The 70,959-nt window shown below is 36.2% G+C and overlaps 7 protein-coding genes and 1 long non-coding RNA gene across 14 annotated transcripts in view; 5 read left to right on the forward strand and 3 right to left on the reverse strand.

Annotated features, from left to right (window-relative positions):
• Positions 1-17,906: 17,906 nt before the first annotated feature.
• Positions 17,907-25,234, reverse strand: LOC130715450 (protein BREVIS RADIX). Of its 2 annotated transcripts, XM_057565547.1 has the most exons (7): positions 25,020-25,234; positions 24,727-24,920; positions 23,252-23,407; positions 20,201-20,589; positions 19,342-19,471; positions 18,913-19,211; positions 17,907-18,444 (listed from the first exon to the last, which is right to left on the reverse strand). In XM_057565547.1, exons 3-7 carry the CDS (start codon positions 23,357-23,359, stop codon positions 18,366-18,368), a joined length of 1,005 nt encoding a protein of 334 aa, XP_057421530.1. In that variant the 5' UTR covers positions 23,360-23,407; positions 24,727-24,920; positions 25,020-25,234; the 3' UTR covers positions 17,907-18,365. The 2 variants fall into 2 exon arrangements, with proteins under 2 accessions (XP_057421530.1, XP_057421529.1); XM_057565546.1 differs by having other exon boundaries at positions 24,727-25,234.
• Positions 25,235-37,381: 12,147 nt separating this feature from the next.
• Positions 37,382-38,691, forward strand: LOC130712502 (acireductone dioxygenase 1-like). Its single transcript, XM_057562335.1, has 3 exons — positions 37,382-37,715; positions 38,349-38,479; positions 38,614-38,691. Exons 1-3 carry the CDS (start codon positions 37,382-37,384, stop codon positions 38,689-38,691), a joined length of 543 nt encoding a protein of 180 aa, XP_057418318.1.
• A 191-nt stretch (positions 38,692-38,882) lies between these two features.
• On the forward strand, positions 38,883-42,937 carry LOC130712503 (uncharacterized). Its single transcript, XM_057562336.1, has 3 exons — positions 38,883-39,009; positions 41,198-41,343; positions 42,206-42,937. Exons 1-3 carry the CDS (start codon positions 38,883-38,885, stop codon positions 42,935-42,937), a joined length of 1,005 nt encoding a protein of 334 aa, XP_057418319.1.
• A 3,801-nt stretch (positions 42,938-46,738) lies between these two features.
• LOC130715361 (cadmium-induced protein AS8) lies at positions 46,739-49,962 on the forward strand. Its single transcript, XM_057565447.1, has 5 exons — positions 46,739-46,885; positions 47,014-47,090; positions 47,685-47,931; positions 48,022-48,294; positions 49,774-49,962. Exons 3-5 carry the CDS (start codon positions 47,691-47,693, stop codon positions 49,782-49,784), a joined length of 525 nt encoding a protein of 174 aa, XP_057421430.1. The 5' UTR covers positions 46,739-46,885; positions 47,014-47,090; positions 47,685-47,690; the 3' UTR covers positions 49,785-49,962.
• Positions 49,963-51,120: 1,158 nt separating this feature from the next.
• Positions 51,121-55,795, reverse strand: LOC130709933 (uncharacterized). Of its 2 annotated transcripts, XM_057559065.1 has the most exons (5): positions 54,927-55,795; positions 52,785-52,865; positions 52,566-52,628; positions 51,558-52,340; positions 51,121-51,447 (listed from the first exon to the last, which is right to left on the reverse strand). In XM_057559065.1, exons 1-4 carry the CDS (start codon positions 55,170-55,172, stop codon positions 52,299-52,301), a joined length of 432 nt encoding a protein of 143 aa, XP_057415048.1. In that variant the 5' UTR covers positions 55,173-55,795; the 3' UTR covers positions 51,121-51,447; positions 51,558-52,298. The 2 variants fall into 2 exon arrangements, 1 of the variants encoding a protein (XP_057415048.1); XR_009010234.1 differs by having other exon boundaries at positions 51,121-51,436; positions 51,558-52,628.
• Positions 55,796-58,927: 3,132 nt separating this feature from the next.
• On the reverse strand, positions 58,928-62,953 carry LOC130714658 (uncharacterized). 2 transcript variants are annotated; one of them, XM_057564581.1, is made up of 3 exons: positions 62,803-62,953; positions 61,615-62,087; positions 58,928-59,662 (listed from the first exon to the last, which is right to left on the reverse strand). In XM_057564581.1, the coding sequence occupies exons 2-3, from the start codon at positions 61,959-61,961 to the stop codon at positions 59,173-59,175; spliced, it is 837 nt and encodes a 278-aa protein (XP_057420564.1). In that variant the 5' UTR covers positions 61,962-62,087; positions 62,803-62,953; the 3' UTR covers positions 58,928-59,172. The 2 variants fall into 2 exon arrangements, with proteins under 2 accessions (XP_057420564.1, XP_057420563.1); XM_057564580.1 differs by lacking the exon at positions 62,803-62,953 and adding an exon at positions 62,498-62,696.
• Positions 62,954-65,763: 2,810 nt separating this feature from the next.
• On the forward strand, positions 65,764-66,360 carry LOC130712504 (F-box/FBD/LRR-repeat protein At1g16930-like). The gene has a single exon (XM_057562337.1). It carries the CDS (start codon positions 65,764-65,766, stop codon positions 66,358-66,360), a length of 597 nt encoding a protein of 198 aa, XP_057418320.1.
• A 2,827-nt stretch (positions 66,361-69,187) lies between these two features.
• The window catches only part of LOC130713722 (uncharacterized), a 3,385-nt gene continuing 1,613 nt past the window's right edge, over positions 69,188-70,959 (forward strand). The window contains exons 1-4 of one of the 4 annotated variants that reach the window (XR_009011002.1): positions 69,188-69,289; positions 69,576-69,790; positions 70,193-70,260; positions 70,389-70,959. The exon at positions 70,389-70,959 is cut by the window's right edge and continues 296 nt beyond it. This is a non-coding gene — a long non-coding RNA (uncharacterized LOC130713722). Of the gene's footprint in view, positions 69,791-70,192; positions 70,261-70,388 lie in introns of all 4 variants that reach the window. The other 3 variants (XR_009011000.1, XR_009011001.1, XR_009010999.1) reach the window with 3 other exon arrangements.

The following is a 70,959-nucleotide window of genomic DNA, read 5'->3' on the forward strand; positions in this document are numbered from 1 at the left end:
CCCATTTCCAGTCTTTGATGATGTAAGAGATGAGTGAGATTGTACTACAATCGTTCAATTTATATGCTTGATCTGATAACCTGCTCTGATACCACACTTTTTGGCTACACTTCATTGCTTGCTTATCATCTTTTTAATAATGCCAAAGGGGGAGAAAGTAAAAGTATAGAGGTTTAGAGTCTTGAAAAAGTTTTAAGAGATGCTCTGAAAAAGTCAAGTCTATATTTGCATATTTCCAAGGGGGGGGGGGGTATATAGAAACTTATAAAGTTTACTTAAAAAGTTTTGAAAAGCAAAAACCATATCAACGTTTTTTCCTAAGAAAGGATAGTCTATATAGAACTCAGGGGGAGTCTATGTTTTCTTTAAAAATATTTTCAACTACCCTCTAATTCGTTTCAACTAAGAGGGAGATCGCTAAGTTCAAACACATCATATCGTTTTAAAATCTAATTTTGATCAATAACAATTTTATATATGGAAGCACTTTGATGAAAACTACTTATCAATCAATTTGAATTTCGGGAATTATTCAATTTTGAATAAAGTACTTCAACGTCAAACTATCCTGAAAAGAAAGATTGAGAATTCACAAGACAGTCTGGCACACATGCGACACAAGCTAAGCCACATTCGCTCCAGATCATTCAATGCCAGCTCATCACTCAGAAAGTTGAACACAAATTTCAAGGCGCCAAAGATAAAATTAGAATGCAACAATTTGTTAAGGATTCAAATGAGATCACATGAAGACTCTCTCTTTCCTTAAAGTGCGCTGACCGAAACAGAAAAGGACAACATGTCATCATCAATTTTCCCAATTGTCTCACTTCTGAAAAGTAGCCAAAGTCTATTGCCACCTACTATCTGACAAACATCACATTTTTGGCTAAGGGATAGACTTAAACAGTAGCATGCATTTAATGCATCTACCAATCGAAGCCATTTGAATCAACGACCAGATCTTGTCACACAACGGTTAGAACAATGGTTGGATTTGTCTCACAACGGCTACAACAATTGCAAGCAAGTATTTAAGGCAGATCTGAAGAAAGAAGAGCAGAAGAGTTAACACCGAAAGAACAAGAACACCAACGCATTCATTCATTCTTCTAAGCATTCAAAGCTCTTCAAGTTCAAAGCAGAAAATTTCTTAAGTGTCAAATACTTAACCACCAAACCTGCTAAAAGAGAGAAAGAACCTAGAACCTTAAAGAGTCGAATCTCTTCATTTATTTCTCTCTAAGAATCAGAACTCTTGAGTGATCCAAAGTCATATCTGAACCAAACACTTAGAGTTCTAGTGCCATAAATTCTCTATCATCACTCTTGTAAGAAGAGAATCTTTGTAAAACTAAACGATCTTTGTAAAGATTATAGGAGAAGTCCTGGACAATACTTGTAGGAGAAGTCCTGTAGAATACTTGTAGGAGAAGTCCTGGAGAATACTTGTATTGGAGAAGTCCTTGATACTTGCTAGTGAAAATCTTGGTGGTGGCCAAGTACTGGACGTAGCCCATCGTTCAGGGGTGAACCGGTATATATCTGTGTGTGTTGATCATCCGATAAATCTTCTTAGAATTCCGCTGCACTAAACGTTTACGAAAAGTTTTTAAAAACATATATTCTTTTCGAAAAACAAAGTTTTAAAAGAACACAATTCAACCCCACACCCCTTTCTTATGTTATTTACTTATATCTCAGAAAAGGGAGGTTTGAATTGTGCCCTTCAAAAACTTTAAGATCCAAACGATGGTTGATGTATAGACGATGAACTGAATCGTTTGGCGCAGTGGATAAGCAAGAGTATATGAAAGAGACAATGTCACACAAGCTTTTATACCGGTTCACCCCCAGAATGATATGGTTACATTCAGTCCTAGACGTTAACCGAGATTTCACTAAGGGTGAGTTCCAAGGACTCCTTCTTCCAGGTATTCTTCAATTTGCCTCCTCAGGCAAGAGTATTCTTTAGCAACCGCCTCTCCAGGCATTGAGTATTATCGCCTCTCAATGCCAAGTAATATTTCAGAACTACCTCCCCATGCATTGAGTACACTTAAAGCCTCTCAAGGCTAAGTATTATTTCAGAACTGCCTCTCCAGACATTGAGTACTCTTTGTCCCTGCCTCTCCAGGAAGATGAGTATTATTTGGCCACTACCTCTCCAGGAAGAACAAGTATTCAAAGGACTCCTCCTCACAAGTATTATTAGGACTCCTCCTAACAAGTATAAATGACTTCTCCTAAATGATCTTTCTCATGACCACTTTTACTACTGTACAATCTCTTTTGAATAAGAGGGATACTAGTAATATGAAGCACTAAGAACTATAAAGTAGTATAGAATTACTTTATATTCTTTTACAACAAGGATGAAATAAAAAGATAAATCTCTTATGTGCGATTCTCCTTGTTGCTAAGGCTGATGATGATGTCTTCTTTTGAGCTCAGGCCTCTAGACTTTTCTTCAGACGATAGGAATATGTTCTTGAGAGCATGTCTGAAAATAATGAATTGGGTTAGGATATTCTGATTGAATCCTAATTCAGATTTCTAAAAGTCTGGTGTTTGGAATTTCAAAAGCCAATTTGTGAAATCTTCAACTCTTCGTATTTATAGCTTATGGTCTTCTATGAGTAGAAATTTAGTCGTTGGATGGTCTTCACATGAATTATAACCATTGCATCGAACTGTGCTGAAGTCAGTAAAACGTGTTGAATTGGTACAACTCGATGCAGACCTATTGCTTTGTGTGAGACCCAAGTTTTTAAGTTTGGAATAACCCGAATAAAATTCCTTTTCACGATTAATTTGATGTAACGTGGAGGAAAACCTGAATAAGTCTTTATTGAATGGAATAAATTTGTGAAGGAGAAAGTTCAGGAAAAAGCTAAGGATTGTATCAAAGTCGATAAAAGTTATACCACGATTAGTATTCGCTTAAACCTAGGTCAAAAACGCTAATAAATAGCTAATTTACTCTTTAAGACACGATGGAAGCTAATTCCAAAAATCTTCAGAGAAATGTTAGAACTTCTCTTATTCGTCTATAAACAAGCGTTTCGATACGAAACCCTGGAATGTACGAACGTCAAATTCCAATACTCGGAAGTTTGCTGAAACCAAAACCCTGATAGTTCAAGAAACCTAAAATCAACAGACGATGAAGACTTTTTCTATTCGGAGCTTCAAACGAAGATTCCACATGCGTACGCCTATTTCTCTTGATATTTCTAATCTTTCTTCAGAACGAAGTTTTCTCATCCAACATCAACTGCAAAAAGTAGTTTTTCGGGAAAAATCGATTTACACCGACTTTGGATCGTTTGATTAAATTCCAAGAAACCTGTTTTGAGTTCTGGAATTCTGTCGCCAGAACTTATCTTAGAATTCTCCGAGGAATACGCAGGAAAAATTGGAATCGCGAAATTTTCATTTTTCCAAATTTTCCAAAACCTATAAATAGCGAGAAAATGAAAAAATTTTCAAAAACTCACCATTTTCTTTCCTTGAACCCGCGAGCATAGGAGAAGGAGAAGGAGAAAGTGATTTTCGCCGATTCTTGCCCGATCGCTGCACCGTTCGTTGCTAATCGAAGACTTCGAGGTATAGATACTATCCCTCACTTCTAATCGTCAATTCTGTCGTCTTTCTCTATGTCTTTATGTGCTCAAAGTTTTGAGCTTTTTGTAAAACTGTCCAAATAAGCTGATTTTAGTGTCTAAACTTATTCTCTGCATGCTCCTGAGCGTGTTTAGCTAATTACATTTTGCCGAATGTCGCTGAAATGCCGCCGGAATTCATTTATGTTGGAAAAACCCATTTATGGACAAAGTTTCATTCTTTAAGCTGAAAATTCACGACTTAGCTTAGCGCTAGTAGGATTAGTCGTCTTAAACGTCGTTGGTGACGTCCCCATCCAATTTTTTTTTCGAAAATCCAGTTTTGAAATTCTGAGCTGAAAATAATGACCAAAATACCCCTGCGACAGTTTTTGATCCGAAAATTTTTCTGAGCTTAGATTCGTCTTAGTTACGACTAATGATAACCTAGGAACCAAGTTTGATCGAAGAAAAATCGGCCCACCCAATTGTGAAAAGTGGCCGAGAGCTCCTCATTAAGGGGGGGGGGGAATTTCGTTTTTCGAAAACTTGTCTTAACGCGTTAGATTGTCGTACTTCAGAGTTTATAATGTTTCGTGTAACCCTAGTACGTATTGTTTGCTGAGTTTCTGACTCACTGTGATTGATTTCTGTGAATTTGTCCTAAGGTTCGTTTGAGGAACTTTGTACATTCGAAGAGGAAGTTTGTGAAGGAAAACTTGGAGAGCGAGCTGGAGAACCTACAGGTGAGGGCTACTCACTGAATACTAGATAATGAATTAGGTGTCGACGATTTCGACTTGATTTACTGTTTATGCACTTGATTGTGTTTGACTGGGAAAAACGTTTTCTGAGGCTACGGCTGACAATTAATAATCTTTTATTGCTTGATTGTTGTTGAGGTTGATTCACATGCTATGTGCTACCTGGTTAATCTAGGATGTGTGATATTTGCCCTACATGATAAGTGCTAAATGGTTATTCCTCAATGTGTTGATATATGTGCCATGACTGTTGGATTGTACTGTTTGAAATATGCAAATACACATATATCTGTTGTTCGTCAGAGTGAGGATAACAGGCAGTTATGCCAGAATTTGTCGTGAGATTTTGTGAAAGTTTGACGGGACGAACAGAGATTCGGACCCTTGTTGTTGTTTTGATGGATCGAGACCTTCTCTGGGAATTACTTGAGATTACGGGATCTTTTAAACTCATAAGTTTAGAGACAAAACTAAATGGAAACTATTTTACAAGGAAAATTCATAAGACATTAAACAACCTCTGAATCTTTAAATAATGATCACAATCGCAAGTAAGAACTTAGGACTTGAACATTAGTTTTGGAAAAATGAGAAGTGTCGCCGAGTCCAAGTTTTGGGGAAATTAATAAGTTTTTGAGTACGTTGATGCTCTTTTGCTCGATGAGCTGATTTGTTGTTGGGCTATCTGAAAGATAAGCCGGGAAACGGGTAGTTTCCAAGTACATTGGTACTTGTTGCTCGCTGAGCAGTTTTTGACCATCGGATGGAGATGAGTCGGATGATTCGAGAAATCATCATGAGATATTTTAATAATTAATTGTCTTTTGTCGCAGAATCGACATTTACCTTAGGGTATTCTTTTTAGAGACAATAAGTTAGCTAGAACACGTGACGACGTGACGACGTGACGAGTGAGTCGGAGACGTTGTTTGGCTAATCACTTTGCATTCATGCACTCATTTTGAGGTATTAACACGGCAGGAAGTCGGACCTCGGTGGATTCTAAAATGGTCATAAGACCCGGATTTCCACATAAGAACACTGCGGTGATTCTTGGTAGCAGACGGAAATGGCAGGCCTGCGGGTTTACTGCTGATCTGACTACACTTTGTTTGGTATAAGAGACGCCTGAGCAGAAATGGTCCCACCGTGGCTGGTGTTAGGGCTGACTCGTTGGTGCCCATCCCTCCGGAATGCATCTTGTTCCTTTGCATTTGCATTTCATGCACCATTCATGCTGATTTAGTTGCTGAATGTATTTGTTACCTGTTAACATTGTTTGAGATATGTTAATTGCCAGTAAATGTTATTTATTTTCGTTGACAGGATATACAATTTATAATGTTGTTATTCATAACTAAGCCTATGTGGCTACTATTTAAACTTTGCCTATTGGATGTACTATTATGTAATTCTTTGAGTTGACCCTTGCGCGTGCTACCTGTGTATGGGGGGCTATGTATGCCCTTTTTGTCAGATGTCGATGGCCGATTGGTTCGAGATGGTCGTCCCTTCGGGGGGGACCAGGTTTGAGTTGCTGGACACGGACACCCCGGGCTCTTGGGTGGTCGACCCCGCCGGTCACCGAGCCATTTACACGGGGCGAATAATGGAGGACCATGTCGACAGAATGGGAAACCTGACGCACGGAGTCTTGAGACGCCACACCGTTAGCTTCAACCTACCATCGGGCGTGCACTGTGGCCCTGGGGTTGTAGTACCACCACCATCGCTTGAGGACAAGGAGGACCCTTCGGAGGAGTTGCCTGTAGGAGGGGCTTCATCTGATTCTAGCTCACCCACCGTCGTGGCTGCTGTTGATTTGGGATCGGCTACAGTACCCGTAGGACCCGTTGTGAGGACCGATGAAGTCATTGACCTGATCGTCTTGGATTCAGATTCAGATGACGATCATGGTGATGCGTAGTTGGGAGTGGTGTGTAGTACTCCTCTAGTCAGGATTAGGGTAGGAGTAGCGTCGTGGCTCTAATCTTCAGTTTTTCTCATTTTGGGGCAGGGTAGGTCCCCGACCTTTAGCTTTTTGTGTGGTTCTCTTTACGGGAGTCACAGGGAGTTGGTCGGATTAGGAGGTCTTCGGGCTGTTTTGAGCTGACCTACTTTCTTTTTGGAGGACTGTATATAGAATACTGACCTTATATTTTGTGTTGTACATATTTGCCGTCAGGCACTACTTTCCCGTCACTGGAGGTTACCCGTGACGTGGCATGTTGTTTACTGTGGGGAGTGTATCTATATTGTATATTAGTCTTGTTTATCTTTCGTCGATACGTCTTTAAATTCGACAAGTCTTTTATTTACTGAAAACAAATATCGAAAAAAAATATTCACGTTTTTCCGCTTTTATTTTCTTTTTGGTTACTAAAGTGACGCCACCGAAATTGGGGTGTTACATTGTGGTATCAGAGCTTGTCGAGTCTTTCGGGAGTCTTTGGGAAATAGGTCTTCTGTGCTAGGTTGTGTGACTCCGCAAAGAGTGAAAATTGATTGTCTGCAAGCGATTTTTCGCTTAGAATTGATTGGAGTTATTGCTTAATCATATTGTATAGTTATGTTAGATGCTATCTTATGATGAGTACTAACTGTTTGTTTGACTTAACAGAACATGGTGAACACTAACCAACTAGCGGAGATGATGGCCACTATGGCCCAAGCACGTGATCAGCATCAGCGTCAGAGGGAAGTGACACTGGACCAGAACAAGGGCCTAAATGATTTCAGGAGACAAGATCCTCCTAAGTTTACTGGTGGAACCGACCCTGACAAAGCGGATCTCTGGATCCAGGAGATTGAGAAGATTTTTGGTGTATTGCAAACTGCCGAAGGTGCCAAGGTTGGCATGGCTACTTATCTGCTGCTTGGTGATGCTGAGTACTGGTGGAGAGGCGCCAGGGGAATCATGGAAGCCAACAATGAAGAGATCAACTGGAATTCTTTCCGAACTGCATTTTTGGAAAAGTATTTCCCAACTAGTGCTCGGGATGAGCGAGAGGCACAGTTTCTGACACTTCGTCAAGGGAGCATGTCTGTACCTGAATTCGCTACTAAGTTGTAGTCTTTGGCCAAGCATTTCCAATTCTTCAATGATCGTGTGGATGAGCGCTACATGTGTAAGCGTTTTGTCAATGGTCTGAGGCCGGATATTGAGGATTCCGTGAGGCTGTTGGGAATCATGCTTTTTCAGTGGCTTGTTGAGAAAGCTACAGAAGTTGAACTGATGAAGAATAAGAGGTTGAACCGTGCTGGAATGGGAGGACCAGTGAGATCAGGTTCTCAAAACTGCCAAGGAAAAAGGAGATTTCAGAACAAGAAGTCGTATCAACGTCCTGCTGGGAGAGGGTTTACCCCAGGATCTTACAGACCTATGGCTGGTACTGCTGGTAGTTCTGGAGATCAGGCTGTGAACATAAATGTGAATTGTTTCAAGTGCGGAAAGCTGGGGCACTATGCTAATGCGTGTACAGACACGAGGCCTAAGTGCTTTAATTGTGACAAGTTTCGACACACTGCCAGTCAGTGTAGGGCACCCAAGACTGAACCGTCTGTCAACACTGCTCGAGGAAAGCGCCCTGCTGCCAAAGCAAGAGTTTACACCATGGATGGTGAAGAGGCTGAAGGAGTTGATGGTCTGATCAGAGGGAATTGCAAGATTGACGGTAATCTCCTAACTGTACTTTTCGATTCCGGTGCAACGCATTCTTTTATTTCTAGGGAGTGCGTGACCAGACTGAAACTACCTGTTACTGCTTTGAGCTTTGAGCTTTGATCTTATTGTCACTACACCTGCTAAAACCCTACTTGCTAATGCTGCATGCATGTACTGTCCGGTGACATATAGAGATAGAGTCTTTCATGCTAATCTAGTATGCATAACTCTCAAGAACTTAGATGTGATCCTAGGAATGGATTGGCTATCTCATTATCATTGTCTTTTGGACTGCAACCGAAAGAGGGTGGTTTTTCCTGACTCGGATCTTTTCGAGTATCTATCTGCAAACCATATTAGTGTTTCTTTGAACGAGGGATCTCAAGAGTATTCTTCATTGCTGAACCTAGAGGGTAAAGGGAACCCGAATGTGAACGATATTCCAATTGTGAGAGACTTCACTGATGTTTTTCCTGACGATGTACCTGGATTGCCGCCTGTACGCGACATCGAGTTTGCTATTGACATTGTACCGGGAACAGGGCCGATTTCGATTGCACCATATCGTATGGCACCTGCAGAGTTAGTGGAATTAAAGTCTCAGATAGAGGATCTTCTGTCGAAAGGATTTATTCGTCCAAGTGTTTCGCCTTGGGGAGCGCCAGTTTTATTGGTAAAGAAGAAGGATGGGAGATCTAGATTGTGTGTTGATTACCGACAACTTAACAAAGCAACCGTCAAGAATAGGTATCTGTTGCCTAGAATTGATGATTTGATGGATCAACTTCGAGGAGCTGCGGTATTCTCAAAGATAGACCTGAAGTCGGGTTATCATCATATTAGAGTGAAGAATGAGGATATTCAGAAGACTGCATTCAGAACTCGCTATGGACACTATGAGTATTTGGTGATTCCATTTGGAGTGACAAATGCACCTGCTATTTTCATGGACTACATGAACAGGACTTTTCATGCATTCTTAGATCGATTCGTCGTAGTGTTTATCGACGACATTCTGATTTACTCAAAGGATGCTAAGGACCATGAGGAACACCTGCGCCAAGTTTCGCAAGTACTGGGGGAGAAGAAGCTGTACGCTAATCCTTCCAAGTGTAAGTTTTGGCTGGGAGAGGTTAAATTCTTAGGTCATGTAATCTCTAAAGAAGGTATAGCTGTGGATCCAGCAAAGGTAGAGACAGTATTGGCATGGGAACAGCCAAGGACTGTGACGGAAATAAGAAGTTTTGTTGGTTTGGCTGGATACTATCGTCGTTTCATCGAGAACTTCGCCAAGATTGTTGGACCTTTGACTCAACTTACGAGGAAGGATCAACCTTTCGCATGGACCGAAGCTTGTGAAACAAGTTTCCAAACGATGAAGGAACGTTTGACAACGTCACCTGTACTAGTTCTGCCACAACTAGAGGAACCGTATGAGGTTTACTGTGATGCTTCGCATCAAGGTTTGGGATGTGTGCTGATGCAACATCGGAAAGTTGTAGCTTATGCTTCACGATAACTGAAGACTCATGAGAAGAACTATCCAACTCATGATTTAGAGCTAGCTGCCATCGTATTTTCACTGAAGATCTGGAGACATTACTTATACGGATGCACTTTTACCATATTCAATGATCATAAGAGTTTGAAATATATGTTTGACCAGAAGGAGCTGAACATGAGACAGCGAAGATGTATGGAATTTATCAAGGATTACGAATTTACTTTGAAATATCATCCTGGAAAGGCTAATGTTGTTGCTGTTGCCTTGAGCAGAAAGATGCATATCTCATCGATGATGATTAAAGAGCTGCAATTGCTGGAACAATTCAGAGATTTGTGCTTAGACGTGAGATCATCCGAGGGAAAACTGAAGTTCGGTATGATCAAGATCGCAAATGGATTGATGGAAGAAATCCGAGATCAACAGTTACAAGATGAATTTCTACTCGGAAAAAGGAATTTGGTAATTCAGGGTAAGGACCCAGAATTCAAGGTAGGAAATGATAATATTCTACGGTGTAAGGATAGAGTTTGCGTACCTAACAACCCTGACTTGAGGAGGTTGATTATGGACGAAGGTCACAAGAGCAAGTTGAGCATTCATCCTTGAATGAAAAAGATGTACCAAGACTTGAAGATGAATTTTTGGTGGCCAGGAATGAAGAGACAAGTGGCTGAGTATGTAGCTGCGTGTTTAACATGTCAGAAGGCTAAAGTGGAACATCAGAAACCTTCGGGTATGTTACAAAGTTTGGATGTACCAGAATGGAAATGGGACAACATATCGATGGATTTCGTCGTAGCTTTGCCAAGAACTCAGAAAGGTTATGATTCGATTTGGGTAATAGTGGATCGATTAACCAAGTCGGCTCATTTTATACCTGTGAGAACTACCTACAATGTGGAGAAACTGTCGGAGATTTATATAGCTGAGATTGTACGCCTTCATGGGGTACCGACTAGTATTGTTTCTGACCGAGACCCAAAATTTACTTCACATTTTTGGGAAACTCTTCAGGAGGCATTGGGAACGAGGCTGAGATTAAGTTCTGCTTATCACCCACAGACTGATGGACAGACTGAGAGGACTATCCAATCATTGGAAGACTTACTACGAGCTTGCGTTTTGGACAACAAGGGTAGTTGAGATAATCTATTGCCATTGATTGAGTTCACTTACAACAACAGTTTTCATACGAGCATAGGTATGGCACCGTATGAAGCTTTGTATGGTCGCAAGTGTCGAACACCCTTGTTTTGGTATCAAGATGGAGAGAATTTGTTAGTTGGACCAGAACTTCTGCAACAGACAACCGAGAAGATCAAACAGATCAGATAGAAAATGAAGACTTCTCAAAGTAGACAGAAAAGTTATGCAGATCAAAGGCGCAGAACTCTAGAATTTGAAGAAGGAGATCATGTGTTTCTGCGAGTTACACAGACTACAGGAGTTGGACGAGCGATTAAGTCGAGGAAACTTACGCCAAAGTTTATTGGACCTTGCCAGATCACTCGTCGTATAGGACCAGTTGCTTACCAGATTGCACTACCACCATTTTTATCAAACATTCACGATGTCTTTCATGTGTCAAAACTGAGGAAGTACATTGCGGATCCGACGCATGTTATCGAACTTGATGACATCGAGTTGAAGGATGAACTGTCTTTCGAGACGCCGCCAATTAGCATTGGTGACACAAGGATAAAACAGTTGAGGGGAAAAGAGATTGTGTTGGTGAAAGTCATTTGGAATAAGGACACTTGTGATGCGACATGGGAACTGAAGGAAAAGATCAAGGAACAGTATCCGGAACTTTTTGATGAACCTTAAGTTTCGAGGACGAAACTTTCTTTTTGGAGGGTAGTAATGTGAGACCCAAGTTTTTAAGTTTGGAATAACTCGAATAAAATTCCTTTTCACGATTAATTTGATGTAACGTGGAGGAAAACCTGAATAAGTGTTTATTGAATGGAATAAATTTGTGAAGGAGAAAGTTCAGGAAAAAGCTAAGAATTGTATCAAAGTCGATAAAAGTTATACCACGATTAGTATTCGCTTAAACCTAGGTAAAAAACGCTAATAAATAGCTAATTTACTCTTTAAGACACGATGGAAGCTAATTCCAAAAATCTTTAGAGAAATGTTAGAACTTCTCTTATTCGTCTATAAACAAGCGTTTCAATACGAAACCCTGGAATGTACGAACGTCAAATTCCAATACTCGGAAGTTTGCCGAAACCAAAACCCTGATAGTTCAAGAAACCTAAAATCAACGGACGATGAAGACTTTTTCTATTCGGAGCTTCAAACGAAGATTCCACACGCGTACGCCTATTTCTCTTCATATTTCTAATCTTTCTTCAGAACGAAGTTTTCTCATCCGACATCAACTGCAAAAAGTAGTTTTTCGGGTAAAATCGATTTACACCGACTTTGGATCGTTTGATTAAATTCCAAGAAACCTATTTTGAGTTCTGGAATTCTGTCACCATAACCTATCTTAGAATTCTCCGAGGAATACGCAGGAAAAATCGGAATTGCGAAATTTTCATTTTTCCAAATTTTCCAAAACCTATAAATAGCGAGAAAATGAAATTTTTTTCAAAAACTCACCATTTTCTTTCCTTGAACCCGCGAGCATAGGAGAAGGAGGAGGAGAAAGTGATTTTCGCCGATTCTTGCCCGATCGCTGCACCGTTCGTTGCTAATCGAAGACTTCGAGGTATAGATATTATCCCTCACTTCTGATCGTCAATTCTGTCGTCTTTCTCTATGTCTTTCTGTGCTCAAAGTTTTGAGCTTTTTGTAAAGCTGTCCAAATAAGCTGATTTTAGTGTCTAAACTTATTCTCTGCATGCTTCTGAGCGTGTTTAGCTGATTACATTTAGCCGAATGTCGCCGAAATGCCGCCCGAATTCATTTCTATTGGAAAAACCCATTTCTGGACAAAGTTTCTTTCTTTAAGCTGAAAATTCACGACTTAGCTTAGCGCTAGTAGGATTAGTCGTCTTAAACGTTGTTGGTGACGTCCCCATCCAATTTTTTTTCGAAAATCCAGTTTTGAAATTTTGAGCTGAAAAGAATGACCAAAATACCCCTGCGACAATTTTTTATCCGAAAATTTTTCTGAGCTTAGATTCGTCTTAGTTACGGCTAATGATAACCTAGGAACCAAGTTTGATCGAAGAAAAATCGGCCCACCTAATTGTGAAAAGTGGCCGAGAGCTCCTCATTAGGGGGGTGGGGGAAATTTCGTTTTTCGAAAACTTGTCTTAACGCGTTAGATTGTCGTACTTCGGAGTTTATAATGCTTCGTGTAACCCTAGTACGTATTGTTTGCTGAGTTTCTGACTCATTGTGATTGATTTCTGTGAATTTGTCCTAAGGTTCGTTTGAGGAACTTTGTGGATTCGAAGAGGAAGTTTGTGAAGGAAAACTTGGAGAGCGAGCTGGAGAACCTACAGGTGAGGGCTACTCACTGAATACTAGATAATGAATTAGGTGTCGACGATTTCGACTTGATTTACTGTTTATGCACTTGATTGTGTTTGACTGGGAAAAACGTTTTCTGAGGCTACGGCTGACAATTGATAATCTTTTATTGCTTGATTGTTGTTGAGGTTGATTCACATGCTATGTGCTACCTGGTTAATCTAGGATGTGTGATATTTGCCCTATATGCTAAGTGCTAAATGGTTATTCCTCAATGTGTTGATATATGTGTCATGACGGTTGGATTGTACTGTTTGGAATATGCAAATACACATATATCTGTTGTTCGTCAGAGTGAGGATAACGAGCAGTTATGCCAGAATTTGTCGTGAGATTTTGTGAAAGTTTGACAGGACGAACAGAGATTCGGACCCTTGTTGTTGTTTTGATGGATTGAGACCTTCTCTGGGAATTACTTGAGATTACGGGATCTTTTAAACTCATAAGTTTAGAGACAAAACTAAATGGAAACTATTTTACAAGGAAAATTCATAAGACATTAAACAACCTCTGAATCTTTAAATAATGATCACAATCGAAAGTAAGAACTTAGGACTTGAACATTAGTTTTGGAAAAATGAGAAGTGTCACCGAGTCCAAGTTTTGGGGAATTAATAAGTTTTTGAGTACGTTGATGCTCTTTTGCTCGATGAGTTGATTTGTTGTTGGGCTATCTGAAAGATAAGTCGGGAAACGGGTAGTTTCCAAGTACATTGGTACTTGTTGCTCGCTGAGCAGTTTTTGACCATCGAATGGAGATGAGTCGGATGATTCGAGAAATCATCATGAGATATTTTTATAATTAATTGTCTTTTGTCGCAGAATCGACATTTACCTTAGGGTATTCTTTTTAGAGACAATAAGTTAGCAAGAACACGTGATGACGTGACGAGTGAGATCGGAGACGTTGTTTGGCTAATCACTTTGCATTCATGCACTCATTTTGAGGTATTAACACGGCAGGAAGTCGGACCTCGGTGGATTCTAAAATGGTCATAAGACCCGGATTTCCACATAAGAACACTGCGATGATTCTTGGTAGCAGACGGAAATGGCAGGCCTGCGGGTTTACTGCTGATCTGACTACACTTTGTTTGGTATAAGAGACGCCCGAGCAGAAATGGTCCCACCGTGGCTGGTGTTAGGGTTGACTCGTTGGTGCCCATCCCTCCGGAATGCATCTTGTTCCTTTGCATTTGCATTTCATGCACCATTCATGCTGATTTAGTTGCTGAATGTATTTGTTACCTGTTAACATTGTTTGAGATATGTTAATTGCCAGTAAATGTTATTTATTTTCGTTGACAGGATATACAATTTATAATGTTGTTATTCATAACTAAGCCTATGTGGCTACTATTTAAACTTTGCCTATTGGATGTACTATTATGTAATTCTTTGAGTTGACCCTTGCGCGTGCTACCTGTGTATCGGGGGCTATGTATGCCCTTTTTGTCAGATGTCGATGGCCGATTGGTTCGAGATGGTCGTCCCTTCGGGGGGGACCAGGTTTGAGTTGCTGGACACGGGCACCCCGGGCTCTTGGGTGGTCGACCCCGCCGGTCACCGAGCCATTTACACGGGGCGAATAATGGAGGACCATGTCGACAGAATGGGAAACCTGACGCACGGAGTCTTGAGACGCCACACCGTTAGCTTCAACCTACCACCGAGCGTGCACTGTGGCCCTGGGGTTGTAGTACCACCACCATCGCTTGAGGACGAGGAGGACCCTTCGGAGGAGGTTCCTGTAGGAGGGGCTTCATCTGATTCTAGCTCACCCACCGTCGCGGCTGCTGTTGATTTGGGATCGGGTACAGTACCCGTAGGACCCGCTGTGAGGACCGATGCAGTCATTGACCTGATCGTCTTGGATTCAGATTCAGATGACGATCATGGTGATGCGTAGTTGGGAGTGGTGTGTAGTACTCCTCTAGTCAGGATTAGGGTAGGAGTAGCGTCGTGGCTCTCATCTTCAGTTTTTCTCATTTTGGGGCAAGGTAGGTCCCCGACCTTTAGCTTTTTGTGTGGTTCTCTTTACGGGAGTCACAGGGAGTTGGTCGGATTAGGAGGTCTTCGGGCTGTTTTGACCTGACCTACTTTCTTTTTGGATGACTGTATTCAGAATACTAACCTTATATTTTGTGTTGTACATATTTGCTGTCAGGCACTACTTTCCCGTCACTGGAGGTTACTCGTGACGTGGCATGCTGTTTACTGTGGGGAGTGTATCTATATTGTATATTAGTCTTGTTTATATTTCGTCGATACGTCTTTAAATTCGACAAGTCTTTTATTTACTGAAAACAAATATCGAAAAAAAAATATTCACGTTTTTCCGCTTTTATTTTCTTTTTGGTTCTTAAAGTGACGCCACCGAAATCGGGGTGTTACACTTTGGAAGATGCAATTTGTTTAGCATAGGTCGGAGCTACTATCCGTTGAGATAACCAAACAACTCTTTGATAGATGGAGCGTGGTGCCTTCAGTCTTGGTTACTGCACTGTGTCAGATCACGTGTTGCTGCAGATGTCGAGACTTTGTTGATACACTTACTTGTGGACTTTCTTCATTCAAAAGAAGATGTATATTCCACCGATGAGGTAGCTTGTTTTCAGTGAGTAACTTTGTCTCTTCACTTTTCAACGGATGTCTTTCTTTCTTCTTTTTTCCCTTTCTCATGTAGACGATGGATGTAGGCAAAATTACTTGAAGCTTCTTTCTTAGGAGACAGATGAGTTCATGATGTCTGGTTAAGGTATAGTTGACATAGACGATGAACTTCATCCTGTTCCTAGAGAGAGATAAGGGAAAACTTTAGGTCAGAAGGTTATGATGGTTTCCCTTTGCCATTGTGCATATATGATGGTTGCTTGAAGCTTTGCACTTTGACCTCTCTCTTCTGTGTTGTCACTGATCTTTTCCATATTGACATGATGTTTGCTTTCTTTGAATACAGCTTCTTCCGGTTGACCAGCTTGAGTTGGACAATTGATTCTCCTTTGCAAATTGTCCTTTCTTTTTTATGCGGACGATCGTTCTTTCTTCTTAAGACGATCTTGCTCTTCAGCTGGAAGGTCTTCTGATCTTCTGCTGACATCGCTTCTTTTAATCAGGTTTCTAATGTCTGATGTCTTGTCTACTTTTCTGCTTTGCTCAGAATCTTCCCATTGAAGAATCGTATCTCTTTGTTGTAGCTGTTTCTTCTGTTGATACGATCTTCAGCTTCTTCTTGATCTTCCTTGTCATCATTGAGCCAGATGATGGAGTGCGCTTTGTTGAGCTTCGTCTTTTCCTTGTGTAGACGGTCTTAGCAGATATAAATTTTTCTCTTTGCAAATGTACCGTCTGATTACAGCATAAGACTAATTACTTAGATTGTCCTTGTTTGTTCCGAGTTCCAATGCAAATGAAATCCCCGATGAAAAAAGTAGATCATAAGTTCTTAGTTCTTTGACTATGCTTGTATGTCCTGAAATTCAATTCATATGAACTTCCATGATGTAACAAGTAAGCCACATTTAAGTTTCTTCTAAAAAGTAAGCAACAAGGTTTCTTTAGATATCATTAATACACTCTTGGAAGACTCTTGAAAATTGTGATCAATTAAAACAAGATAGACGATGAAGGCGCAAATGACACATAATCCTCAAACCTGTTGTGTCGATCCTTACAATGGTACATAATCCCCAAACCTGTTGCGTCGATCCTTAATCGACGAACCATAATGGATTTAAACAAATCGATGAACCAAAATCAAACTAATTGACCAACTGGAATGGATTAGAAGAAATCAACGTACTTGAACGAAATTCCTTTTGCGTGGAACCCTAAAAGCTTCCTAGGATCCCTAACCGACAAAATCGAAAACCCTACAAACGTGGATCTTTCAAAATCACGTCATGAACGAATCTATGTATACTAAAGAGAAGTGGAATCAATGCGTTGAGACAAAATCGAATTAGAGTTTTGCGCACCAAACCAATGATGAGCTGAAGAGAAGGGGGAAGAAGGTTAAAAAAAAATTAACCTCGATGATCTCTGTATTCTATTCACTTGATATGAGGATCAAAACAAAGGTAACCTATGGGATTGGTTCATAATTAGAATAATCCTACTGGGTTAATAGAGTTTCAAGAAATCAGAAATAATATTTACTAGTATTGCCACATATTATTATTCGTATGGTACATGTCAGTCCGGTATCAGATCCAAATTTAACTACTACAAAACTGAAATTTAAAATATTTTTATTTACCGGTTAAAGTTCACTATTTTATTTTAAGAAAATAAACTATTTTTGAAATGTACTTTCAATTTAATTTGGTAATAAGAAATAATTTTCATCCATTTAAAATTGTAATTAAATTGAAGAAATATTTTAGTGTATTATAAATTACATTTCTATCTTCTCACATCATAAAGTTAGTGTTTGAATAATTAGAAATGAAAATACTTTGATAAAAACATGAAAGAAAAATATTTTTTTAGTACATCGAAAAATTGAAAGAAAAATATCTTCAAAGCTTTCAATCCAATATAAATGGAAGTTAATTAATTTGGAGGAGAAAGATTTTATGAAAAATAGATGAGTTGTGATACTCAACTATAAAGAAATATTCTTTAACAATGTGTAAATGTTAAAATGATTTCATATGACTATTTACCTACGTTAATTCTTATAATGTCATTTAAAGTATTATAACTATTTTTAATAAAAATATAGTACACTTTCTTATACTTTTCTACTCAAATGATGATAAAAATTATTATTATTGCCACTTTACTATTTATTCCTAATTAGATGCATAAAATGACGACGTTATATGTACTCCAAGTATCCCCAATTTATCGGTGGCTTAGCGTGTTTCTCTTGATTACTTTAATAAGTCCCGTTAACAAACAACAAAACCATTTGGCCTAAAGCAGCCAAACATAAGCTTCTATCACACATTTCCACATGGGAAAAAATTAAACAAATTGTAATAATTAATTAATGTAACAGCTACTATAATAAAACAAATATCTCTCTAAATGAAAAGAAATCAAAACAGGAAAATGAAGAGAATTAAAAAAATGTGGCATGTAATAAAAGATTAGACCTCCCAATCCAATGGCAACTGATCCTTGGCAAAAATGGAGTCACCACAAAATTAAATGGATTTTGCACTATGCTGTGACACTGTCAAATTAACACCAGAGACCATAGATGTGTGAGAAGCCAGTCCAGTTTCTCTGTATAGGACTCCACTCCATTACAATCTCTAGGAAACAAAATTGGGGATTCCACCAGTTTAATTAGGACATCCACTTCTTGTTAGCAATGGCAATAGACTTCAAAGATATTGAGCTTGTATTCTCTCTCTGTTCTCTTCCCACCAAGTTTTTGCATTAACCTCCCCAAATCTTTCCCGGCTGCAAACATGATTTGAGAGTGTCAAATCAAAACCTCATAAAATCTACAAAAGTGTTCTTTATTCCTTAATAAAAACTAGGGGATGACTTTCGTGTGAAGGTGTAATGTATTTGGATGGTCGTTGTCACAATTGATTTTGAGTAAAATTAATTGTAGTAAAAGTGAGTTAAAAGTGAAGTGGTTTATCTAGTTTCTAGCAGAATTGATTTTGGTGTTTCCAAAATGACTCCCAAACATCTTTTACTCAATCATAATTGATTCTGGGGCTTCTCCAACACAGTGCCAAACACACACTTGGCTGATTACTTAAGTAAGTAAAATATAATGAAGTTGGCTTAAATTTTGAAACCATCCCAACAATGCAGCCTAGGATATACACACTACCATAAGACATGTTCCTAGGGATCATATAGTTGTGAAGGAAAATCAATAAGGAGCATGTGTTAGGAGATGCATAACAAAATTACCTGAATCTGACACGTCTTAGCTCCCTGGTCCCATCAGCTAACTGCCTGATTGTGATGTAAACACCAGGCTCATCTTGCTCCACCCATTCTGACTCCATTTCACTGGCATTGCTGATAGAAGGCTCATCCCTTGAAGAGGTGGTTGGCCTTGATGGTTCCATCGACGGCCCAGCATGGAACTGGTGGCCACCACCACCATAATCCGACGGTTTGTATTGACTCCTCGGTGTCCAATCTTTGTGCGAGATCATGGGGCTTTCTTGTGCAGATGTCAATTTTGAGTAAGTAGAATCTCTTTGCTGTTCAAACAAGGTAATGTAGACATTTGATATTGTTTTTTTGGAAAAAAGAACAGAGTTATTGTCTTCTTACTATTCATAGATATATTTATAATTTATGCATACAAGAAAATAGAAGATTATTTATTACCTCATCTTCAGATCTTGGAGGAGTGTTGAGAGATTGTCGGTTAAATCTCTGGACATTGTAAAGTTCCATGATTCTGTCGTAATTCTCACCCCACCATCTCTGTGCTTGCCATTTATTGAACATCTCTCGGCTTCAAATTCAAATGCTAAGTATTGTCAGCTTTTGTTCTTCCTAAAGCATAATTAATTCTTCAAGAACTAAAAAGTCCTATATATTTTAATGTGATATTAAGGCCTAAGGAACAATTTGTTTTTTCAGATCTTAATTAATTCCACATTTCATCTAAATCTTTGGATCTAATTAGTGCAGTACAAAAACAAGAAAAGCACAGTCAGGTCAGTAATTAAGGACCAATCCAGTGCTTAATAGGTTGGTTACTTAGTGGTCATCATAAAGATCTACCATTTGAATTTTTTTAGCACTAAGGTAGTATCTTAAACCAGAGGTCAATTATTAGGCTATGTTTGTGTATCATTTTACCAACGAAAACACAGCTAAAAACACACTTTACAAAGCATCGAACTAGCTTGAATGTGTTTGGATTTCAGTTTACTACATACATTCCAATGGATTAGAGTAATGTTTGGTTAAATATTTGTTCATACATCATAAGGCAAAGTAAACGGAATTTTTCATTTATGGATTGAGAAAAAAATCTGTTTACATTGATCTAAAGAGGCATTCAAACATAAACTCAACTTGAAAGGAAGTATGAAGATGCATTGAGTTGAATGTACTTTCATCCATATTGGATACCAACTGTCACTTAAACACTGCTACTGATCCCATGGAAGTAAACTTTGGTTCAGTGTTATTCTGAGTTTTAGAATTACTTCTGGCAAAAGAGAAGTTACCGTACCTGAATCGAATTCTCTTGAGATCATTGCCCCCATTAGGAAGAGAAGTAAAGGTGATGTGAACCCCTGGCTCTACCTGTGCCATCCACTCCTTGGGCTCCTCCTCATTCTCTAACACAACATCACAGACTGATGCTGAGTCACGCCCTCTAGGGGTTCGGTCACCGGCAAATCTCGGGTCAGGTCTACCACCAGGGTAGTTAGAGGTTGTGAAGTCCCATGCAGGGGTTGAACTTGAGCTTGCACCTCCCATATAAGGGTATGGAACCCCTTCTGAGATGGTATCAAAGTCTGGATATGGTCTGTGTCCTTTCTTGTAGCTGCTACTGGACCCTGTGCAGGGTTTGCATTGCTTGTAAGCACCTGAGAACTTCAGTGCCATATCCTTTATCTGCATACAAGGTATAAAACCCATATTAGCATCAAAACATTCAACTAAATTAGAAGCTCAACTTTTGCAGCTAATTAATAACTTCATACTTTTGTAAATTGGGATTGTTGAATAGCTAATACTGTATTCTGTGTCCAAGTGAATTTTGAGCAATGACACCTATTTTAGTACCATCAAATGGTGTGTGGGAACAATTTAAAATGATGTTTCTGTAACTTAATGTGACAATGCTTTCAAAATACCTGACTGCAATCTTAGCCTCAGATATCCCAATTGAATGGATAAAACTTCATTCAGACTTAAAACTCACTTACACCATTAAAAATAAAGAAAGAGATAAGAGAAATGGGAGATATGATATGAAAAGAAGAGAGATAGGAAAAGAAATTGAATGAAAATGAGATAAAAAAGAAAGTGGAATGTGAATGAATCAAACTCAAATTAAATATGCACTGTATACAATGATGCATTATATTAGAAAAAGGGTAGACAGTGAACTCATTATGTACATGCTTGAAGAAGGAAAAAAATACAAATAATGCATTTCAATTGTCCATTTGTTAAAGAAGGTTTTCTACACTGTCGATAAAAAAAATCACTAGTTAAATTGACCTCTTTAAAAACTAATTTTAATACATATGAAGCATATTGTAAATAACATGTATTAAATGTTAGTTGTAAAAATATGTTTGTAGGGGATAGACCCCGTTATTAACATGGTCCATCTAAGAATTACCGATTAAAAAAATAATTTTATTTACTGGAAATGGACCTAAGTGAACAAAAAGGGTGACAAAAAAGGTATATGTTAATAGGACTAAAATATTGTAAACAAAGAGATGTGCATATCGAATATAGACAGGCTAACAGCACAACTGTGTATATTAAATGGTGGGTAACGAGGTCTGAAAGTTCTGAACTATAATTAAAAGTAAATTTGGATGAAACTGAATTAATGGAGTCTAAAGGATTCAGGCTTATGTCATTTTCAAACAAACACCTTTACAGCTGGACTGCTGAAGAATTTTTTGGGTTCAGGATAAGCATAAGACAATTATAAGAGCCTTACACATATATGCAACCATGAACTATGTTGCCCTTAATGGAAAGCATTCCCTAATTGAAGAAATTCAATTGATTTCTTAGCTAGCTGTTTCTTGTCAATATTTTCATTTGATTTAGGGTCGGTTCAAGATAGGTATGGTACAAGTCTCTATTCTGTTAATTTAAGATTCCCATCTTCACAAAAAGATTTCAGTGACCAGCTTAAAATAGCCTCATGTCACATTCACTTGCAAGGAAGAGTGAAGAGCATGAAAATGAAGGTTACTCGTACACACAAGCAGCCAGAAAGAAAAAGAGTTATGTCTAGTTGTCTAAAAGCAAATATTAAGAAATGTGTGAAATATTCTTTTATGCTATTAAAACATTTAAAGCCTGGACAGCCATCACTCAGTTAAAATTTTGCTTTTCTTTATTGCATATTGTAGTAAGCTTTTGAAAAACATTGGATCGACAAGAATTCAAGGATGGGCCACACAGTAAGGATATGCATATGGCAGATCCTTCTGTGATAGGAATCTTTTCTAATTAACATCAACTCAACTGCTGAATATGGAATATGTTCCCACTACTACTGCTCTATATCTCATTACACAGTAGAACAGTGAAATTAAATTAAGTTATTGGATAATTTCTTAATTATGAATAATTAATCAACACTATTCAGTAATAATTTGCAAAATTGGTTATATCCTATAGTCTAGCATTGATCTAAACTAAGAAAGCAAAAGGGAGAAAAAGAAGACATGTATATTTAAAAGCATTATTTTTATAGTTTAAAACTCTGGCAAGTATGATGACAAAAAGTAACGAAACATTAGCGGAATTGCATATCTTTTGATGTTTGCACGTTTAAAAATTATGAATCAGATTCAGAGCCCTTGCTCCTCAAATTTCAAGTTTTGCACACGAGTGACTAGAAAATGCTTGATTGGTTGATCGCGAATCATGATGTTTAGCTATGCTCAGCAAAATGACAACACCACATTCTCGTAAATAAAACGAATACCACTATATATATATATATACTAGGTACCACTCCACTATCCGCCAAGAGCAAAAGGGCCCAAATCAGAACACAACAAAACATAACTCCGTCATCCAAAAACCAAGCAAGCATGTGTTTATTGCCACTCGGTTTAACTCTTATTTAAAACTTGAATATCCTTGTTCTTATTCGTTAAGTTAGCAATTAAAAGAGTTAACTAAGCAAAAGTAATAGTAAAGTATTAAAATAAGAATGTTATATTTTTTACAGTTATTTTTACTTATAAATATATCGTATCCTCTATGGAGGTAAATCTTGTTCAAGCCGAAAACATCTACATCATTGTAGGTCAATTTATGACTTTTTTTATCAACAAAACTTAATACACGAGACTGTGCTTTAGAAATCAAGCATGTAACACTTGAAACATATATATTTTAAATTATATATTAATTAATGTAATAGCTAAATCAATTAGAAAATTATGAATTGGGTGGTCCCCAATTGGATTGGAAGCCAAATGGGTTATGATTTTGTTCGTTTTCACCAAAATGGAAAAAGAAGATAAAAAAGCAAAGATTGAGAGAGAGAGAGAGATGCATTAGAAGGAACCTGCGTGGTCAGGCTTTTGACGGCTTCTTTTGTACTCGGCGTGCCACTCTCACGGGGTCCTCCTTCCTCATCTTCACTTTGCTTCGTACAAGCTATGCATGTAAACATCTTTCTTAATTTATTCCTTATATATAATTAAATACCCTTTTCTACCTCCTGCACAACAAAAGAACAAAACAAATCAAGCCATTAGGAAATGTGGCATTGGATGTGAATGAAAGCACCAAATTAAAATAACACCCAAAAAGTGATAATGAGTGCAAATAATTAGAACAATAACATAAGAAATGGAAATTTTTCCAGTCATGCAATCTATGCTAGTCTAGTACTAATAATGAAAAAATCTTTCATGGGGAAACAAAATGGTCCAATGGGGCAAAAGAGAAAGTGCAAAAGCAGCAAATATTGAACGAAGCTCGGGATCAGAGCTTGATCAAAAGTGATGATCTCAAAAGAAAAGGAACAAAATAAAAATTGGTCAATAATTATAAAGCAAAGAAAGAACCAAAATGGGGCAAGGAATGAATGAGCAAGCGAGGAATGGAATGGACACTACTACGCTTTGCTTTGCTTTAGCGTACACAAATTCGAAAAAACAAAAGGAACCAAAGCGTGTCCATCTCCAACCCCAAGTTTCTGACACATTCACACACCCCTTATTCATAATTTCATATCATACCAACCCAAAAATAAATTAATTAAACTAGTACTCAAGCTATTCTACTCTGTGATTCTTTCTTTTTCTTTTGAGAGAATCACATCAATGTCCGTTCCCCAAGGCACACACACACACACACTGGAAACCCAAAAGCAAATGACTGACCTGAAGAGAGAGAAAGAGAATACGTATGTTTGGGATTGAGAAAATAAATAAATAAAAGAAAAAAATCTTATACGGTGGTTTGAATGAGGAATCAATGTTTGTCGGAAGGTGAAAGGGGTGTGAAGAGGGGGCAAGTAGACAGTGGCATACTCCTACCAGAATGAACAAGAGAAAAAGTGAAATGAAATGTGTGCAATGCATTGATTGATTTTTGATTTTATCTTTACTGCAAAAGTGAGAGAGAGTCATTAATATTCGAAAACGACTCATCAAGCAAATCTCAACTGTTTCTTCTTCTTTTGTCTCTCTGATGAAATCTGATCCCCCTTTCACCACTCACCTCTCAACACTCCCACGCCCCTATGCTCTCAACCTCATCCTTCATCTGCAACCCAATCACACGTTCATATTCCACTATTCTGCTTGTTTCTCTACACCGTCACTTTCAAATACAAGTCACAAAATATAGCAAAACGAGTTGCAATTTGTTTTTTAACGCGTTAATTTCGAAACAACAAATGCGATCTTAAACGCATTTTAATGCCAATGACAGCAAAATCATACTCCAAATACAGCTCATAGATAATATATTTTCTTTCCAAAAATGAAAAAAACGAAGAAAAATGCACAAATCGAAGATTCAAAAACTTACCTAAAACAGAATCGTTGAAACTCCTCTTCAATCGATGAAAAACCACATCAAAATCAGAATCGAATTTCACTTTTTCCTTTCTTCGATTCAGCTTCTCATTTCTCCATCTCCAAACACAGCAGCAAGTAGCAGACACTGCAAAATCGCGTTCACAGTGGAAAATCGCAACAGCACCTTCCTTCTTCAACTCACCTCTGAAAATGCGATTGAAGAAACAGAGGAAGAAAATCAAGATTCACTGGAAGTAGCAGAAGCTGCGAAATCGCGTTCACGATGGAAAATCGGAACAGTACCTTCAACAACTCTAGTTGATTTCAGATTTGAAATGCGATCGAAGAAACAGAGGAAGAAAATCGAGAGGCACTAGAACTTGCAGTAGAAGAGGTTACGAGAAAATGAAAACCAGTACGATATTTTGACGAGAAAATGAAACGGTTACGAGAATATCGGGTGCGTTAGTTTCTCTCTGGAAGAAGATGAGAGTGAAGAAGAGAACAGAACAGAGGGAATGAGAAGGTGGAGGGTGTAGTATTTATATGAAGGATGGGGATGAATTGACGGCGTTAGATTTAACGGAAAATGTTTGGCGTGAGGAGTGAGAAGCCGTTAACGGAGGGTGAGGGGAATTTTGGTTTTGTCTTTTTATTACCGCGGTTAGGGATGGTCGAGGGGATAGTAGACACAATAGGGTCCACATGTTTATGTTGATGCAGTGTGAGAGGGAGTATCTATACGGTGTGTACGGTGTATGGTAGATGTTGGGTTTTGATTGGCTGTGATGTCAGTGGGTGTGATTGAACGGGTGAGATTCGATCATGTTGTGTCACTGACAGGGTTGGGAACCATCTCGTCAAGGCTTTCATTGTGTCATTGCTAGTAGTAGTAGTACTCTTCTTAATAGTAGGTTTAATTTTTTAAATTTGAACTGCAGATGAAATTGGAATACTCAAGATCATAATTATCAAACTTTTTGCATCAGAACTCAGAAGTAAGAATTAAATTTAAGAAAACTTAAGTTATGGTTCCGAATAAAGATTGGTAAACACTTAAAAAATGTAAAGTACTATTAGAAAGAGATAGGAAGAGATGAGAGGTAAATGGTAAATGTGATATAAGATGTGATGTATTTAGAAGAAAGGGAGAAAAATGAGGAAAAAAAATCGTAAGTATATATACTATTTGAATATACATATTTCAGATTGTACATATGTTTTTAATTTTGCTTGATAGTGTAAATAGTTTTCATATATACAAAAAATAAAATATCATAAAATCTCGAGATTCGTCGCGTATGGTTGGTTTGGGCATGGTTGCTCATGATTGTGATAGTTTGGTGCTTGTTGTTGTGACCTCTTCCCCATCCGAAGCTCTTTCTCTAGTGGTGGCTAGAAGCCCTTGGATTCCGGTAGGCTATTTCTCCAGTGTCGAAGGTTGGTTTTCGCTCAGTGTGTTTTGAATTGTTTGAGGTGTGGAAGCGTTCATCTAAGGGGTTCTTATTTAAACTATATTATTGTGATTGTCGTTATTTAAATTTCGTATGTTTTTTTTTTCATTGTTCTGGAAACTCTATTGCAGATGGTTTGGCAAAACTTTCCTTATATATTGACTTTAGGGTTTGGATAGAGGAGGTTCCTTATGCCGTTACCAACTTGGTTCATCATGATGTCATAACTTATATGCCCATTGTTGCTACTTAATGATATGCATCCAGTTTCCAAAAAAAATCTGAGATCACAGAGCAACCCGACTAAACTATGTGTCAATTATATTTCTATGTTCGATAAACTTCAAGTTCTACCTAAAATACTTATCTATGGACATTACTTAAAGCAAACTATCAAGAAACGTGATTGTCTAAATATGGATTAAAATAGAGAAAATACCAAAGAATACTTTACCACTTGATCATAAGTAAGTCAAAAGCATAGAAGAGCTAGTTCTAATATCGCCGCCAGGAGTTCATTAAAACTAATTCCCTACAATCATTCCTCTTTACTCTTTCTATAGATTAAAACCCCGCCATGAGTAAACTAGCATGCTAAAGTTACGGTTAATTACGACACATGGAATTAAGCACATAAAGAGAAAACACATGCATAGAACCGAATTATAAATAACACGTATATAAAAAACAAGGTTCAAATCATATACAACATTACAATCTCAAGAGAAGGGATTCATCTACTCATGAATATAAAGTCATATAACCAATAATCCCTATTAGCTTTCATCTTACAAATACTGTAGAAGAATGAACCTCCTATGACTTTTACTCTCTAGAGCTATGTTCTTCCTTCATGTTTTGTCGTTTCCACAGCCTCTGCACAAACTCTTCACAAAACTACCTTTGACACACACACACAATACACTTTTCCTTTGCCCAAGCCTCTTTTAAATAGAAACAATTGGGTTAGCTATGCAGCTATTGTTGGCACAGGGAAGCATAGTCGTGGCTTTAGAATCACGGTCACGATTACTTTACAAGACTTCGGCCTGAACAGGATGAGGGAATGCACAATCATGGAGCTTTATTTGATTGACATGGGCATGGCCTCTGGCAAGCACGATCGTGCTTTTTCCTCAGCATGTGAAACTCCACTTGAAGCTTCATTTTTTCCTCCTTTCACATTGTATTTCCTTTCACATTTTGTAAATACATTTAAATGCACATAAGTTGTGATTACAAAATGCAACAATCAGACATAAAATCATGGTAAAAATAAGGCAATAAAAATGCGTTTTAGACGTGCATCGTCTGGCTACCTCCTGCCATTGAAAGGTCTTCGTGTGCAAAGTAGGGTTTTCTTGTCTCCTTCGTGTCTCCCTCTATCCTTTAGTTTCACCCATGAGACCTTCGCGATTCGATTTCCTCTCCTCTTCTAGTTAGCGAATTAGGGCTATCAAGAGGAGAAAGAAGATGATGGTCAGGTGCAGTGCCGACCTAAGTCCAAAGCCACCCAAGTAAGAATTTTAGGCCCCAAACAAATAAATTTTTTGACTAAGTAAAAGTGGTCCGGCCCCAAATTTATTTTTTATTAAGTCAAAAAGACCCCAAAAATCCAAACATTAATAGTATATGAATCAATATTATGCTTCTTTCCTTTTTCACATACTCGACAAATACAATTTGTTAACCCCTTAATTGTGCTGATTTCCAATTTCCATGGTCATTAATGATATTAACGTTATGCATTAGTTTAAAAAAAATGTTATGCATTGATATTGTATTTGATGACTTATAGGCTATATTATAAGTTTAAAACAAAATATTTGATTTCCAATTTCCATTCACAGCTATATTTATAAGGTGCTGACAACATCCTCTCATACATTTTGTATTGTTTTGCTACAACCTCTCATCCTTTTCCTACTAGATGTTTCTGGACAATTGATTTGTGAAGGTTCCAAGGTGCTCTACCTCGAGTTCGCGAGTAAGATCATCGGTTGTGTAAACGTTGAGGGCAGTACCAGCTTAGAGGATTTGCACTGGAGTTTGCCAAAAATTTGCATCTCGAAAAATAAATTTTTACGTAAAAAATTTTAATATGGAAATAAATTTTTTAGGTAAAAAAACCTCACTTTAAAATTTGTTTTAGGCCTCATTTAGTGTTTAGTGTTGGGTCGGCCTTACTCATGTGAGTGATTTTTTTTCTAAAGAGTAATTTATATTTTTTTTTGGTTACAAAGAGTAATTTATATTTAAATAAAGCGAATGTATGAGAAAACCTTTTGATACAGGAAAATTATAAAGAGTCACACAACACCCAAATTACATCCTCCCGCCCACATCCTTAATTGGCTAAATAATCTGCAAATATATTCTCTTCCTTAAAACATGAACCAACTCAGTACAATTAAGGATTCAATGATCATCCCTTCAAAAAAAAAAAGATTCAATGATCAAAATTGATCTTTTAAATATAAGGGAGACAAATTGCAAAATTACGATAATGAGAGATGATAAAGTGTAATTAAAGTATTTGGTAATGGGAGGATCAAGATTGAAAGAACATTGCCCTGCATATCGTGTTTGAACTTTCGAGGATTGCATATGCAACAAGCAAGCAACATACTGATCTAGAAGCTAGCTAGGTAATTCGTATGATCTCATTATTCTAACCTACTGAGTTATGTACTTTTCATGATCCTTTTCTTAAAAGTTTCTCACTGTCCACAAGTTTCTTTGATGCATGAAAGTTTATTCAATTGAAAGCTCGATTAGCTAGTGCTTTTCCAATTCATATTTCCGAACGTTGATCAGCTAAGATTCTACTTTTTTTTGTGCTCTAGCAGCTAGCTTGCCCAACTTTGTATCACAAAGCTGATCTGCACAGTTTTGTGAGCTAAAATTATGTTACAACGTTTTTTTTTAATAAGCAAAATTATTTTACAAGATAAATCTCAATTCAGAACCTCTCTGTTTCTTTATTTTATATAACGGGAATAATATACCAAAAATACTAATGTAAAAAGTTTCTCATCACAAATCATTTTTCACTCATTAAAGGAAGCTCGTTGACACAGGCACACAGCAGATGCCTATTGGGGTCGAGGCCGTCTGAGCTATTATATACACCACCATTGGGTTGGAAGAGATTTTACTCAACCATGGACACTAGTGAACAATCAAGTGTATGGAGGCATGGAAGGAACAACCAACATTGTACCAAATGCCTCCTCTTCAAGCTAGGCATGTACAATCAACCGCCATGGCCAACTAGCCACCTAACATTAGAAACCACATGACCAACCGAATGTTTGGACCCTAGGGGCCAAACCTTCATTGATCCAAACATGATAACTGATTCTATAAGATGAACTTTTGGCGTTTAGTTACGACTAATTGATAGGTTAGTCTATCAGAAGTCGTATCCTGAATGGATTAACATAATTGTACATTTGTTGAGATGGTTAAAGATCTTTGACTTTATCACTTTCTTAGGAGAAGTGACAACTCCACTATGGAATATGTTAGTCGTTTCTCATTTCAATGTGGATAGGTGAGTTCTATAAACTTCAATTTTTTCATGTGTCCCTCAAATAAGCAACTTTCAATTGGTACTCTTATTTACCCCCAAACTCAATGCAAAAGTGGACAAACATGGAAAGAAACTGAGACGGCAGATCTTATAAACCATACGACCTACATTTTAATTGTCGATTTGATGTCCATAAAACAAATGACTAATGAATTGCTAAACGATTACCTACACTACAAAAAATAGCACAATTACAAGATGTAAGGGAAGTTGCTTCCCCGATATCTCTTATGTAAAGAGGTCAACTATTAGAGTATGACTTTTTTGGGAAGTCCTAACTATTTAGTATTTACCATGTTTTTTCACTGTTTATCTAAACACACGCATTAAATACATCCTCTCAACTATGTGTTTTTGTACACGAAAATATTCCCAATAGTGACCCTCCTAGATAGAACAAAAAACGCCATCTTACGAGAGACAAAAGTACCAGCACTGTTTCGAAATATTCTGCTCAAAATAAGACATTTCATTGAAGACATGATCCTGTGCCTGCTTATTTTGCTGAACTGCAACTGCACCAAACTAGCCTTTCTTCAGTCGGTGAATTTTACATGCGTATTCCACTTGTAAAGGAATTAAAGGCAAAAAATGAAAAGAAAAATGAAATAAAAAGGAAAGAAACAAGATTGATAAGGGTGTATTTCAGAACCGTACATAACAATGTATGTATGGTCAAATCAAGTTGCACGAGGTCACGAGCAAAAGTATATATTAAGAATATGTTTGGATATTGGATAGAAAGTGGAATATTTGTTTACATAATAGAGAAATATAATGGAATTCAATAAAATTTGAAATATTTGATGGGAAAAATTTACACATTTAATATAATCTAAAAGTTTTAAAAGAATTTATTTCATGGTTGTCGACGATGAAAATAGCTTGATTCAACCAAAAATAAAATTATCACTTAATTATTTGAATATTTTAATAATAAAATGGGAAAACAAGTTATTCCATCCATTTTATCTAAGTTGGAGAAGAAAAACAATGTGATAAATGGAATATATTTCATCATGTTTTACTTTATTTTTATATATCTTACAGGAATTAAAAATAATATATTTTGATTTTATTTTACTAAGTTTCATTCCTATCCATCAATCTAAATATAATTTTGGCTTAATTCCAGTTTGAGCCCCTGATGTTTCACAAATGTGCGATCTGTATCCCTTGTGTTTAAAATGTGCGGTCAAATTCCCTCATGTTTTTAAAACGGTCGATTGAAGCCCTTCCGTCCATCTCTGTTAGTTGACCAAACAGAAATGCTCATGTGTCACTTATTTAATTTATAAAATATATGCTACTAATTGGTGACGGAAATAATCCGTCACAAAACCCTTTAGCAAAAAAAAAATACATATTTATTAATTACAAAATATCAGGTTAATTGAACCTCCCTCTTCAGATCTCTCTCGTCTTCATCTCAATTGCAATACTGGTCTTTTGGGGTTTAGATTTCTGTATGTGAAAAAGATTTGAGATGAGAGTTAGAGTTTGGGTTTGGGTTTGAGTTTTGGGGTTTCTGATTTGTGAGGAAGGGGGATGGGAGAAGAGAGAAGGGAGAAGCAAACTCAGATCTCATAGTTTTCAGAAGACAAGGACACTGATAATAAACTAACGTTTCAATCAAAAAGAAAACTGCAAATTAAGTACCCTTCTAGCTTTTCTATTACATAACCTTAACTATCATTCGAAGCATCTAAATTCTTTGGCCAATCACTATGAAACATTTTTTCTATCAGAAAAGTTTGAACTTTTTTCAATTGATGTGATTGATCAATATTAATCAATAGCCAGTTTAGATTAACTATTCCACAAGCACTTACAGGAAATTGAATTTTGAAATGATCTTACAATGACTATAAGTATATTCTACATAAGTTGAAATGCTTATCCTTCTCAACAAGTCAGGAATCAAATACTTAAACGATCCAATGAAATATTGCAAAGAAGCACAACACAGTTCCATCAAAATGCATGGACATAACAATGCAAAATGATAGCAATCCCAAATCGAATTCGAATCAGTTGAAAACAAAATCAATTTAAAGAAAACCTGAAAGTCCGGCCAAGGCTTTCAGAGACACGCATTTGCGAGAAGTGATGCCAATCCCTTGCTAGTGACATTAGAACACCAAATCAACTTCAGCTTCTGGAGCTTAGGAAACCCATTCGCAAGAGCAGACAATCCAGCATCAGACAAGCATAGCGAATCGAAATCTCCAATTCACTAGCTTTCATTCATGAAATATTTTACCTCTTCCTCCAACTCCTCAGTTCCAGATCTGACCCCCATCTCTTCATTACGCCTTTGCCGTTACGAAGACCAGGTCCGCTGCTCCGTCGATCCAGTCGCCGCCAACAACGATGGAGTCTCCTCTCGTTCCAGATCTGGTCCCGACGGTGAGTCTGGCCTCCGCCATGGCAGCGGTGGCGGCTGCAAGAGCAAGCTCAACCAACCAGCGTGCTCCACGTTGCCAGACCCGTCGCGTGTAGCTTCTGTTGATGTTGGATTTGCGTTTGCAAGTGGGTTTCGGTCTTTTTGCAGGTGGATTTGGGTGGTGCAACCTTGCTGATGGGGTTGAAGATGATCGAGAGTGGAGAAGGACGAAGTGGTGGCTTGACCTTGGGATGACAATGGCGACTCGCGGAGGTGGGGGCTGGTTGCAGTGTGTTTGAAGAAGAAGAACGTAAATGTGAGGAAGAAGAAAAAGGTATTGGCTGAAGGGTTTTGTGACGGATTATTTCCGTCACCAATTAGTAGCTTATATTTTATGAATTAAATAAGTGACATGTCAGCATTTCCGTTTGGTCAACTGACGGAGATGGACGGAAGGGCTTCAATCAACCGTTTTAGAAACATGAGGGAGTTTGACCGCACATTTTAAACACATGGGATGCAGATCGCACATTTGTGAAACATCAGGGACTCAAACTGGAATTAAGCCTATAATTTAATGATCATGAATTTAAATAAAGCAAACAACTATAGTAGTGAATTACACCTCCTTATAAGTGACGACTCCTTAAAACATTTACATTCATGATTTCTTATTTTCTTTTTAGTTGGATATCATAATACCAAATATATTTATAATTGTTAGTTGATTAATTTGAGGGAAAGAATAATTAAGATTTTAATCTAAGATTCCGAAAAGTAAAGTTCCTTATTTTAATATCAGCTTATCAAACTTGTCTAAACACATCTCTGAATGATAGCTCAAGTGATAAGAGCTAGAAGACATATGAGTTGGGTGAGAGAGATCTAGGGATAAATTTATGAATGATGCAATTTATTTTTTCGGTGTAAAAAAGAAACTTGTTTAAGCACTTGTAGTGGACTGTAAGTTAAAATAAACTCTTCCTTACACACCTTTTTTTAAATTTATCTTCTCTCAAATATATACACCCTTCGATTTCTTTTTTTTAGCACAAACAACTACTGCAACTAGAAAGGTCACTACAACAAGCAAAAGTCCCTTTGGCCAGTTGATGTATCATGTAACTATGTATATCTTCTTCCCATGTTTTGTTACTATGATGGCTCATTTCCCTAACTAATTGACACAGTGAGAGTGTGCAACCCAAAACAAGCAGACACAATAGTACCACAAACAGTCATGTAATTAGGGTAATCTTTTAGAAAATTACAAAAGTATTTATTTAGAGTCCAAATTCATTTCTTGAATTCCGTGTTTTCTTTCCTTCACCTTGCTCTCCTCCAAACCAAACAAAGAGTTACTACCGGCTATGACCAGTAACAAGACATCCGGAGGGGGGTTGGTGCAGCCAGTAACCTTTTGGCTAAGAGTATGTATTACTGGCTAGTGGCTAGGGTGGGTTGTCAAAATTGGTGCACCCAAATGGTGGTGCTTTAACTATAGGTGGAAATAGGTAGACCATCAATAAGATTTATGACCTAGCTTACATCAGATCAAAGTCAGACATGCCAAATTAGTAACTTAACAAAACTTAGACTTTTTTCAAAGTCTATCTAATGAAAATGTTAGGTCAGGTTATTCAAATCCATCAGTATAGTTTATGATTGTCAAGTTAGTAATTTATCATAATATTTGACATTATGTAGATACTTATTTATGATCTATTTAAATACATGAAAATGAAGTATGATTTCTCTTAAAGTAAATATGAAGTATGATTTTAAATAGGCTGTCATATCTTAAAAAACACAACATAACCTATTTTACTTTCATCTCCACCTATTAGTTTATAATCTTGTTAGTCTGTTCAAAAAATTATTTATGTTAATATTAGCCTGTAAGTTTGATATTATAAAGTAGGTTTTAAATAGCTATCAGACCAAGTCATGATTTTGGTAAAGCGGTCAGGCCCAAAAAAGATTATAATAAGTAACATGCTAAATTGAAGCCTTAAAATTTTTAAATAGATCCGACTTATTTATGCAAAATCTACGTTACCGACCCTTCCCACCCTTACCTTTGGCCTTGTGGGCAAGGGATGGATGATGTGCATGCTCCTTTTACTTTAACCCACTACTACTACTACTGGTTTTTGTCCTTGGCTTTATTCCTGGGACTAACCTCTCTTTAAGCAAAGAATGCTTGCAATGAAGGGACAATAAAACCACAGAATATATAAAACTAAAATCAACCTTTCTAATTCTCTCTCTACACTTACTTGCCTTTGTTGTGGCTTAATACTAAGGTTCTCTCTCGTCCCTTTTCGTATCTGAAAATGGGTTTTCCACGTGTCACGATCTGGGGGGCATGCTTTAGCTAAAGACGTTCTTACTAGATCTTGTTAAGTAAGAAAAGCATAGTCAAGGTCCAAGGCCCATTCAGTACACTCTTTGGTTTCGTTTCGTTCGATCTGAAGAGAATTCAAAAATATCCGACACATTAGTTAAATCTTTGTTATTTTTTTTTTCCAGGCCTCTTTATCTTCAATCTATGTATAAAAGAGAAGACATAAATGTAAACAAACAAAAGTCATTACTCATCATAGTACTAAGTACTAACTAAAGAGATCGAAAATTCCCTTCAAAATATTAAGGAGAAACTATTATTAATTTTTTTTAGATATAAGTGAAATTTATAACCTACTTATCTTAAATATCATTGATCACTTAGGACTGACATAACTTAACCGAAGTTTTTTAGGGACATTTATAGATAACTCTTATTTTCATTTTCACATATAATGCAATTATAACAACATTTAATTTTCTCTATTTATGTATATTCTGTCTTGATTAAAATCTTTATGTATATCATTTCAAATTTTCAATTATACATAGATTGAGCTGTCCAGTAGTGTCCATGGTCGTGCTTTCCTCATCGTGTGAAATTGCAGCTTTGTTGTCAATATTACATATCCTATTTTGTTCTCCTTCCACACATACCTCTCCAGATCATTAAATTACTATCTGATTTTTGAGCTATTAAATCTTTTAAGATTAAAAACTTTACAATCCATGCGTTTAGCATATCAAATTCAAAATCCTCAGGAAAGGGTTAGAGAACATGAAAGCATGGCGTCGATTAGCCCACTTTTAACGTTAGGAATGTTCTGGTTTTTTTCAAGTGAACAAGAATAAGGTAATAATAAACATATATTATATTAGTGTACTTTGTAAAGTGATCATAAAGCTCCCCATTCAGTAATATTAATCCTCTCCCAAGGTGGATTTCCATAATCTCAATCCCCAAGTGTGTCTTTCCCTTTTTCCAATGTTTGGGGTTCGATAACTTTGGTTATTAAGTGTGTTTCTTTTGATTTCTTGTTCCTGAATAAAACACATTACTTACCAATGTTAAAAGAAGAGACACAAGTGGGATGCCTTCTAGGAATAATGTTTAGTATTAAAAATTTTAAACCTGTCCGTACCTTCAACTTATATGTATACTTAAGTTGCAGGCAATTTCGTCCATGGTCCCAATGGTATATATAGTTGGTTGAGTGGTGAGTGGAGAATAATAGATTATCCTATCTGACAAGTTATAGGTTTAAGCATCCACTCATTCTTTTAAACTGAGGTAAATATAAGTTTATTGTAGGTTCTCTTTTAATTGGAGGTGGAATGAAAAGAGAGTTAAGAAGAAAATTAAAAATAAGAGAAAAGAAAGTATGAGATGTGATAAATGATAAGAGTAAAGAGATATAAATAAAAATGAGTGGAAATGAAGTGTTTTGTAAATGAGGTGTGTATATATCATTGTTGTCCTCTCAACTTAAATATTTATGCCCATTTTCTTTTTCCGAATTCAAACAATAAATTGCCACATTTTGTATCTGATCAAGTTATTTTTTCTCAGAATTAATTTTAGCACTCATAAGCAATTTATGAAATATTATTTCCATAATTAATTTTAAAATTAATTCCAAACATGCTACTATTCCTAGGTCTTATGTATGTCTTTTGCCCTTATGGCCCCTCGAAAAGTAACAAAGCAAGTAAAGGTCTCAAGTAGATTGCTTATTCTTAAGGGAACACTAATATTCCAATTAGAGATTATCAAATTTAATTTGAGTCTCATTTGAAGAGCCGGTATGGAATTTCTTAACTGTAAAAGGAGACAATGACTTGTACTGTATGATTAGTCTTGATTCATTAGAGCGTGAAAATAAAGTAATGGTTTTACTTATTTGGATTGGAGCATTCAGATTTCAGACTGTGTTAGTTTATCTGTTAGGGAAGGGTTGGAAAGGGAAGGAAGTTATATTAGATTAGGGGTAAACTGAATTAATTTTGAGCTAGATTTGGTTCTTTTGAGGATCAATGACAAGAATGTTTGCAAAGGGTGAAAAATAGAAAAGAAAAATGAATCTCAGAAAAAGAGAAGAATATGTGCCTGAAGGTGAAGGGTTTCTTTGAAACAAAGAGGGAAATGTTTGATAAATCACTTTATTTTGTTTGTTCTATTGGTTCTCTTTCCACAAACATGATTTAAATTGTTCCAAGAACCAAACACTTTACAGCAAACAAACTGAATCGCTGCAAGCCTGCAAGATTGTTCGTTCAAGTAAAACTTAACATTACTAATTAAAAATATAACCATGTATATTTTTAGGGATTAAAATAAACATCTTTTATATTTTTCATGGACCAAAAACATATCTACTCTGTATTTATTTTCTGATGTATGAAAAAATATATATACTCTGTATTTATTATATTTTATGTGTGTTATGTTTTTTTAAGGAAAAAGAGTCAACGTAAAAAAAAAGGAAAAAGAGTCGTAATCACCAAGAACTTAATTTGATTGATTCACAATCTATTTTTTATCTACTTTTTTGTTTCTATCCTATCTCATATTTTCTTTCTCTAACATTTTTTTTATCTCTTCTCCTTCCACTCATTAGTGAGTGTGAATGTGACATTATTCAATCACCTGTAGACTGACTATGCAACTAAAACACAATTTAAAAAAATCGGATTCTAAGTTATGTTTTCGAAAAAATTTCACATACCCTTCTTGGAGGGGGGACACAATCTATATATATTAGAAAAGAACAACTTCTAGCATGACGTGTCGCTCTCACAGGCCAAGTTAGTGACGTGTCGCTCTAAGATTAATTCTCACTTAATTTTTAACACGTGGCTTTTTCTCATTGGCCCTACTTGCCACATGTGCCCTGATTTCTCCTTAACAGCTAAACCTAATGCTCTTCCTCCTCCTCTTTATTTCTCCTGCTCACGGCCATCTCAACCCTCGCCTCTCATCCTTTCTGGTGCGAGCCCCTCCATTTGGCAGGGCCTTATAGCTATAGGGGTGAAGAACGATCAAATTTTCATTGGTGACATAAATATTCTTTACAAGAATGGGAACCTCCTTGAAAATACAAGGGAAGAGGAGATGAAGACAGGAAAGGAGCGGGAGTGGCTGTGTGTTTTGGCGTTGGGAAGCTCAACATCAAGGAGAGAACCAGAACTGATTCCGAGAAGCGCATCAGACCACTCACGTTCTCTCTTTCTCTGAGTCACTCTATCCCTCTCTCCTTTTTACTTCATGCTGCTTCATTGCAATTCCTTCCCTGTTTGGCTTTGATTTGCACATTTTCATTGCTGTTTCCAAGCATATAACATGATCGATGACATAAGTGGATGAATTTTCTCCACACTTTTATCATATCTTTGGTGTATACTACATGTTCCATGAAATTCCTGAACGAATTTGCTTAACTGAGTGCATTTTCTGTTCTGCATACACATAAACTTCAGGCACATCTGTTTGGTTCTATGAGTTTTCCTACACATTTTTACATTGTCATGAGATGCAAATACAATCTGTTTAATTGATTGATTGGTGTAAATCGTACTTCATATCATCCCTGTATGCATTAGTAAAGAACATCTTCATTGTAACATTTTAAATCTGTTTTTACTGTTGTTATTTAGTATTATTATGATGAATATGATTAATGTAGCTATAGGTTGCAGCAAATATTGAATTACCAGCCAAGAAACGTATACCATAATCTTTTGTAGTATTATCAAAAGAATATGAGAAAAGTTGACATTCTGTGAAATTTTCATACGCATTATTTGTATTCCTTAGTTGGATTACAACATTTAAATCAATATTCATTTGGAAGGAAGTGGCTACTTAGATGTGCAGGACAAAGGTGATCGATGGATTCGCATTTGGATCAAGGCCGGTGATCTCATCATTTTACCTGCTGGAATCTACCATCGGTTAACTCTTGACACAAGTAACTATGTGAAGGTTTGGAACTATCTTATTCTAACCACAACCATTAAGACTCTAGAGAATAAGTATGTTTCAATAGATAAAGGTTCAAAGCTTTTATGGGTTGATTAATCATTAGTTGTTCTGTTTCTGTGCATATCTGTGTGCAGTTGATGAGGTTGTTTATCGGCGAGCCTGTATGGACAGCATATAATCGACCACAGGAAGATAACCCTTTTAGTTTTTAGCAATAGGCAGGGTACATTTATCTCTTGAGAATTACATTGCTATCTTCATGAATATCTACTACATTATATCAGAACTGGAAATAAATCTATTGCCTATGCTTCCTGTAGCATGTGCTTTCATGCTTTGGTTTCTATTCCTGCATTATTTAGTCCATTATTTATGTTCTCTCTTGTGATATTCTTCTACTGCTATGGGTCTGATTGCAGCTGGTGATTTTGTGGCGATTGGGCAGCTTTCTAAGCCATTTACTTCTGTGTTTCTATATGACAAAGAGTACCATCGCCGCGCTCTTCTATATGCGCTGCTTCTTTTAATCAGTTAGACCAGTTTTCATCAACTATGCCACTTGATATGTAAGATAATTCCTTGGAATCTTATGGTGAAGAAGGCTATGTGATTTTCGTTGCTGGTAGTGGTTGGTGAAATAGAGCATCTGTACAGAAGTCTCAAAAGCTTTATAAAATGGGTAGTGGCTGGTTTAATGTGTTCAAGTCAAAGGATGAAATGATGTCTTCAAAGGTCGAGGAAACTACAAGCACCGCAAAGGAAAGGTCAAAACACATGAAGAAGCACCTTCAAGTGTGACAAAGAGTACCATCGTCCCGCTCTTCGGTATGCGTTGCTTCCTTTAATCAGTTAGACCAGTTTTCATCAACTATGCCACTTGAGATGTAAGATAATTCTTTGGTTTCAGCTTGGTTTCATTCTCTTTACAAATTAATTAATTTTCTAAATGATCTTGCTTTTTCTTTTGTGGTTATAGTGTGGTGGGACTGAACTTCGATTTCATAGTCTGAATCTGACCAAGCACACAGCCTAATCTCATATACAATGCATCTTTGTACTTCAGCTCTAATATTCAGAAACAGTACAGAGAGAAATATGGAGAGAAACAGGTGCATCCAGTTTTTCTTTGCTTTAATAGATTTGCTTTTGTGTGCACATTGATGCATTTTGTGAACTGGTATTTGTAGGAAATTTAGAATTAGAATATTGTTCCTCTTAGGCCTTAATGATACTCATTTCCCATAAGTTGCACAACTGGTTCCAATACAATGTTGTTCCCTTAATGTATATGTGATTTGTTTTTGATTCATACATCTTTTATTCACTTTTTCTCTAACTCAATTTTCCATTGATAGGAATTTTCTTTATCAATCTGACTGAATTTTTCTTTGATTTACATGAGGGTAAAGCAAGGCACAAAGTTGAGAAAAAAGGGTTTAGCATGTTACTCCTTTTAGTATTGAATTTCTATTATCCAAATATCCAATTTTATGACTTTCGGTTTCCATCATCTCAAACTGTATTTCTTGATAATTTATCTGGGAATTCATAACTTATATGGGAAGGGTACTACTTTTCTGAAAAATCCTCAAAAAGTGAAAGTGCATAGAGATATTTCATTCATTGAAGGAGTAAACTGGATGTGCTGAGGAATTTTGCTGCTATTATATCTTTGTATGTGATTGTGTTTGTTGAATAGAAAAAGGGGGAATTAGGGTATCTGTTTATTTTGTGGTATTAATATGCGGGGTGTCGTTACTGTTTAGGTGTCTATATATCATCTGATATCTGATTTATCTTCCTCCTATTCATATTCAAATTTGAAACATTGGAGATGAGTGTTGATACTGAGTAGGATAAAGAGTCATTCACACTGAAATGTTTTGCTGCTGTTGTTGCTTTTTTTTTTGGACCATGTATGTAATTATTTGATTGCTGAAAGAATTATTTGAGAGAGAAGCTATAGTCCAATAGGGAAGACGGGAAACTTCATTGACTCAATGCACGAGTTCATTTTTCAATATTGGCAAGGCTTAAGTAGATTTTGTCATTGATAAATGAATCCAATATGTACAAACAACTAAATTTGTGCTTCATTTCTAAATGTAAGCTTGCAATTTAGCAGTTATAGGTGTCTTATGGTGTTTTAATATTATCGTGTTCCTTTTTATATACTTAAACCGCTTCATTTTTCTTTATAAGAATTTCATAGCTAAGTTTATTCCTGAAGTAAAGTTCTTGCACTTGCACCTTGATCTGTTGATTTTCTTCATCCAAATATTTACTTAAGCATGGGCTATATGTAATTAGTAACTGAAATAAGCAGAGAAGGAATTCTGATTACAGATTTTGTCCTATATGTTGAATTGCGACATTATTTTGATACCTGAAAATAGTTGTTCCTCAAATTCACGTATGCACTTTTTTAGTGGGAATAAAAAAAATATATATCTATATATAGATAGAGAAAGTCAGCAGTTCTGGTGCGTCTGCTTTATTGTTATGTTAGTTATTAGTCACCTACTTTTTGGACTGATGGTCTTCTATGATGCTGAAATGAAGTTCCATGATTCAAGCCATAGAGTTTGGCTCTTAACAAGCAGAAGTTGGCAAGATGTTCCAATATATACTGTGAAAGTAAAGCCTCAATTTGCCTCTTTCCTTCTCCTTATGCTTCTCTCTTGATATGCTACATTTAAGTTTCTTTAACTGTTTCAGGAAATTCATCCACCACAATCAATGCTTCCACAAGAAGCATTCTCAAGGCTTCCACCCCAAGATTCATGAAGACATTTGGTTTAAGTTCAGACATGGAATGTGTCAACTCTTCTGTATGTGGACATGGTAGCAAAGATTCTCACTCTGTATCTGATTTAATGCTCTCCAACAAGTTGATCTTAAATGGGACATATTGTGCTTTATATAGCTTTAGAGCTTTGATTTTGATTTATAATTTATACATTCTAAATGTTTCGTATTCATAGATTTGGTTTTAATTTTTCAGCTATTTTCCCCTTAATCCACTAGCCATTTCAAAGTGGCTAATGCACCTTCCATAGTCTATCAGAGTTCAGTAGATGAAAATGTGACTGACTTTAAGAGTTGGTCTTTCTTTTGTAACAGGGGACTTGCTTTGTTACTGAAGGTAGTCATACTCAAGTAGTTTTTTACAAACTAAAGAATTAGAAGCTCTCATGGGAGAAGCATTTTACATGAAAATAATTCATGTATAAATTAATAGAAAAATACATTTATATATTCTTTAAGTACATTTTTCATAGTTTTTAATAATTATGAGTAAATATACATACATTAATGAAAATTTGGTAGTAAATATATGTCGTACTGGGACTAAAAGAGAAAAGATTAATATATATATCGTTACATTTATTTATTTTAATTGCATGAGGAGGAATGTTTCACATATAAATAATTTCATTTTTATAAAAAAACATTTTAAACCTAATTTAAAATAATTTTAGTCTTTTTCTTTATTTTTTACAATAGTTTTATGATAATTTGATGTTAAAAAATAGTATATCTATTTATGTATTAATTACTGGGTTTTAAGCTCAACTCCAACCAAGAGGTACGTACGTGAAGTATTTTTAAAATAGTGTAAGAGAGTTCGCTGAGTGGATTCTTAAGGTGGGCGACGGAGCGGTTGACACCATCGACGAGACTCAAACAACAATTGAAATTCTGTCGGATTTGTTGATTGGACAGGGTCCTGATCCTCTTCTTGAGTTGGTCAATTTTTCTTATCCGGACTTAGTGGCGAACTTGGAAAATGATTCGTACTTTCAGGAAAGAGTGATTCTCGCTCCTACACTCGAGAGCGTCGAGCACGTCAACAACTACATGCTGTCAAAGCTTCCTGGTGTCGAGAGAGAGTACTTGAGCTACGATACCCCGTGTAGATCGGATGAGGATTCTGAGGTTCACGCGGAGTGGTTCACCTCTGAGTTTTTAAACGGCGTTCAGTGCTCGGGAATTCCAAACCACAGACTGATATTAAAAGTTGGAGTTCTGATCATGCTTCTACGAAACATAGACCAAGCAGCCGGTCTGTGTAATGGGACCCTGTTTAGAGTCACTCATCTTACTCAGTATATAATTGTTGCGACTGTTTTATCAGGAATCAGGCTGGGTAAAAATGAGTACATTCCGAGGATAACCTTAACGCCTTCTGACTCTGGTCTTCCCTTCAAGTTCTCTCGAAGGCAGTTCCCGGTGACTTTATGCTTTGCAATGACTATAAACAAGAGCCAGGGCCAGTCCCTTTCTCATGTCGGTTTCTACCTTCCGAGGTCTGTAGTTACTCATGGACAACTGTATGTCTCTCTCTCAAGGGTGAAGTCTAGAAAATGCCTGAAGGTACTCATTGTGGATGAGCAAGGGGTAGTTTCGAGCTCCACGCGCAATGTTGTCTACAAAGATGTTTTTGAGAACGTGTGAGCGGAAAATGACGCGCATAATCGCGCTCACTACAGAGTAACTCAGCTACTGTTTATTAGACACCGTAAAACCATCCCCTTATATGTTTTGGAAAATTTGAGGTTTCGTTAACCAATCTTCTTATTAGTTAATCAGTCGTTTGCTTCGCATTTCAGACACTTCTATTTCATCTTTGTTTATTAGTTATTTAACCGCATGAATTTCATACAAGTGATTCAATTTAAGACTTTTCCGCCACTATGCTCAGCGTATCAGACTCTGCAATTTTATCCGTTGTTTAATATATTTTAAATAATCAACGTATTGACTGACGTATAAAAAAAACGTATTGATTGATGTATCAAACACGATAAATCCGTCCCCTTATATGTTTTGTAGAATTTGAGATTTCTTTAACCAATCTTTTTATTAGTTAACCAATCGTTTACTTCGCATTTCAGACTCTTATATTTCATCTTTATTTATTATATTTAAAAAAATCAACGTATTGATTTACGTATAAAATACGACATACGTATTCCCCGTGCATCGCACGGGTAAAAAAACACTAGTTAGAACTTAAAGTAAGGAAACCCTATTTTCTTCCCATAAATAGCAAAATTCGATGTTCAATTCCACTTCCATCCATCTTGTGAGAGAAAGGAATTGAGCACAAAAAAAACGATAGATGATGAGAAAGTGAGAGAAAATGAGATGATGAAATTAGTGAATTACATAAAAATGAATTCCTAGATGATGAAAATTCTTGATATATTTTTTTTTGGTCAACGGAACGCAGATTGGTATTTCATGGCCCACTAACAGGCTACTCGATACAAACTGTTGGTAGTTAATTACAGTGGCATAAGACTAGCATTAAACACATCCTAGTCCCACTGTTGGGGTTACACCAACAACAGACCATCTCTTTTTTGTTTTTTGTCAAAAACAGACCATCTCTATTCTTTTGAATAAAGTTCCGTTTGATACAAAAAAGCGAACTCCTACTATTAGATTTAGAAGTCAGCCCATCTTCTCAAAATAAAATGTAAGCCCATATTTGTGTTTTTTATTCCCAATTGGGTCCGTTAGCCTAGAAGTCCACTAAATCCCTAGTGCTAATTAATTATAAAGAGTCACTTACTCACTTATCAGTATAAATAGTTTGACATAAAAAAAAAAACGGTAAGGAAAAAAAAATGTAGCTCATGCATTTGATACTCCAGTCAGATTAAGGAAAACTACGAATAAGTAAGCAAGTTAGAACTCGTACTTGTAATGGTACAAGATCAAACCTCAGAAAATTCATTTATTTGGAGGGATCACCACCGTATTCTGAACAGATTAATACCTGCAAGGACGAAAAAGAAAAGATTAGGAGAAATATTTATAGAATAATATAACCAACCACATAATATTGACCCACTTGGAAGAGGTTCTAAGCAATAAGGATAGGAGAATAATGATTACTAGTTTAAGGAAAAATTGAATGTTATCAAGGACACAAAAAAAAGAAATTGAGGGAAACTGCTATGGAATAATATTACCAACCCAATAATATTGACCTACTTGGAAGAGGTCTTACACAATAAGAAGAATAATGATTACTAATTAAGGTAAAATTGAATGTTATCAGATATATCTGTTATATGATCATTTCATATCTTCACATATTTTCTGAGTTTATAACAACTCATGCATATATACATAAAACGAGACATCCCTTATAGGTACACACTCATTTTACCATAATCCTAATTCTCTCTCATCCTTGCTAACTTGAGTATCGAACAGGTACCCATCTACGGCGTCCACTTCGTCCGGCCACTTGGATACTAGAACAAGGGAACTATGTAGAAGATGAGAATTCTAGTTTGCAGGACACACAACCATGATCATCGTCAAATTAATAAGGTTCAATAAATCTACACCAGACACTTACATATGAGTATTGAGTCTCATAAGAGAACATGTCACACTTCTTTATGATGAAGTCATGTGTTAGCACTACATGAAAACAATGAGCTACAAATGGCTACAAAATCGTCAGTAATTAAGCAATTTACCGATGGCTTAGCTGTCAGTAAGACTTTTTATAGGAAAAAACGAAACCGACAGTTTTTAACCATTTGAAAACCGGAAAGATAATTAAGCACACAACTTGATGGTAGTTCATTCCCTTGATAAACCAGTGAGAGCATTTTTTGCCATACAATTGATTGGGAAATTACTGACAACCGAAATTGTTAGGAAGATATGAAAACATTGACAATTTAATTCGCCGGTAAGGTTCGAACGACCAAAATTATCCTTAAATTATGAATTTAATCCCTAATTTCGATGTAGGTATAGAGCTTAGAAAACCACCAAAAGCTTGCCAGAAATATATGGAAACCACCAAGGATTAATTAAGTTAAGCAGTTTCTAAGAATTGAAGTCCAAGTGATGATTTTCGCTCAATCCATGGAAAAATAGAGAAGAAATGAAATTTTCTAGTGAAGCACGCTTAAGTCTAGGTTTGCTTAAGCCAAAGACATTCACACGAAAGCCATGAGTCAAATACAGAGAAAAAGACATTTTTGAGTAGTCAAAGTAAAATTGCAAGATTAATTACATCTGAAAATTTAATATAAACGGTTGGATGGGGAAAATTTGTAAATAAACTCTTACCTGAGTGAACCTAATGCAATTTGTAAATGAAGATTTATGAGTCTACCTCGCTAAAGCGAGCAACACTACTACAACATGACGTTTTCTCTTGCTTAAGAGATCATAAGCTCACTTAAACGAACCTTAGCTGACCTGAATGCATACAAAAGCTAGAAATAAGAAGAAAGACACTAATATGGACATTTTCTTAGATCTTTAGCACCTTTGACTAAGTGAAGATAGAGGAGGGCGTAGGAGCTTGGACAGGAAGCTCTGGAGGTCGGGATTCGACGTCGATACATTTTAAATCTTTAGATTCTTCTTAGTTTCTCCTTTATTCATAAATCTATCCATGTAAATTGATAGTCAAATCTATCTTTTTTGAGTTAGATGTAGTTGACTACCTTATCTGTATTTTATGTGATTCAGCTCTATACTACACTGAAGTTCTATGTATTGAGTGATTCAGTGGTCATTTCTATTCTTCAAGCTACATTTTAGATGGATCAACTAAGACATTTATGTTATTCCGCTTACGCACTTAATCACATGAACTGTTTAAACTTTTAATCTTGCCAATTTTTGAGAAGTTCTAACAACACTCTCTTTTCAACACCATTTTAACCACTCTTTGATTAATTTGTTGAAATTCATATAAATCTTACTAAATTGGAAATGATACATTAATCATAATTTTAGTGAACCCACTTGGGGAATGTATCTTATAAGAATATAATTTTATATGAGAGCATAAGAATAAATCACGATCGTTAGATCTAACCATCAATGGTTAAGATTAAAACATGAAGTCATGTGACTTTTTAAAAAAGTTACATGACATTTTTAAGTGATCATGTGACATGACCATTAAATTCTTTTAATCTTGACTGTTGATGATAGATCTAACGGTCGTGATTTATTTCTATGTTCTCATATAAAACTGTAATTCTCATAAGATACATTCTCAACCCACTTGAATATAAGCCCACCAATAAAACAATGTTTTTTTTACCTTAACATATCATTATAATCAAATTGAACCCGAGATAGAAGACAGAATATTAGTGTGCAAAAAATTGAACAACCCCGATGACCGCCTTCTATCCAAACAACATCAGAAAAGGTAGATAGATGCCTTATGAGCTAGGTAGTCGATACAAAAATTTATCTCTCTACAAACAAAAGAAAGATCAAACAAACTAATGTTAAAAATAGAGGGGTTGCTACCATTTTCTTTTCATTGGTATATCCGGAGTAGCTAGAATTCACGGTCACGGTGAATACACCAATTGATTGCAATCTGACCACAAGTTTATAATGGTAGACTAGAAATGCCTATGCTGTGAACTTCACTTGTACTCTCTTTGTTAATACTTCATTATCAACTGCCATTTTTTCTTCATCGCTATCAACTATGCTTTCTGGCCTTTTCCTTTCTTTCTGTATAGGCGTCGCTGTAGACTGTACCTCTCAAATCCGCACAACTTCTTCAAACCCTGGAAGTTTTCTGTTTCTGTGAGTGAAGGTAAAAGCAACTGAATCTCATTCTCCCTCGTTTTCGTTTCATCAGCTACAATTTTAGTGCCGTTTATTCATTGAATCATTTGTTTGCATCTATGTATTTGAATTTTGATTGCTTGTCTTGGTCATGTTTATGTTGCATTTACTGAAATAACAGACAGATGCAGATGATAGGGTTGCAATTGCGTCACAATACGATTGCCAGAGACTTCAAATACTCTAATAATGCGGCCACAATTGCAATCAAACATTTCCTTCATTAAAACTCAGTTTTCACACTCATGATTCAGTGACTACGAGCCCGATTGGATGGATACCCGTCAGAAAGTATGAAAATTGGAAATTAACGTGTCCCTGAATCACTCATACTTTTTGATTGGTATACAACCAGCTCTACATTTTTCTAAAACTATATATGCTTGATTGCTCACAGCTTTACAATTGATGTCATAGTGTTGTGATAGATAGACTTGAGAGTTGGGTGCTAGTTAGTTTACTATCTTCGTCTAAATGTTTAATCAGGGTTTACCAGCTGACTAGAGGTTTACCATTTTAACAATTTTACTGTGAGTGATTTGTCATTTACTACTGTTCACAGGCTCTGATGATTATAAAAGGATTGTTTAGGAGATATGAAAGGTGGAACCCTGTGCATCCAACTTATGGAGCCTTTTGGGGAATGGGTGTGGGTGTTGGTTGTGGTGTAGGATGGGGTCCGGGATTCGGACCTGAAGTGATAGGCTATGTTGGAGCTGGTTGTGGCGTTGGATTCAATGTAGGCATCACTCTGGCTGGCTTCGGAATTGGCCTTCCAGCTAATTTTGTTTTTGAAGCTCCTTATAATGGTAAACCTCTCATCAACATTTTAAACTTTTTGTCTGCCTTTGGGCCGCGTCTTAAACTGATGCACATTCATGTGACTTGTTTAAATCCAGCTATTGTGGCGACAAAAAACTCTGCAGTGAAGTTAGCACGTTCCAATGGTCCTCTTTCTGGTACACACATGCCAGGGGATATCTGGATTAGAAATGTACCTAGTGTATCTGACTTGCAAAGAGAAGCCAGTGAAAAATTGTTTTGCTTTAGGGAAAAGTATTTATCAAACAAGGGAACTGATTTCTTTGACGTGAAGAATAGATTGCCTTTGTTCTCGTCTGCCTGTAAAAGTATACAAGCATTCCATAACCAGTTGCTCTGTTCTCGTAAAGGTATTATTTTTCTTAGAAAATCAAATTAATGTCTCCTCTATTACCCAGCATTTGTCTTGTATAAATTGTTTGCTCTCCTTTTCATCCTTTTAACTTATTGAGTTTGCTGCCTTCATGATTTATATGCTTATCTTTATTTCATGTGCATTTTCTTCCTCTCATTTTAATATTTTTTTTTGCACATTCCTCTCATGAGCGTGATTCTAGTTGCAATTTTCTATTTCCTATATGAAAGTTTATGGTTTGACATTCGACAATTCAGTCTCAAGGTCCTAAATTGCCACACCTGAAATGATGTCATGATATGTAGTTTAGACCCATCATTTTCCTACAAAATCTACTTGACTGACATTTGCTTGCCTCTAGACATTGAGTAAATAAAGCCCATCTTATAGCGTATGTTGTATGACTTATCTTTTTTCTATGTTATTAGAGATCTTTGATGTACTACTGTCAGTTGGATAATTGGCTAAAAACGTACAGGATAAACTGCCTGTCTGTTATTCAATTCTGGGATGTAACTATCCCCAATTGGACTTGAGAATAGCTGCCCCTCACCCCCTCCCCCCTCTCAAATTTTATTCTAACATGTTGGGGGATGTGAGCTAAATTGTTAAGTACTGATATCAATGAATACACAGGCAATTTGTTACTCGTAAAAAGTTATATCTTTGAACATATCAGAGTATCTTAGGCGATCTCTTAAAGATTGGTTTCCATATGCCCTGAACTTCATCATTTATTTCCTTATTTAACTAGGATTGCGAGTCTAATAGAAGTATAAATAGAGATAATGTTGTTTCTTTTGCAATACGTTCAAGTGTAACAAGTCCTGTCATATCAAGTAAATATCAAGTTCAGAGTATTTAGGCTCTGTTATCTCCTTTCCCTCTTTTGATACCTAAAACCCTAGAATTTCAAGAATTACCTGTGACAATGTCACAAAACTCACCCACTGCTACTAAATATATGCTGCTATTTTCGCTTTGATGTTTAGGAAACTGGAGTCATTAGTCAAAATAGTTTTTCTATGATGGATATGCCTAACTCAAAATATAGATGACAACTTCCCATGGACAGTAGCTAAAGGTTTTCTCAGCATGATGTCTTGATTTGTAATGCTGAGGATTGTTTGATGTCATAAACTTCATTCCAATTGATATTGTTTTATTCTATGCCCATTTTGTTACCACCATCCCCCTCCCAAAAAAAAAAAGGATTTTCGTCCCATTGGAGCGGAGTGGCATGTGAAAGTTTGGTTTCTTTAAGAATTCTTCTTATCGAAATAGTACAAATATGAGTACCTTCTGTCAGAATATCATGTAGATTGTAGCATCTAGTTTGAGAGAAAGCAGTACATTATTTGCAAATGGTAAAGGTGGTCTTTGGATGATCCCTTGCACTATTTTCCTTCAATATGTAATTTAACTACTAGCTGTTTTTGAAGTAAACTTGACGTTTGCATCTCTTATTTTGCAGAAAAAGATTGATGACTTCCACCATTATCAGCTTGGTGGTTACATTTTGATAGACCTCTCACTTTTCTGTTTGATAGATTTGGAACCAAAGATCCTATTTTTGTAGTGAATGAGATATCATATTATTATACTCTACTCCCTCTCTCTCGACAAATTCAAGTGTGTATGTATGTTCCTGTTTTTTTTTTTATGTTTCTTTGTAAAATCTAACCCAATAAAACTGAGGAGGCCCTCCGGGCTAGAAAGTCAGCGACACTATTGGCGGATCTACGAACAAATAAAACATCCATGTGTGTAAAAGCCAAAGCTAAAGTGCGACAGTCCGCAATAATTAAATCAAGGTATGAAAAGCCTCTACTACGCTGTCTCTACCACTGAAAGAACTGCAACGCATCCGTCTCAAAACATAGTGGAACCCAAGATTAAGAGCAAGACGCATTACCCACCGCAAAGACGCATTACCCACCGCAAACAAAGAGCCTCCGCTAAGCCCGCTGATTGCATCATGACCGGGGCTAAATTGCATAATCACTAATTTTTGTGCATATGGTGCACAAAATGTTAGTTAACAAAAGAGATGTAACAAGTCAGTAGACAGACAACCATAAATGAGTAACACTTGATCATAGTTGAAAAAAAAATTGATTACGAAATTTATCCGCAAAGCTTAGGGGCATTAGATAATTATACTCCATGATTGGAGTATATACATATATTATTAAATATTTTTCACAAGCGATGAAAAGTTCATCAAGATTGTGAATATGCATGGTTCATAAAGTTTCCTCACCTCAGTAAAGTGAGAGAAATGACCCTACTAAATGAATCATAAAAGCAAATTTGATGGGAGAAATCCCTCGCCAAACACTAAAAAACCCCTCGCTAAATAATAAGCGACGGAATTGAATCATGGCAGAAAGCGGTGTCACTAGATATTTAGCGAGCAATTTCATAATCACCGCAAAGTAATTCAAATTTCATTGCTTATGAATTAGTCATTTTATGTGTTATTCAATTTCCCTTTCAAATTAAGAGTGGGAATTTTTTCAGCGCTTAAAGAGATTACCAATTTCCATCCGCCTAGAGAGGGATTGTTTTACGTCGCCAATCTGCCAGGGAAAACTCTATCGCAAAGTACTAGTTTGCCTCCTTTTTTGGCCACAGAATTTACTTCCTTATAGGCGGAATTTATCCATTTTCTTCATAAAAATTATTTTTATGTTTTCAAATCCTGAACAATTTCAATTAAAATCAAATGTTGGTTCAAAGTTTTATAGAGAGATCTACTCAAGCAGAAGTGCATCAAAACTACTTCATGACTTGTAGATAAAAATCTAATTTTCTCGAGTGTGATAACCAATATAGAAAAGTTTCACTAACAGAACAGTATATGTCCAAAACTGCTATAAAATACACATTCATCACAACTTTTTTGCAAGGGGAAAAAAGCTCTAAACTGTTTGCAATAGCAAAACTATATTAAATGCCAAATCAAATCCCTTAATCTGGCTTCACCATAGGTGAGGGGCTTCCTTAGCATAAATCTGATACCTCTCTTGAAAGCTCTTGGAAGGAACCTTGGTACCAAGAACTCACAGATTGACGGAATAACAAACCAGATTAGCCACTGCCAGAACCCTCTGGAACCAAAACCATGCCTTGTCCTGCATATGCACTAAAATTGCAATTCATTTCATAATTCCCCCACATATTTGCATTACATATATCACTATAATATAAAACTTGTCTTTAATTTCATAATATGTGCATGAAGAAATAATTAACCTTAAGGTGTGCTGTGGCAAAGTCTTGTAGTGCCACACATTTTGTATCCAATCAACATCCACAAAGATCCTTCTGAGTTCTGACAGTATACATCAAAGGCAGCACCATAAAGGAGAAGAGAAAGAGCACCCAGAATTAAGATAAAAAGGTAAACACCTCTCCATATTTTGAACTTTTTAGTAACATTCTGTTGTCATTGCTGTATCTTCTTTAGGAATGAAATATCTAAAGGCTTCATACATTCTTATAAATTAAATTACTGAGACACAATTCTCAAACGACACATACCTTGAATTGGGATATGCAGTTTCAGACTAAGAAATAGCTGACCATATGTATCTCAAAGAGAAGATACTCATGCAGCCACATCATCAAAATTGATAAAACAAGGACAGAAAATTTGATCATAGGACAATACCTTGAAGCTGACGATTGATCAGTGAAATAATGGAGTGACATTCGAAGTTATAAAATCATAAAATGTAAACCAGAATGAGAACTGAGAATAGAGGATAATGAGAGTAAATAGAGTTTGGCACTTTCCTAGAGGATTATTCTAGTATTCTAGTGACCACTTAACAATTACTTAATTTTAATCAGAAAAAGTGATTGTCACCGGAGAAACACATCTTACAATTCCTAAAAGTTGTCACCTAGTTGTTAGTTGTCACCTTATTGTGATCCAAGTAGCATCAAAAGTCAATGACTACTTAGTCATTAGTTGTGACTCAGTATCATGAACTAATTTCCAAATACCCAGCCAAAATGCGAAGACAGCAGCACCTGAGTTCATGAACCAAGCAAAAGCTGATACAACAGAGTGACCTGAAACCACACTACTCTACAAAAGCCAAAAGAAAATTGAAAAGAGAAAATCATCAGAGAAATCCCCCGTTTCAGGGGACTCTCATTTCTATTTCAATATACATTCCAATTGTGTCTCATACACACTCATTTTAGGGCAAGCTATAAGGTCATAAAGCACATGGAGAGAATAGATACCCTCACCTGCTTGTTTGCTAATATCAAAAAGACGGGCTCCTTGTAGATACTCACGCCGAAGGACCTTTTCTGGAAAACAAGTCAAATATTAAATCATCTATGTACTATTTGTTTGAGTGACAGCTAGTTACCCAATTTTATAATATTCTCTAGTTAATATGGATCTAATTCGAATGTATTACTATAAACAAGAAGTTCTTATGCAAATCTCATCATAACAAGTACCTTTATAAAGCACTCCAGCTTGTGGGGCCAATGTGTTAAGTTATAAAGCACTCCTGGAATGCCATAAATTGGAGAAATTTTCTTCAAAAAAAAGTAGTTAAGTTATAACCTAAGAAAGTCAAGGGAAGATATCTACATAAGAAAGTCAAAATACAGGAGAAAAATAAATAAAATATAATTTAAGGACCAATAAATACATATATTAAGATATTCGAATAGTAATTAACAATTAAATTATATGGTATGAGAAATAAGTATGCTTTTCAACTAGAGATTGAGAAAATGAGAATGGTGAAAAAAGAAATGAATACAGAAAATTGAACATGTTCTGTTTTCAATTATGTTTTTATTGATAATTAGAATAATGTTAACTTGTGGTAATGCCAAACTAGGAAATAAACACAGAAGATATTCTTGACCTAGCAGTTTACCTAATAAGTTGGGAAAACATTGTTATGTGGAAATTAACAAACAAGCGAGTATCTGACATTTGAGAATTGAGAGCCAGTTTCTGGAAGGTGCATGGATCATGCATCACTTACCTCATGAGAGTGACTCAAGGTATTAGACTAAAAACCCATTAAATCTTATATTTGTTTCAACCAAAGGATTAATAGCTCCTCAGATCATGGACAATTCCATGAGGACAAATAAATAACATAAACTAAGGGAAATTACATTGTTATTAGCCCCACGAATATCTTTACAATTATTCATAGACCATAGCATCTAATCTTTTTCCCCAAATAGCATGTAGAAGAACACATCCAGTATGTTGAGGACAATGATAGTGGCAGTGTTATGGGAAAGAGAAGAAGTTAGCACTTAGTACGGTTGCCAAAAATAACTGAAAAGGATGATCATGGAACTCATTGTCCATTAAAATTATAAACATAAAGTGTGAGAACATAAGTCCAAGGGGCGGTAATCTTTAAGAGTTTAGACAACCTTTAGAGTTATCCCTTAGAGGGGAGCCATTAGTTAACTATGTGAAGCTAGACCAAATAACTAACACTTAGTAATGAAATAACAGATTGATCGAGTGAATCAGTAATTAACCTGTAGAAAACCAAACACAACCGCACTGTCACATAGATATGAAATTTCTTTTTCCTATAGTGCTGTCTATAGAAGCTCATGCAATGTATATTTTTCCAAGTATAAAGTTAAGCATCTTTATGACAGAAGCATCACTCCTGCTACAATATACGAGAGAACTATAGGTGGCTTGATGTAGTAGACAAATAGATAAGAGAACCCACGTATAAAGAACTAAATAATGCGGATGCAAAGGAAGCAGAAGCACAGCTATGGCAGAACATGTATGGTCCACAGAATCTTTGTAAAGCAACAAGTTTCACTGAGATTTAAATAGCCCACACCATGGATTCATTGAAGCATTTACTACAGGACACATGGGTTTTATTGTTATCAATATCTATAACCAGTTTATTTAATGATTCAATCAGATAATTTCTTTTTTCTCAACTAAACTCCACACTTTAAACCCATTTCCAATTGTCAGTACACTGTGTGTGACTATAAAAATATTTAGAAACACTATACTAACCACAAATTTTAGGAAATTGCTGGGAGAACTTGTATGTTTCCCCCCTATTAAAATGTGTTTGATCAGCAAACAAGCAGATATAGAAAAACTTAGGAACAAAGGGGGGGGGGGGGGGGGGGGGAATGTAAGTGCATGCAACCCTAATTAGAATGGACAATACCATCAACATCTTGTAACTTGTAAGTCATAGAAAATACATAAATGGATAACATCAACTATCACTGAAGATTAGAATCATGCAGCATCCACCTTAAAATTGGCGAAACATTTAAATCCAATAACAATCCAAAGAATAACCAAAAGCAATAGATTTAATATTCAAGTGTTATAAGCCTAAAAATGGTTGCTTGTGCCAAGCAACAACTTACTATTGACAGCCAAGCACTATACATAAGGGAATCAAAAGTAGTTTCTCAAATAAGCCTACAAATTGTTGCTATGAAAGAAAGAACAGTGAGTAAGTAATTTCATTCTGAGAAAGACTTGAATGACTTGTTGTCTTCTAATTTGATCATGAAATTGATAATGATGGTGAGAAATCAAGGTAGTGATCGATCAGCATAGAGCTTTACCTCCTCCTGGTGTTGAAGAATGAAGAACCCCATTTGCCAACAACATGAGAGTATACGCAGCTTCTTGCATAAGAGGGTCGACTTCAACTTCCGAACAAGAACTTCCACGGCGGCGGCGGAGGCGAGGGGACAATCTTGGTTTGCGGCTTCTTTTGCAAGACAGAGGCCATGATCGGAAAACAGAGCCATCAGATAAGTAATCATCAGAGTGTTCAGACGCAGAAGAAGAATGGCAGAACGTGTCATCACCACCGTACGCCGCCGCAATGTTGAAGCGGCAGCCACTCCAAATGTTCCGACACGGCGTAATTTCCCTCGTCACGGTCGTGTGAGAAAACAAAGACTTGTCGGAAGGGAATGTGTTTGTGCCGTCGTAGGTTTTGACAACGTTGTTGTTGTTGTTGTTGTTGTTGTCGGAGTGCGATGATGAGTGCATTCTGGTGTGTCCGTTCAAAGCATAAACAGAAGCGAAACTTTTGTTGCAGAAACCACACAGGTAGTGACAAGGTTGCTGCACATTCTTCTTCTTCTTCTTGTTCTTGTTAATAGGAGTAGGGCCATTGATTTTGATGCGAACGTGATGATGATGATGAGGTTGAGATTCTTCGGCTTTCACCATTGTTGGAAGATTGGAAATTGCAATTGCAGAGAAAGAAGAACTGAGAACGGTGATTGTTCTTGTTCTTGATTTTTGACACTGAAGTGAAATAGTGAAATAGTGAAGTGTTACCAAAATTCACGTTGGTGACACTGGGTGAGGGTCAGAGTGAGGGTTTGGAAATCAACGTCACTTTGACGCTTTTTTTATTTTTTTTGGCTGTTTGGTACTGACTTTTGACGTTTTCTAGTATGGCAAAATAATTACATGAATTATACTACATTCTTTTTTATTTTTAAATGTTTATGAAAATTAAAATTAATTTAAACAGGAATTTTGTCTACTTTAATCAAATATTATTTTTTGAAATAAATTATTAGTGTATTATATTTATATATTAATTTCTTATTTCAAAGCTTTTTATTATTTTAAAAACTAAATGTTTTTTATTTTTTAAAATATAAAAAGTAATCTTCTCCTCTTCCCTAAAAAAAACTATCTTCAAAACTATTGTCAAAAGAATAATAATTCTAAATCGTCTTAGCTACTTCATCCTCATAAAAATACTCCTACTTACTAATTTCATCCTCCTATAAATCTAAGATAGAAATACTTGCTAATGAGGGAGATGATCCTCTCTCTAGTCTATCTCTCTAATTTGTTTCCTCCCGCAATCTCGTTGAACCTTGTTTGGGTGGTTGTCGTGCCTCTCCCTTCCGACGCAGCGACAACCCCATTATTCCACCTATCTCCTTCTTCTCCATCTTGATGCGAAAGTTCCTTACGTCCAACCAAATATAGTTCTCGGGATCCCCTTCTTTGCTGCCTCTATTTCGGTCCTTCTTCCCCTCCTGGTCGTTTCCCCTTGCTCCGGCGGTGTCTAGTTCTGGGGTTGGTTTGCGGGTGGTTGGCTCAGAGCGGTGGTACTGCTCAGTTGCGATGGACAAGTTGTTGTAGGATTTGTTGTCGCCATTGTGTTTGTAAAGAGTTGCTCTCACAAATCACCATTCGATGACCAAGATTCTAAGCCACAAGCCATTCTTTAAAGCCAATGATTAGAAACTTTCCAGAAAGAGATTTGAGGTAATTAAATCCGAAGAGATTTGATGTAGGTTAGGTGAAGAACAAAGCTTGGTAATTGAGGGAAGTGGAAGAGATTTGCCTTCTCTCTCTAGCCGAGTCTTAGGGAACAAACATGAGAAGGAAGTGAAGCTTCAGGGTTGTTTCTAAGCTTATGTACTAGGTTGGTTTAGTTGGGTGTTGGTGTGGGTTTGTCATCTTCATTTGCACATGGAATTCCCTTCTTCACTCCCTATAATTCTTCTGCTGGTCAAAGTCTTATTAGAAGGTTCAAGAGGTCAGAATTTATGAGAGAGGGGAAGATGGTTGAAGTTGAGTGTTAGAGGAAGTTGTAAGATGAATAGTGTTAGTGCATAGTGCTAGGGTTTATGGGATTGGTTAGGTGTTTTTAAACATGATGATGATGTCCAATGAGTTAAAGTGTTAGAGATAAACCTTCATCCTCATTCATACTTTGAATTAGGATCATAGGTTCAGAAAATAAGAGTATTTTACAACTCTAGGGATTCAATCTAAATCATAAGAAATGATAATATTTCATGTAAATTCTCTACTTTATTTATGATTAGGAAATTCTTAAATATCATCACCAAAACGTTTCGAATAATTTTAATTTTTTAAGATAATTTTAATGTTAAGTCTGCTAATTGGACCCAACTTTTCTCCTACTGAACTCTCCTCTTATTGTTGGAGTTGAGTGTGATTAGTATTATCCTCCTAGAGTCGGGGATGAGTTATGTTCTCCTCCTATTACTATAGTGAATGAGATGTTAAAAGAAGAAATACATATTTCAAATATGAAGTTTGTTTTACAGTCATGCATCAAGTGCATTCCGTTGATAAAATGTTGTTATTGGAAAGAACAATGGGTCCTTGGAGAGCTTGAAATACAAGTCCTTGAAGAGCCGACAGTGCGGACTCTCCAAGTTGAGAGCTCGGAAGATGAGTCTATGGAGATCCATTGAGTGGAAGCAAGACAAATCCAAGTTAGGATTCTGCAAGGCGAGTCCTTTGAGAGCTTTTGAATCCATGTTGAGACTTGAGACTTGAGAGTCTGGAAGACGAGTCCTTGAAGAACCGAGAATGATACGTCCAAGTTGAGAGCCTGGAAGACAAGTCCTTGGACTTCCCCACATGAATAACATGTGCTGATGGTGGGAAGGGGAACTTATAGTTCAACATGAGCTTACATAATATGGTATTGGACATGTCGTGTATAGAAACCTCTGTTAAAGTATTTGTACCAAAGTGGAAATTACTGAAGTAAGACCTTGTGCTACATACATTATTCAGACATACTTATGTATTTTGTCTGGTTAATTGGATTAATTCTTGTTTCTCACTCATTTCTTGGTCATATATACCATATAGTTCATGACAATGGTGCTTCCGTTCCACTTGAACTTCGACTTCAAAACTGACAGTACCGGAGAGAATTGCTCGGAAGCTCAGTCGTTTTACTCTCTCGGGGAGCACAGTTATTTAGTCATATGGCGTCCGGAGTCGCAAACTATTTGTTTTCTGTTGCCTGCTTTGGGTCTTTATCAACTCACTTCACTTCATGTGGGATTTAGTTTTTTCTCTTTTCTCAATGTGTCATATTGGAACCATCTATGACTTGTTAACTATCTCTTACCCATGTTGATTAATGATTGATGAAATGCAATTGTCTTTCATTACTGATTCTTCTGCTTAAAAGAGTTATTAAAACTTCAAATGCTGATATGAAAGCGCATAAGATGCATGGGAAGTAGGGATAGGTCAAGTCCCCCACATAAAACTTTTCAGTTTTCAAAGATGCATCATAGTAAGCTCAAAAACTATATTGATACGACTACATAGTAGAATGTCATAAAGAGCCAACTGAAATGAAGCATATCGACATAAACAAATTGAAGATCATACTAAGACAGATGCTGCTATCAAAACCTAACAATTATCAATTAATAGACTCAATCAGACACATGCTGCTATCAAAACCTGCATAAAATTTCAAATAGATCTCAGAAGACTAAGCAAGGAGGCAGGAGCATGCAAGCAAATCCAAAACATGGAAAATCGAGAAAACAAGGCTGCATAAAGCTATGCTACAAGCATCTCAGCGACATAAACCAAGTTGAACCTCAATGCACACTTCTATATAAAACTTTGATTCATAATGGATTGTAAAAATGGTTGGATATGCTGCGTAAGCTAACAAATGCACCTAGTTCTTTCATTAGGCTAATGAATTATGTGCTGTATGTATTCATAGAAAAGTTTGTTGTTGATTACGATAAAGATAATAAAAATTGGAAAAGCATAGTTACTACTTACTTGCTCATTTAAAATAATAACTTCCTTGCGTACTTTATATTAAATTTCAAAAGTCATGACACCACACTAATAGACTTGCAACCCGTTTGGATGAAAACCAAAGAGCACTTAATGGAGCTTATCTAGAGCTTTTTCTAGTAAATAAGCTCCAATAAGTCTGTATCCAAACGAGCTCTTGTTTACTTCAATTTACAGACATTTTACAAGAAACAAGGCCCCCTAGAAAAATGAACTGAAACATAACATCATACCCTACTTTGGTCTTGATCTAATCAAGTCTGAATCCAGAGAATGCTCTTCAAAAGTCCCATATCTTGAAGCTGCAAACCCATAGGATGCTAAAGTTCCTACAAGAACAGCAAAGACTGCAACAAAGACCTGAACATTAGCAAGCAATTCACCTCGAAGCTCGCTCTCTTTGGAATGACATGTGATATTACTGTCCTTGAGGCTACAACCAGTTGGAAGCATGGGGCCATAGAGAACAAATGCAGTCTGATAGAACCAGATTCCTTGCAGGGCTATGGAAATGCCACAACATAAATCAACTGGGAAGCTGGTTGGTAAAAGTGCTCCAGCAATTGAAGATAAAATACAAAGCCCAATCAGGAAGGAGAGGAGGACATGGTAATAGCCTTCAAGGCCTTTGTGTGTTGTCGAGTGAAAGTAGAAGAGAAGATACTCTGCACAGAATGCTGTGGCAGCAATCAAGCATAGAGCTCCACCCGGCAAGGGAAGATATCTACATAAGAAAATCAAATTAGAGGAGACAAATATCAACAACAACAATAACAATAGACTTATTCCACAAGCGAAGTCGGGTACATGGATAACTAATGTCATTGCGCTCAATCAGAAACTAAACTTTGTGACATATTATTGATCATGAGGTTGCTTTTAACAATATCTTCCAATGTCATGATTTATGGACAAATAAAGACATAAGTTAAGATATTTGAATAGTAATTTGCAATTAAATAGTAAACTTGATAAGGCATCTTAACCTATGAAAAATAATGATTATGTTCTGAGAAATAAATATATTCTACAACTAGAGATTGAGAAAAAGGAAGTGTATACAGAAAATTAAGCCTGATCTGTTTTTCATTTCATGTTTTTATTGATAATTAAAGAATGTTTTCTTGTATTTATGCAAAACTAGGAAATGAATACAGAAAATGTTTTCTTGAACTATCAGTTTAGCCAATAAGTTGGGAAAACCTTTTTATGTGGAAAATTAACAGACTAGGGAGTATCGGACATTTGAGAACTAGCTACCAGAACGTGCATGGATTATGCATCACTTTCCTCATAGACAATTAAATATTATATCTGTTGCAACCCAAGGATTAATAGCTGTCCAGAGCATAGACAATTCCATGAGGACAAATAAATAACATGAATTCAGGGAAAGAGCATGGATTTTATCACCACAAACATCTTTACAATTTTCCATAGTTATAGCATCTTATATTTTTTCCAGAATAGCATGTAGAATAACACTTGCAGTAGGTTAAGGACAAGGATAGTGGCAGTGTTATTGGAAAGAGAAGTTAGCAGTAGCACTCATTGCCAAAAACTGCTCAAAAGGATGATCATGGAACTATGTACAGCCAGATCAAATAAGTACCCCTGAGTAACTAAAATAACAGATTGATCAAGAGAACCAGTGATTAACATATAGAAAACCAAACACAACTGCACTCTCACATAGATATGAAACTTTTTGCTTCTTATTCTGCTGTCTATGGAAGCTTCATCCAATGCATATCTTGCCAACGATGAAGGTTAAGCATCTTTAGGACAGCAACATCACTCTCATGCTACAATACATGAGAGAAATTAAGGTGGCTTAATAACTGATGTATCTAGAAGACAAACAAGCTAGAGAACTCACAGATGAAGAATTAAATCATGGGGATGCAAAGGAAGCAGAAGCAGAGCTATGGGAGAGCATGTATGGTCCACAGAATATTTGCAATGCAACAAGTTTCACATTAAGATTTAAATAGCTCACCCCATGGATTTATAGAAGCATGGACTACAGGACTCATGGGTTTTCATTGTTATCAATATCTCTACTAATTTATTTACTGATTCAATTAGAATCCTTTTTCTCAACAAACTGCACACTTAAAACCCATTTCCATTTGTCAGAAAATGGTGTCACCATAAAAAATATCAGTAACACTAGAGCTTCATTTTGACGCAAATTATACTAACCATATATTTTAGGCTTGTATTTTTCCGCCCCTATTAAAATGTGCTTGCTCAGCAAACAAGCAGATACAGAAAAACTTAGGAATAACAGAAAAAAAAAGTTAGTGCTGTGTAATCCTATCACTAATTAGTAATTACCATCAATATCTACTATTCTTAATTACAACCGTCCACACCCTATTTTATCATTTGTTTAATTTCCTTAGTAAATCAGAGAAAATAAATTAAATGGAAAATTAAGATTAGAATCAAGCAGCATCCCAAAAAATCTAGATTAGAGAAAGAATATAGAAAATAAATAAGGATTTCCATGGATTAAGGGAAATGAACCGGCCTGATTAAAAGAAAACATTACTTAACTTTTAAAGGATAGATCTCAACAACTTGAAATTTGTAGCGGCACAACTTATTGGCTTTTATTACAAGAAAAAGGCTAGGAACATAGTAATAAGAAGAGCAACCATAGCAACTAACCTTGTCCTTTCTGAAAGCAGGGAAACAACACCGAAGATAAGAAACATTAGAAGCATTCCCGAGTGCTCAAAGTTATTCAAGTAAGTAGAATTCAAGACTCCACCTACAAAAAACCTGAGTTGGGTTGCAACTAAGAGCTCGATGCACAAGTCAATGAAAGCGCCGATTGAAATAACATAGAGCTCCAAGTGCTTGATCCTCCCATCAAACCCAAGCACAGGATTCCAAACCCGAACCTGGAATGTCTTGGGATCTGATACATATCTCACCACAGAAGCCCATATATGCCATGCCCCAACTAGAAGAAACAAGGTTCCTGGCAAAATATGACCTATGAAAGATCCCATCTTAATTTCTAATTTACTTATACCACTCTCTATGTAAATCTTTCCAGGCTACAGCACTCTTTCAACTGAAACCCCCAAATGATTCTTAAGATGATCCCACCTTCTGAATTTTCCTACCAACCAATCCTGCAAAAAGAGCACAGTCATTTTCAATATCATTTGTAGTAGGAATGAGAGTTCAAACTTCAAACAGCAAAGGTATCCTTTACTACCATAAACAGCAAAGGAAAACTTTCTATCTAGTGTAGAATTCCTTATAGGTCAAATTGTCAAAAAAAGCTTTCATTATCACAATCCCAGTCAATAAGGCATCCTTCCAAAAATTTCCTCCATATCACTTGAGTTTTCCCAAGAAACAAACAAAGAAAGAATAATAAATCAATTCTAGTCCAATTTTGCTTCTAGAGGTTGATTCCCTTCAAATTAACAAAAATCGAGTTTTGAGGTCTAAATTAACAAAAGCAGATGAACAGAAGAAAAACCCACAAGCCAAGAACTGTAAATTTGGTAAAAAGAAGAAAATCAGGGAGACCAACCTATAACTGGAAAAAACTTCTCATACTCACAAACCCAACAAAATCTCTAGTACATTTCCATGATCTTGTCTTGCATATAGATACAGATTGAGCACGTGAGCAAGAAAGCTCGAAACTTTTCAGTTTTTTTATGGGATATTGTAAATAATTAAGTGCTTTCCAATGGGAATAATGGGATTGTAAAGAAAGAAAATAATGATGAAAGATGACAGGATTTGCTTTACTTACTTTACATACTATATATATATATATATATATACTGTATAATAGTTTATTTATAGCAAAATGAGTGAAGGTTGACTTACTGGTTTGGATGCAGAAATCAGAGTCCTTTCTCCATTCTTTATCTGTTTGCCAAATGATTCAGCAATTCAAGAAAGCTATGTTCTCAAAATTCATAAGCATCGTCTGAATGTAATAAGCAGAGGTACTATGCCAAGTGCACAGTACATGGTGTTGCCACGCCACGAGGGTGATGCACTGATGTGGCAGGAATAGGATGGGGCAAGATTACTGCTTTGTTTGGTTATAAAAGGAAAATGAGAGAAAAGAAAATGAAATGAAAGAAAAAAATAAGATGATTTCTTATGTTGTTTGATACGAGAGGTTCTAAGTTAAACTCAAGTTTATTGTTAAATACAGCAATACTTAAGATTTATTTTGGTTGTATAATGGGTAGCTAAACATTCTTTATCGAAGTTTTGATGTAGTAGATGAATTGATCTCATATTCGTATATGTTTATTATTCAATCTCTATTCTGCATGTATGTTATTTTTTGCGCTTAATTTATACGAGGGGTAATTAGCTGTGTCAATAGTATGTTAGTTTGACCCAGGTGGATGGGTTAATCAATGGAACTGAAATGAGATAGTTAAATTGACAATGGGTCGCTCTTGATTGATGTTTTAGGATTAATTTTGTGTGCTTTCAACTCATCTAGCGACTAAAATCGTGAAACATCTTCACAGTAGCTTCTATGTTTTTGGCCGTATTAAAACAACCACGTATACATGACGGTTGCGGTTAGATGTGTCCCTGTGTAGGTAGTTTGGTATAGCTCACCGACTTATTGGCACATGAGAAGCCATGTTATTAAACTCAGATCGGACCGACCGGTCAAACCGATTCGACCTCGAATCGACTTAGCCGATTGGAGCTGACAATCGGATTAGTCAAGCATTCAAACCGGACTGAACCGGAATGACCCGACCGGTTTAGTTGAAAAATCCCTGACATGGTCGATTTTTTGTTGAACCGGCGAGTCACTTTTTTTTTGTCAACAGAAGTGTACATGTACTGGCTTTGGGCCTGGTAAAGTAGTATAAAAATGTGATATTTATCTAAAAAAATTGTTGCAAATGGGATTTGAACACAAGACCTTGAGGAAATGTTAACCACTACACCATCATGTTATTTAATATTTTAAAACCTCTTTTACTATTCATATATTAACTTTATATTGTATTGGACTATTATATAATTTATTAATATACACCGAGTCAAGTATTCGAACCAATGACCAAATGGTCAGATCAATGACTCATTGATCCAATGCCTTGACCGAGTCGATCACCGGGACGAGTTTAATAATACCAATGAGAAATATAGCTGAGACATGGGATTCGTAGGTAGAATATATGAATTTGAATCAATCTGAAGGTGACATGTAGCTGTAAGATCAAGATTTGATCATGTAGTACAACTCTATGTTTTGATGATTACATGTTAACTATTGTGTATGAACAATTATGGTACTCTAACGTTGTTTTCTGAGTGTTTATGTGACAGGCTCTGACTCTGGTCAATACTCACACTTATCAGAAGCACTATGCCCAAAGAGTTACCTATGCAACGCTTTCGCATTCACTATGTTCTTTTGAACAGTAGTATATGCTTCAGAAGTTCTGAAGTTTACAAGCTCTGATATGGATTCAGATCACTTGAAGTTCTGAAGACCAGAAGTTCTGAAGGTCCAGAAGCTCTGAAGGTCCAGAGGCTCTGAAGAATCAGAAGTTCTGAAGGTCCAGAAGTTGAGAAGTGAAGACTCTGAAGTCCAAGAGTAAGCTGGCTCTGAAGACCAAGTACTTTCTACTCTGAGGTCCAGAAGCAGAAGTTACGAAGGTCAGAGGATCCAAGCTTCCCTCTGACTCTGATCACCAAGCTTCACAAGTTCCAACATGAAGCATCGCTCTAATCAGAAGTCAACTAGGATAAAGGTCACGTCGTTGTCCAAGTACAAAAGCAATTGTACTATCCTGACGACCTTACCTAAGATATTCAGCCACAACAGAATCTGGAAGTTACAGATTTGCCCTCCAACGGTAGCAATCCATGCAACGGATACAACCCTAATCCTTGGAGTATATAAAGAGGCTGAAGATGAAAGATGCCGCCTAAGAAACTTTGTTCAAGCTCAAGCAATATTTTTATTCTCTTAGCAATCTTTCTTCAAACTGAACTCATTGTGTTTACCTTAGCTTTCTGAGAAGCATTTCATTGTAAACCCAAACATTCAAACAGTTAGTTTGTTTTTCCTTAAGGGACCAAGGTTGGTCAGATCCTTGAGAAGACTAAGAGAGTGAATCTTAGTGTTTACTAGTTCATTGTATTGTTAGTCACTGAGCAGGTTGCTAGTGCAGTTGTACCAAACTCTGAATAATGGATTGCCTTCATTCTAAGAAGGAAGAAATCACCTTAACGGGTGGACTGGATTAGCTTGAGGGATTTATTAAGTGAACCAGGATAAAATCCTTGTGTGTTTTCCTCAACTCTTATCTTAGCACTTTGCATTCTTTGTTTGAGAGATTTGTTAAAGTGGGAAAAGTTTTATCTGAAAACGCTATTCAAACCCCCCTTTCTATCGTTTTTCATACCTTCAGTAGCATTGGCCAAGGTTGAAAAACCTTGCTCATATAGATTTAGGCAAAATTGAAAAGAAATGGATTGAACAAAATCGTGATATTTTTATTTAAAAAAGTTGTGCTTCATCACAAAAAGCTGGAGTTTAACTTTTATTTTTTCTTAGAAAAAAACTTCCTTTTTATGTTAAAATTTTAAAAAATAAAATTATTAAAATATAGTAAAAGTAAAAAAAAAAAAAAGAGAATTGAAGCCTAATAAATAATAATACTTATCAGTTGTGTGCCTTGCCACCTTTCGACCTTATGCCACCTCCAACAACTCTCTGTGTCCACCATCCGTTGATAGCACTGCACCCTGCTCCTGTCGTTCTTTGGCGGCGGTGACAGGAAGGTTCCAGTGTTGATGGCTGATAGGATTAGCAACTTACCAGATGAAGTTATCTGTCACATTCTCTCATTTCTTCCAACTGAGGATGTTGTTGCAACTACTGTTCTTTCAAAGAGGTGGAGATCACTATGGCTTTTAGTCCCAACCCTCGACTTCCATTATGAAAGATATATTTCATCCAACAACAACAGATCACACTCTTCTTTTGTTCGCTTCGTATACGCAACCATTCTCGGACGAAGTTTTCCGCAACCCATCAAAACCTTTCGCATCATATGTGACTCTTCAGTTTCTGATACCATCATTTGGTTAAACACATCAATGCAGAAACGCCAAGTTCAGAACGTCGAAGTCGGGTATCTCAGTAAACCAGACTGGGTTCACTGTAAAGTCTCGTTTAGCATTTTCAGCTCTACAACCCTTGTTGTTCTTAAGTTGCATCGGGTGTGTTTCAATGCTTTTCCTTATTCTGTTGACCTTTCCACACTCAAAGCCCTGCATTTGTCCCATATTGCCTTTAAAAAGGCTCAATTTATTGTTGAACTTCTTCATGGGTGTCCAATTCTTGAAGAATTGGAAGCAAATGTTGTACTTTGTAATGACTACTACTAGAAAACACTCAAATTATGACGGAATTTTGCGACGGAAAAATATTTAGTCCCAAAATAATTAATTCGTGACATATTTCGCGATACTTTATCATCGCAAATATTTTGTGAAATATTAATTCAACATTTTGGGACGGAATATGAATTTTGTCACAACGTAGAGACGAAATTATATATTCCGTCGCACATTTGGGACAAACATTAATATTTCGTCCCAATGTAAACATTTATTTTGGAGGGAATCATGGCGCCAACTTTGGGGGCGAAATAAATTAATTACTCCGTCCCAATTTGTGACGGAGTTAGTAATAACTTTCCGTCACATATATTATTAAAAATAGATTTTTTTTACGGCACGAAATATAGATTTTATCACAGTTTAGGGACGAAATTATACATACCGTCGCGAATTTGAGACAAACATTAATATTTTGTCCCAATGTAAACATTTATTTTGGAGGGAATCATGGCGCCAACTTTGGGGACGCAATAATTTAATTACTTTGTCCCAATATGTGACAGAGTTAGTAATAATTCTTTGTCACAAATATTATTTAAAATATATTATTTTTTTGCGGGACGAAATTTGTATTCCGTCACAATTTAGCGACGCAGCTATATACACCGTCGCAATATTGGGATGGCATTTATATTCCGTCCCCAATTGAATATTTAGTTTTGGGGGGAAATCAAGGCGCCAATATTGGGGACGAAATCGCTTAATTATTCCGTCCCAAAGTGCGACAGAATAATCAATAATATTCTGTGACAAATAATATTTAAAATATGGTTATTATTGCGGGACACAATTCTAATTCAGTCACAATTTAGGGACGAAAATATACTAATTGTCGCGATTTAGGGACAGAATATAAATATTGTCCCAATAAATCTTTTACTTTTGGTGGGAATCGTGGCGCCAAATCTTGGGACAAAGTTACGTAATTATTATGTCCCAATTAGTGACAGAATTAGCAATAACATTTCGTCACAAGGGTCATTTAACAACATATCTATTATTTTGGGACGAAATGTTCTTTCTGTCACAATTTCGGGAAGGATTTAAATTGCCCGTCACAATATTGAGACGAAAATTGATATTCTGTCCCCATTTAAACTTTTAGTTATGAAGAGAATCATAGCGCCGACATTTTTTAAGAGAATCATAATGAGGTTTCATGTTAACCCAATGAGTTTTACTGACCTTAGGGGTCATCAAGCCCGATGTGAACTCTCGTTGATATCCAATATCCACCATCATTCATGTTGACCTCAAACGTCAGTCGTCTGACCTAATTATACTTCATGTTGATCGTAAAGACTCATCCAACCTTATTCGATTTCATGTTTATTTAAAAGACTCATTAGACCTAATTAGGCTTCGTGTTGCGTATAAGGCTCATTAAGCCCATTACAAGTCAATAATTCATCTTATAGGTTCATCGAGCCCAGTTAATTTTCCTTTTGATCTTAATTAGGGGTCGTTGGGTCCGATGACACCTCTAGTTGATCTCTGATGTCCATTAGGCTTCATGTTAACCTTAAATGTCAATCGACCTAATTATACTTCATGTTGATTTTAGAAACTTATCCAACCTTATTGGACTTCATTGTGATCTTAAGGCCCATCATAACAAAATGATGTTTCATGTTGATATTAAAGCACCATTATACCCAATGAGGCTTCATATTGCGTACATGACCTATCAGGCCCAATCAGGCTTCACATTTAATGTATCTACCTAATTTTACTTTATAGAGTCTCGTCCAACATTATTGAGTTTCATGGTGATCATTAAGGCCTAACATAATGAGTTTTTTATGTTGATTTCAAAGGCCCGTTACACCCAACGAGGCTTCGTGTTGTGTACAAGACCCATCAAGCTTAATTAAGATTTATTTTGAACTTAGGATTCATCAAGTATGATGAGATCTTATAGGCCCATCGTATTATATGACTAACCAAATTTAAAAATAAATAAATTAAGAGGAACTATTTTCTTAAGTTTTGATTTTTTAGCTTTTTATAATTTTTTTTTAAAAAATTATTATATTATTTATTAAATCAAATTATATATATATATTTACACTTATGTAATACTCGAGTGCTAACCACAAGGGGTGACATAAGTGGTGAATGTGCATTTTCTTAAGGGATTTCGTCTAGGCTCCGGGTTCGGGTTCGATCCCCTCTGAGGTAAAAAATAATACCTTTGTGCTAGAGACATCAGTACCATATCCCAAGTCAGATTAGTCACGTGAGGCCCCTTTCCCCGTGGAGACTAGTGGCCAAATGACCCCAAAAAAAATAATCGAGTGCTATTATCGTGATTATACTAGATAAAAACTATATACTTCTATTACATATTATCATAATTATATTATATATTCCTTACATATATTATTAATTTTATTTAAAATCTGAAACAAGTATTATTTTGATTATCATTTCTTTAAATAATACCTCATATTTTTATTTTAAAAAAGTATTATTACTTATTTATCACAAATTTAAAACACTTAAGACTAAAGGGTTGAATTATTATATTGTTATTATTTATTTCAAATATATATCTTTAAATATTCTTATTTATATTCATCTTTTATTTTAAATTTAAAACTTGTTTCTACCATTAAAAGATATATTAAAAAAACAATACAGGAAAAGACGAGACTTGTAATGTTACTAGTATTACTGTTCAAAAAAAAAATCTTACTAGTATTAAAAAGTAATTGAGATTTTAATAAACTATACTTCTATTTTAAACAAATAAATGTTTATTTAATTTTTAATTTTTCCTTCATTCCTATTTTTACCCTAAATTCATTCTCTCCAAGTTAATCTACGATGCCGTGCTTGCCTCCAAGGAAGAAAATTAGAGCCCTTCCTCCCAGTTTCTTCATACTTCTTCTCCCTCTCTTTTGGGGTTTAGGTACTATTATCATATTGGGGGGTTTATGTTGTATTTTCTATATCAGAGTCTGATTTCAAGTGAGTCTTGTGTTGATTGATTTTTATGCTTTTAATGAATATGATTGGGTTTAGCCATTTTGATTTGATCAGTACCTGATTTGATGTGGGTCTTGATATAATTTTTATGTTTTTATAAGTGGTTGGGTTTGTTTCTGATATGGTGAGCGAATGCAGAAAATTGAGGCTGATATTTGCGTTTTGCTACTTGATATGCGGCTGATATGGTTGAGTTTGATTCATTGAAGGGGAGTGCAGATGAACTAGGGTTTCCCTCAACAAAATTCAATGCACTGCTACCGTGTCTGTGAGTGGCAAAACAGGGGACATTGAAGAAGTCCCATTTTCTTTAAGATTATTTCTTTGGATTTTCCCTCTCTTCAGGTTGCATGGGAGAGTTAAGCAGTGGCTGAGTTAGCAATTTCAAACCAAATAAAGCAACTGTGCATATTAACAATTACAAGTAAGCATGACCTGCTGATGAGTTTTAGAAATTAATTTGCAATTCACTTCTGGCTATCAAACGGGGTAATCCAACACACTCCACAACTCTCATGATGCTATCTTTGGCACCCCAATATGACTTGACCCATCTTTTGTTATGAACATTGTTCTCTTTCTTGTTAGAAGCTCCAACAACACCACTCTTTCTTGCTAGCACATATTCGTGACATGATTACTTTGATACGTTATCTTAGAGTTTGAAATTAATTGTGTTATTTTAAATCCATGAGAAAGTTCTATAGTTGCAGGCATGACTTTAGTTTGTAAAATTTAGAAACTAATAAGCTATTTGTGTATTGCTTCATACGAAGTTTCTTTAGTTGGTTATCTGATCATCAATTGATGTCTTTTCTTTAAGCAGATTCAGAAGATAAACATGAATATTGAGTAGGAAAGAGGGGCCACAAGATACTCTTAACTTAAGGCAAGGTGAAATTTTAATGACCATTTATCAAATTATTGTTTCTGATGTGCATGTATATACTTGTAATTACTCTGCATGTACTTTCTTACCTTTTAGTGAATTTCAAATATCAACTCCACAAACATTTTGACAGGATTTTCACAAATCGAAGGTGGCTAGGACATCGATGTTTCCTGCGACTTCATATAGTCCACCTGAATATTCTTTAAGTCAAGATGTGATTGCAACTATAGAGAAGAGTATGAAAAATTCTGCAGACAACCTCATGCAGTGTCTAGAGGGATTTAGTTCAAGGCTATCCAAGTTGGAATCATGCTGCTCTTAACAAATCCATTGGATAAATGAAATCTGAATTAAATCTTGACCACGGGGAGCAAGATTTAAAGCTCAAATCTCTTGAAAATCAGCTTCAAGAAGTAAGTCACAACTTGAAATGATAATATCTGTAATAGCATTCTAGCATTCAAGTTATAATACTCTATGGTTTCATTCATTTTGATGTTATTGAAGAATTGTTATATTTCTAGGTTTCTCAAATACAATAGGTGTATTGTCCTCATAGTCCGAAGATCTTTTGTCATGGATGTTCAAGATTCTATTATACTTTGTTCATGTCTTTGTAATTGAGTCTTTGTAATTGTTAAACAGATGCCCAATACCTTCTATGTTAGTAATCATTAAGCTTATTTAACTACACCTGATTT

Source organism: Lotus japonicus, chromosome 4 (assembly GCF_012489685.1).
Source record: "Lotus japonicus ecotype B-129 chromosome 4, LjGifu_v1.2".
NCBI classification, from domain to species: domain Eukaryota; kingdom Viridiplantae; phylum Streptophyta; class Magnoliopsida; order Fabales; family Fabaceae; genus Lotus; species Lotus japonicus.

Coding starts and splice junctions, on each gene's coding strand:
- LOC130715361 (XM_057565447.1), top strand. CDS start 47,691: ATGATTATAAAAGGATTGTTTAGGAGATATGAAAGGTGGAACCCTGTG. Junction 47,932..48,021: donor TTTTGAAGCTCCTTATAATG/GTAAACCTCTCA, acceptor GTTTAAATCCAG/CTATTGTGGCGACAAAAAAC.
- LOC130714658 (XM_057564581.1), bottom strand. CDS start 61,961: ATGGGATCTTTCATAGGTCATATTTTGCCAGGAACCTTGTTTCTTCTA. Junction 59,663..61,614: donor CTGCTTTCAGAAAGGACAAG/GTTAGTTGCTAT, acceptor TTTCTTATGTAG/ATATCTTCCCTTGCCGGGTG.
- LOC130712504 (XM_057562337.1), top strand. CDS start 65,764: ATGGCTGATAGGATTAGCAACTTACCAGATGAAGTTATCTGTCACATT.
- LOC130712503 (XM_057562336.1), top strand. CDS start 38,883: ATGGGTCTGATTGCAGCTGGTGATTTTGTGGCGATTGGGCAGCTTTCT. Junction 39,010..41,197: donor TGCGCTGCTTCTTTTAATCA/GTTAGACCAGTT, acceptor TAACTGTTTCAG/GAAATTCATCCACCACAATC. Junction 41,344..42,205: donor GTAGCAAAGATTCTCACTCT/GTATCTGATTTA, acceptor TTGATTGGACAG/GGTCCTGATCCTCTTCTTGA.
- LOC130712502 (XM_057562335.1), top strand. CDS start 37,382: ATGTGCCCTGATTTCTCCTTAACAGCTAAACCTAATGCTCTTCCTCCT. Junction 37,716..38,348: donor AAGCGCATCAGACCACTCAC/GTTCTCTCTTTC, acceptor TTCATTTGGAAG/GAAGTGGCTACTTAGATGTG. Junction 38,480..38,613: donor ACACAAGTAACTATGTGAAG/GTTTGGAACTAT, acceptor ATCTGTGTGCAG/TTGATGAGGTTGTTTATCGG.
- LOC130709933 (XM_057559065.1), bottom strand. CDS start 55,172: ATGACACGTTCTGCCATTCTTCTTCTGCGTCTGAACACTCTGATGATT. Junction 52,866..54,926: donor TTCTTCAACACCAGGAGGAG/GTAAAGCTCTAT, acceptor TTTTTTTTGAAG/AAAATTTCTCCAATTTATGG. Junction 52,341..52,565: donor TGATATTAGCAAACAAGCAG/GTGAGGGTATCT, acceptor TCATGAACTCAG/GTGCTGCTGTCTTCGCATTT.
- LOC130715450 (XM_057565547.1), bottom strand. CDS start 23,359: ATGTTTACATGCATAGCTTGTACGAAGCAAAGTGAAGATGAGGAAGGA. Junction 20,590..23,251: donor TCAAAAGCCTGACCACGCAG/GTTCCTTCTAAT, acceptor CCTTGTATGCAG/ATAAAGGATATGGCACTGAA. Junction 18,445..18,912: donor CTAAGACGTGTCAGATTCAG/GTAATTTTGTTA, acceptor TCATGTTTGCAG/CCGGGAAAGATTTGGGGAGG.